The 53,161-nt window shown below is 49.2% G+C and overlaps 1 protein-coding gene across 9 annotated transcripts; it reads right to left on the bottom strand.

The window, feature by feature from the left end:
* Nucleotides 1–10,777: 10,777 nt before the first annotated feature.
* ZMYM3 (zinc finger MYM-type containing 3) lies at nt 10,778–26,709 on the bottom strand. 9 transcript variants are annotated; one of them, XM_050776299.1, is made up of 25 exons: nt 26,124–26,709; nt 24,056–24,741; nt 23,024–23,067; nt 22,641–22,707; nt 21,894–22,188; nt 21,490–21,667; nt 20,927–21,145; nt 20,485–20,635; nt 20,152–20,267; nt 19,904–19,990; nt 19,628–19,778; nt 19,201–19,373; nt 18,825–18,990; nt 18,081–18,178; nt 17,836–17,998; nt 17,468–17,580; nt 17,123–17,297; nt 16,794–16,940; nt 15,947–16,050; nt 15,457–15,625; nt 14,986–15,137; nt 14,127–14,241; nt 13,325–13,579; nt 12,375–12,492; nt 10,778–12,262 (listed from the first exon to the last, which is right to left on the bottom strand). In XM_050776299.1, the coding sequence occupies exons 2-25, from the start codon at nt 24,720–24,722 to the stop codon at nt 12,070–12,072; spliced, it is 4,116 nt and encodes a 1,371-aa protein (XP_050632256.1). In that variant the 5' UTR covers nt 24,723–24,741; nt 26,124–26,709; the 3' UTR covers nt 10,778–12,069. The 9 variants fall into 9 exon arrangements, with proteins under 9 accessions (XP_050632256.1, XP_050632253.1, XP_050632257.1 ...); XM_050776296.1 differs by having other exon boundaries at nt 22,641–22,713; XM_050776300.1 differs by lacking the exon at nt 26,124–26,709 and adding an exon at nt 25,946–26,114.
* Between the last annotated feature and the right edge of the window lie 26,452 nt (nt 26,710–53,161).

Consider the following 53,161-nt stretch of genomic DNA (forward strand, 5'->3'; position numbering starts at 1 on the left):
GCAGGTGGATCACTTGAAGTTAGGAGTTTGAGACCAGCCTGGCCAACATGGTGAAACCCCATCTCTACCAAAAATACAAAAATTAGCCCCGTGTGGTGGCAGGCACCTGTAATCTCAGCTACTTGGGAGGCTGAGGCATGAGAATCGCTTGAACCCGGAAGGCAGAAGTAGCAGTGAGCCGAGATCATGCTACTGCACTCCAACCTTGGTGACAGAGCGAGATTCTGTCTCAAAAAAAGAAAAGAAAAGAAAAGAAAAGGTATGATGGGAGTGATACCTTCAAACTTGTGTGTTTGGAAGGTCAGTCTGCAGCTGCATGGAGACTGGATCGGGGATTGAAGACTGAGACAGATTGACCAGGTACTGCCAGGTGCAGTGGCACACCTGTGGTCCCACCTACTTGGGAGGCTGAGGTGGAAGGATTCATTGAACCCAAGAGTTTGAGACTAGTCTGGTCAACACAGCGAGACCCTGTCTTAAAAAAAAAAAAAAAAAAGCCGGGCGCGGTGGCTCAAGCCTGTAATCCCAGCACTTTGGGAGGCCGAGACGGGCGGATCACGAGGTCAGGAGATCGAGACCATCCTGGCTAACATGGTGAAACCCCGTCTCTACTTAAAAAAATACAAAAAACTAGCCGGGCGAGGTGGCGGGCGCCTGTAGTCCCAGCTACTCGGGAGGCTGAGGCAGGAGAATGGCGTAAACCCTGGAGGCGGAGCTTGCAGTGAGCTGAAATCCGGCCACTGTACTCCAGCCTGGGCGACAGAGCGAGACTCCGTCTCAAAAAAAAAAAAAAAAAAGCCGGGCGCGGTGGCTCAAGCCTGTAATCCCAGCACTTTGGGAGGCCGAGACGGGCGGATCACGAGGTCAGGAGATCGAGACCATCCTGGCTGACACTGTGAAACCCCGTCTCTACTAAAAAATACAAAAAACTAGCCGGGCGAGGTGGCGGGCGCCTGTAGTCCCAGCTACTCGGGAGGCTGAGGCAGGAGAATGGCGTGAACCCAGGAGGCGGAGCTTGCAGTGAGCTGAGATCCGGCCACTGCACTCCAACCTGGGTGGCAGAGCGAGACTCCGTCTCAAAAAAAAAAAAGAAAAAAAAAAAGACCAGCTATGGAGCTATTGCAATAGCCCAAGTGGGGCCTATAGAACTAGGACAGTGGCAGAGAAATATGAAGAAGAGACAGGTGTGAGAGACATTTTGGATGTAGAACCTACAACAGGACTTCATGTCTGAGTTGTGGGGTGTGGAAGAGCCAAAGGTAATTTGAGGTTTCCTTTCCCTCCTTTGACTAGAAAACTCCTAATCATTCAAAACTCATCTCAAACGTCGTTTCCTCTGTGAAGCTGTCACCTCTTCTCTCCCCACTGACCAAGTCCCTCGGAAAGAACGAGTCTTCCCCTCCACTCTGAATTCCCACAGTATGACTGTGGTATATGTGATAAGAGCACTTATCCCATTACGTGGTGCCAGGTGCGGCGACTCACACCTGTAATCCTAGCTGCTCGAGAGGATGAGGTGGGAGGATCGCTTGGAGACCAGCCTGGGCTACACAGTGAGACCCCGTCTCCAAAAAATACCACCACCACCACCACCACCACACACACAAAAAAAAGCAAAGCACACAGGCCAGGCACAGTGACTCATGCCTGTAATCCCAGCACTTTGGGAGGCTGAGGCAGGCGGATCTGTTGAGGCCAGGAGTTCAAGACCAGCCTGGTCAATATGGCAAAACCCTGTCTCTATTAAAAATACAAAAATTAGGCAGGCGTGGCAGTGGGGACCTGTAGTCCCAGCTACCCAGGAGGCTGAGGCAAGAGAATCAGTTGAACCTGGGAGGCAGAGGCTGCAGTAAGCCGAGATCGTGCCACTGTACTCCAGCCTGGGTGACAGAGTGAGACTGAAAAAAAAGAAGGAAGGAAGGAAGGAAAGAAGGAAGGAAGGAAGGAAGGAAGGAAGGAAGGAAGGAAGGAAGGAAGGAAGGAAGGAAAGGAGGGAGGGAAGAAAGATTAGCTCATAAAATCTGTGTCTTAAAAAAAGAAAGAGGCCAGGCACAGTGGCTCACGTCTGTAATCCCAGCACTTTGCAAGGCCTAGGCAGATGGATCCCCTGAGGCCAGGAATTGGAGACCAGCCTGGCCAACATGGTTTAACCCTGTGTCTACTAAAACTAGAAAAATCAGCTGGGTGTGGTGGCACGTGCCTGTCATCCCAGGTACTCGGGAGGCTGAGACAGGAGAATTGCTTCAACCCGGGAGGCGGAAGCTGCAGTGACCTGAGATCATGCTATTGTACTCCATCCTGGCTGACAGAGCAAGACTCCATCAGAAGGAAGGAAGGAAGGAAGGAAGGAAGGAAGGAAGGAAGGAAGGAAGGAAGGGAGGGAGGGAGGGAGGGAGGGAGGGAAGGAAGGAGGGAAGGAGAGGGAAAGAAAGGGAAGGAAAAGAGAGAGGAAAAGAAAGAAACCATTGTGTGGTAATCACTTGCATAAGCTTACCACATAGTAGGTGCTTAGTAGCCTGTGGAATTCAGGGCAGCAGGGAAGAAGACATAGGCATGTGCAAAGGTTCAGAGTCTTGAGAGAGTAGAGTGTGTTCACTGTGACTAGAGCAGAAAATGATGGAATGGGGAGTGGGGTGGTTGCAGTAGGAGATGAGACTGGCAAAGCAGGTCGGGGCTGGTCAGTGAAGACTCTCATAGAAATGCATGCAGGTTTGCACAGGAGTCTGGACTCCAGTATCACGTGTAGAAGCCCTTCTGACATAAAAGTTAAGTGCCTACTAGATTAACAGGCAATTCTGTACTCATGATCATGGATGGACTGTAGAGGTCTTCAGGAGATCCAGATCAGGGCAGACCTTTGCACAAACAGATGTGTTAAAGTTGACAGTGAACTATGGAAGAAAGACCAGAATTATTTGAAAGTGGACTTCAAGGAGAAAGGGTAATTTACATACGATGGTGACCAACTGTTCTCCATTTTTTTCACCACAACTGAAGCCCCTGTGAAAAGTCAGTGTCGCATAGTGATTAAGAGCATTGTTGGCCAGGTGCAGTGGCACACATCTGTAATCTCAGTACTTTGGGAGGCTGAGGTGGGCAGATCGCCTGAGGTCAGTAGTTCGAGACCAGCCTGACCAACATGGAGAAACCCTGTCTCTACTAAAAATACAAAATTAGCCAGGCGTGGTGGCGCATGCCTGTAATCCTAGCTACTCGGGAAGGCTGGGGCAGGAGAATAGCTTAAGCCTGTGAGGCAGAGGTTGCAGTGAGCCAAGATCGCGCCGTTGCATTCCAGCCTGGGTAACAAGAGTGAAACTCCGTCTCAAAAAAAAAAAAAAAAAATTGTTTCCTTCCTACCTGTGTGAGTTTGACCATGTTACTTGGCCACTCTAGGCCTTAGTTTCCTCATCTGTAAAGCATGACTACCTGTGTCACAGGGCTGTAGTGAGGACTAAATGTGTTCATTATATATAAAGCACTTCAAACAAGGCCTGGTCGATAGTAAGTCCTACACAAGGATTTGCAGTTATTATTTCATCTTGCCATCTTCACTGCTTCTCCAGCTATTCACCAACTCTCTCAAACACTGAGTTAAACTCTTTCTCACCTAATTAGCATGCTTGCTTTTTTTTTTTTTTAAAGACAGGGTCTCACTCTATTGCCCAGGCTGGAGTGCAGTGGTGCCATCATAGCTCACTGCAACCCCAAACTCCTAGCTCCAGTGATCCTCCCTCCTCAGCCTCCCAAAGTGCTGGTATTACAGGCGTGAGCCACCGTGCCTGGCCTAACATGTTTTCTTGACTATCTAACTGTCCATTGTCATGTGCGTGTGCTTAAGCAAGCAAGTCTGTATGTTTGCATGCATATGTATCATTGTGTTGACACATATGACCACATTCACATGTATGTGGGAGGATGGCTGTGAGGGGAGTGCCCATTTTTTTTTTTTTTGAAACGGAATCTTGCTCTGTCACCCAGGCTGGAGTGCAATGGTGCGATCTTGGCTTACTGCAACCTCCATCTCCCAGTTTCAAGCGATTCTCCTGCCTCAACCTCCCGAGTAGCTGGGATTACAGGCATGTGCCACCACGCCAGGCTAATTTTTGTATTTTTTTTGTAGAGATGGGGTTTCACCATGTTGGCCAGGCTGGTCTCCAACTCCTGACCTCAGATAATCTGCCTGCCTCGGCCTCCCAAAGTGCTGGGATTACAGGCGTGAGCCACCGCGCTTGGCCAAGTGCCTTAACTCTTAATGTAGTTTTAATGAAAAGGATGTTTCCCAATCATAATATGGTCTGAAACTTTATGACCAGGCTTAGAAATGACTTAGGTGGGCCAGGGGCACCATACTATGGAGCACCTAATATGTGCCAGATTTGGTGCTGAATTAAGCACTGACATGTATACTGGCAAGGTAGCTATTATTATCCCCCTACTTGTAGATGAGGAAATGGAGACTCAGAGAAGTTAAGTAATATGTCCAAAGGTTGCACTGCAGAGCTAGAATTAAAACCTAGTCCCATTCTAATCCAAAACCTGTGCTGTTTCCTCTATTCCAAAGTAACCACTCTAGCTGGGCATGGTGGCTCACACCTGTAATCCCCACACTTTGGGAGGCCGAGGCGGGTGGATTGCTTGAGGGCAGGAGTTCCAGACCAGCCTGGCCAACATGGCAAAACCCCGTCCCTACGAAAAATACAACAATTAGCCAAGCGTGATGGCACATGCCTGTAATCCCAGCTACTCAGGAGGCTGAGACGGAAGAATCGCTTGAACCCGGGAGGCGGAGGTTGCAGTGAGACGAGATGGCACCACTACACTCCAGCCTGGGTGACCGAGCAAGACTCCCTCTCAAAAAAAAGCAAACACAAAAACAAACAAACGAAAAAGACAAAGTAACAACTCTATGCTGCTTTAGGAAGTGTTTCAGGGCATGTGGGGTGGGGAGCTCAGTATGATATTAAAATATCCCTAAGTACTAACGTGCTGGAAAACAACATGTTTGTACAGGACCCCTAAGGTTAAGAGAAAGAAATGGTGAAAGTTGAGGAAGGGGCTGCCCTGCACTCAGGCAAGGAAGGGCAGTTTTGTGGGGAGAGGGCCCTTCTCAGGAGGTCTACCCGGAGCAGGATCCAGAAATTGTCCATCCCTGGGAAGGGAGGCAACTTGGGGAGTACAGGGAAGATGTGGAGAGACAGTTATTCGGAACCCCTTACCCTCGTTTGGCCTAAGTCAAGATAAGCTGTTGAAACTGTCGCCCTTTCTCTCCCTCCACCTTAGGGGTCCCAAACACACTTTATTTTCCCTCAGTCTCCCCTAATCCCTTTCTGTTTCTGCTCCAGCTTTCTTCAAAGGACAAAGCCTTTCATTCCTCAGTTAGAGATAATTGTCTTGAAATGCAGATACCTGGGAGAACTCATTCACACTAAAATATAATCAATTAACCGACAAACAAGTTCTGGTCATTCTGCTTCTCAAATCTTTCTCAAATCCCTTTTCTCCTCAGCATCCCCATTGCCACTGCTGCTTTCCTTCAGGCCTTGCCAGAATCTAACTGAAAATGTGGAGGAGAGTGAACTTGGATTAAAACACTTGCTCCATGCCAGGCACTGCGCTAAACATTACCTCCTTTAATCCTCACTGTCACTGAGGCAAGCTCCGTATTGTTCCCATTTTAGAGACAAGGAAATCAAGGTTCAAGTAGGTTAAGTAACTTGCCTTGGTCACACAGGAAAGAAAGGGCTGAGCCGGGGAACTGGAATTCACATCTGGTGGATGCCAAAGGCAAAGCACTAACCATTTCTTTTTCTTTCCTTCCTTCCTTCCTTCCTTCCTTCCTTCCTTCCTTCCTTCCTTCTTTCTTTCCTTTCTTTTTTGAGATGGAGTCTCGCTCTGTCACCCAGGCTGGAGTGCAGTGGCACGATCTCGGCTCACTACAAGCTCTGCCTCCTGGGTTCACGCCATTCTCCTGCCTCAGCCTCCAGAGTAGCTGGGACTACGGGCGCCTGCCACCATGCCCGGCTAATTTTTTGTATTTTTAGTAGAGGCAAGGTTTCACCGTGTTAGCCAGGATGGTCTTGATCTCCTGACCTCATAATCCACCTGCCTTGCCTCCCAAAGTGCTGGGAATACAGGCGTGAGCCACTGTGCCTGGCCTGCCTTTCTTTTTCTTTCTTTCTTTCTCTTTCTTTCTTTCTTTCTTTCTTTCTTTCTTTCTTTCTTTCTTTCTTTCCTTTCTTTCTTTCTTTCCTTCTTTCTTTCGTGCTGGGAATACAGGCGTGAGCCACTGCACCTGGCCTCCTTCCTTCCTTCCTTCCTTCCTTTCTTTCTTTCTGAAACGGAGTTTCACACTGTCACCCAGGCTGGAGTCCAATGGCGCGATCTAGGCTCACTGCCACCTCTGCCTCCCAGGCTCAGGTGATTCTCCTGCCTCAGCCTCCCGAGTAGCTGGGATTACAGATGCCCGCCAGCACGCCTGGCTAATTTTTTGTATTTTCAGTAGAGACGGGGTTTCACTATTTTGGCCAGGCTGGTCTCGAACTTCCGATCTCGTGATCTGCCTACCTCGGCCTCCCAAAGTGTTGGGATTACAGGCATGAGCCACCACTCCCGGCCTCTCTTTTTTTCTTTTTTTTTTTTTTTTTTTTTAGATGGAGTCACATTCTGTCGCCCAGGCTGGAGTGAGTGGCAACCTCCACCTCCCGGGTTCAAGTGATTCTCCTGCCTTAGCCTCCCAAGTAGCTGAGATTATAGGTGCCCGCCACCAGGTCCAGCTAATTTTTGTATTTTTATTTATTTATTTATTTATTTTTTTGAGACGGAGTCTCGCTGTGTCTCCCAGGCTGGAGTGCAGTGGCGTGATCTCGGCTCACTGCAAGCTCCGCCTCCCGGGTTCACGCCATTCTCCCGCCTCAGCCTCCCAAGTAGCTGAGACTACAGGCGCCCGCCACCACGCCCGGCTAGTTTTTTATATTTTTAGTAGAGGCGGGGTTTCACCATGTTAGCCAGGATGGTCTCGATCTCCTGACCTCGTGTTCCACCCGCCTCGGCCTCCCAAAGTGCTGGGATTACAGGCTTGAGCCACCGCGCCCGGCCTAATTTTTGTATTTTTAGTAGAGAAGAGTTTTCACCTTGTTGGCCAGGCTGGTCTCAATTACAGGCATGAGCCACTGCACCCGGCCACCTCTGTAATCTTTCTTGATTTCCTGGGAGAGAGTGAGAAACAATTACATTCTACCTTGGCTATTTTATTGACATGTGAGTCTTTCCCAGGGTCAGGACTAGGGTGAGGCAGTCGAGGCACCTAGAATGCAAATGTAAGGAGGCACTCCCTCTCAGGGTCATACAAATGCCCACCCTGTACATATGTGACCCTGAGAGCAAGTACCCTTACATTTTTCACCCTAGGTGCCTCAGTTGCCTCACCCAGTCCCAGCCCTGGTCTTCCCTATCAGACTAGGAACTTCTCAAGAGTAGACCCCAGGTTTTTGTTGTTGTTGCTGTTGTTTGGTTTTATTTTTTGAGACAGAGTCTCGCTCTGTCACCCAGGCTGGAGTGCAGTGGTGCGATCTCAACTCACTATAACCTCTGCCTCCCAGGTTCAATCAATTCCCCTGCCTCAGCCTCCGGAGTAGCTGGGACGACAGGGGCCTGCCACCATGCCCAGCTAATTTCTATATTTTTAGTAGAGGCGGGATTTCACCATGTTGACCACGCTGGTCGCGAACTCCTGACCTCAAATGATCCACCCACCTTGGTCTCCCACAGTGCTGGGATTACAGGCATGAACCACTGTGCCAGCCAACCCCAGGTTCTTATTCATGTTTGTATTCACAGTGAATAACAAGAGGCTCTGCACAGAGTAGATATCTAGTTGAACAAATGACATCAGGCCCTTCTCTGTTTCAACAAGGGAAGGAGGTAAGAGGAAGTGGATAGTTTGGCGCCCTGTTGTGAATGGGAGAAGGAGAAGGTCAATTTAAGACTTCATCCTGGCCTGGACTGTAAGGACAGTTTTTCATCAGGTGGTTATGTCTTTGGCGTCTGGCAGATTTGGGACTCCTCCTACTTCTCTGGTCTCTCCCTCTCAGTGCCTTTCTCTGGTTAACTGGAGACATTCTCCAAAGTACTATGTTTGGGTTTTTTGTCCTCTTCTCTCTTCACTCTATTTTCCCAAGTGACCTTGTTTACTCCCAGAGCTTCAGTGAGAAGCTCTGCAGATGACTTCTAAATTAACACCTCATCTCTCTCCTAAGCCTCAGACTTGAATTTCTAACTGCCTACTACATACAGTAACACGTAGCATCAATATTTGCTCTTTTGTGTCTGTTGTCTCATCTGACCTTCTCAACACTTCTGTGAGAAAGTCAGGGCAGAACATGAACTCATTTTTTAGGTGAGGCTCAAAAAGGTTGTCTTGCCCAAGGTTTTATGGCAGACCTATGATTAGAAACTCAATCTGGGTGTTCTCTGTGCGTGCCATGTTGCATGGTGCACCACAAGGGTGTTTCAATGGAGTCTCAAAACCAATGTGATAAAAATCTCAACTTATTAGCAATCTTCTCCTATCCCTGACAGAACACACACACACACACACCCCCCTAAAAACAAACAAACAAACAAACAAAACACTTGGCTGGGCGTGGTGGCTCATGCCTGTAATCCCACCACTTTGGGAGGCCGAGGCAGGCAGATCATGAGGTCAAGAGATCAAGACCATCCTGGCCAACATGGTGAAACCCTGTCTCTACTGAAAATACAAAAATTAGCTGGGCATGGTGGTGCGCACCTGTAGTTGCAGCTACTCGGGAGGCTGAGGCAGGAGAATCGCTTGAATCCGGGAGGCGGAGGTTGCAGTGAGCCGACATCGCGCCACTGCATTCCAGCCTGGCAACAGAGCAAGACTCTGTCTAAAAAAAAAAACAAAAACAAAAACAAAAAAACTTGTCCCTGTGCTACCCATCTTTTTTTGTTTTGTTTTGTTTTTGAGACTCAGTCTCGCTCTGTCGCCCAGGCTGGAGTGCAGTGGCCGGATCTCAGCTCACTGCAAGCTCCGCCTTCCGGGTTCACGCCATTCTCCTGCCTCAGCGCCCCCCCCCCCCCCCCAACCCCAGTAGCTGGGACTACAGGTGCCTGCCACCACGCCTGGCTAATTCTTTGTATTTTCAGTAGAGACGGAGTTTCACCATGTTAGCCAGGATGGTCTCGATCTCTTGACCTCGTGATCCGCCCGCCTCGGCCTCCCAAAGTGCTGGGATTAGAGGCATGAGCCACCGCGCCCGGCCTGTGCTACCCATCTTGGTTAAAGGCATCTCACTCTCCCAGTCATCAAGGCTAGAAACCTGGGGTTCACGCTCAATTCTTCCCTTTCCCATAACCTTTATAGCCTTTACCTTTTATTGTTATTATCATTATTATTATTATTATTATTTTTTGAGACGGAGTCTCACTCTGTCACCCAGGATGGAGTGCAGTGGCATGCTCTCAGCTCACTACAACCTCCGCCTCCCAGGTTCAAGCAATTCTGCCTCAGCCTCCCAAGTAGCTGGGATTACAGACACCTGCCACCATGCCCAGCTAATTTTTGTATTTTTGTAGAGATGGGGTTTCGCCATGTTGGCCAGGCTGGTCTCAAACTCCTGACCTCAAGTGATTCACCCGGCTCTGCCTCTCAAAGTGCTGGGATTACAGGCGTGAGCCACCCCCCAAGAACCTTTACTTCTAATGATTCATCAGATCCTGCAGCCTTGACCTTCAAAATGCCTGAAATTTACTTTGAATCTATCTTTTTTTCCCTTCCCTATCCCCACAGTCCCCACTGAGGTCCATAGAACCTCTTAGCCATACTCCTTCCACCAGTCTCCAGGCTTCCAGGCCTACTCCCACTCGCTATTCTTCATATTGTTCTGGGGATTGTCTCCCTAAAGAAATAGATCTGAGCCTACCACCCCTTGGTTGGAAAAATCTCAGCCTTGCACTTCCCACCCCTACATCTGTGGCCTCCCAACCCTTTCCACTTTGTCTTTGAGGCCCAGGTCTAATTCCACCTCCCTTGGTAAACCCTCACATAGCCTCCCTATAAACGTGTTTTGTCTGTTTTTGAGACAGGGTTTCACTCTGTCACCCAGAATGGGTGCAGTGGGGTGATCACTGCATCCTCGCCTCCCAGGCGTTATAACCATCCTCCCCAGCCTCAGCTTCCTCAATGGCTGTGACTACTGGCGTGCGCCACCACGCCCAGTTAATTCTTGTATTTTTATTAGAGATGGGGTTTTGCCATGTTGCCCAGGCTAGTCTTGAACTCCTGGGCTCAAGGGATCCTCCCACCTTAGCCTCCCAAAGTACTGGATTACAGACGCAAGCCACCGCACCCAGCCTCCCTGTAAACCTGGAGTAATTTATTCCTCTGTCCTCCCATAGCACTATTCATTTTATTCTGCCTGTATTACGACTAATTGTGTACTATTTGGTCTCCCCTATAGCCTGGGAGCCTGCTGGGGATTGGATCCTGGTCTAACCAGTCTTTGTCTTTTTTGAAGCATGTAATCTAGGTCTTTAAACATAATAGGTCCTTAATACATGGCTAGTGAGTATTTTTTTTCCTTAAGTGTTTGGAAAGTTGTTATAAAAAAAAAAGACCACATTCCCAGTACATTCAAAGTAAGACAATAAAGTAAGAATGATTCTCAAACACCTGACTTGTTTACACTTGGAGAGATTTGATGTTATCCAGTGTTGCTCCTCTATATCCATCACCCAGAAAAGACAAAAGACCAAAGACAATTTTAACTCTTTATTTGAAACAAACAATTTCAGAGACAGAAGGTTAGTCGTGACAACAGCTTTTCACTACAACACAAGGGTGGGCATGGCTCACTGAAGGGACAGGCCAGGCGCCTCAGAACAATATATACAATTTAAACAGTGGCTAACTGGTGACAGTTATAAAAACACAAAAAGGAGCCTGGGAAACAGCAAAGTCAACAGGGAAAGAACTGGGTACCCCCTTTGCCAGAAGTTAATTGTTTTCTAGGGCCTCCAAGGCAAGATGGGGAAGAGAGAAGATGTAGGCAGTGGGGCAGGCCCTGTGCCCACAGCTCCTCGCCTGTCCTTTGACCACAGATCCCATCCTGCATGACTCAAGCCCCCACAGGCTTGGCCTGGCTCTTATGATGGGGGAATAATAGAGGGGAACCCAGCCTCAACCCAAGTCAGAAGGTAGTTTTTGCCTTGGGAGCTCTGTCCATTGAACTAAAGGGAGGCAGTTACAGAGGGGGCTAAGCATGTTGACACCATGGCTCATGGCAACCTAAGATGGCAGAGAGACAAACACAGAAACCAAGGGGACAGGAGTCTGCACAACAGGAGTCTGCTCCCCGTACTTAGTCATTCTCTGCCTCTGAGGAAAAAAAGGCATTTGGAAGATTTTAAAAACTGCAGCACCAAGGGTTGGTGCTTGCCGGGGGGGTGAGGGATACGCGGTGGTGAGAGGGTGCCAACAACCAATTATTTCATAGGAGGGGAAGAGTGTCTAAGCTCTGTGTTTTATGTAAATGGTCCCCTCCATCGCTTTCATTGTTTATTTCATACCTTTCAGATGAGACCTTTTTGCGTGGTGCTGGGGAAGAGTAGAGAAGGGAGTGGGCACAGGGCAGAGAAGGCAGCTGGGTTTTTCCCTAGGTCATGCCTGGGAACAAGAGGCTTTACCTATGCGGGATGGGTCAGGAAACCCAAAGCCAACAGGATCACCAGAGCTATTAACACTCCACCCAGAGTCTGGACCCAGAAGGAGGGGTTTACTCTGAAGCATAAAGAAAACGGGCAAGCTGGCTTTTGCCCATCACTGGGAGACCAGCCCCTGAGTACAGAAGACCGGGGCCCCATGGTTGTCAAGTGGTATGGAAGAAGATAAAAGCCAGGGTTCCTAGAGAAGGCAGGGAATGGGTGAGCGGAAAGGAGCAGTCAGGGCCCTTCAGAATGAGTAGCATTGGTTCCTGGGCCTGTCACCCTGAGGGACATGACCACAGGACAGACATTGATGTGAAAGATGGATATGGATGGCACACGAGCTCAGTCCAGGTCTTCCTCCCCAGGACGACCCAGTTCCTCATAAATCTCGCGCACAGCCAGGATGCGATTGAGCATGCTCTCCAACATGCTGCGGTCCATGGGGATCACAGAATACCAGAGAGGTGACTCGGCGATGCAGGACCTTTCCGGTTGCAGGTAGAACACATCGTTGCGAGTCCGGAGGCTTTCAGGACTGCAACATCGGGGGTGGGGGTGGGGATGGCAGGACAGAAGATCAGTACCAAGGCAAAGTAGATCCCTCGGGTCCCCATGCTAACGCTCTTTCTGCCAACCCACCAACTCACCATTTTGAGAGATAGAATTCATAGAACTTGACAGGGCAGCGGAGAGGATTCATGCGGTTCTCACGCTGCTCTAAGATAGGGGCTTCATCTTCTCTCTTCCGTTTTCCAGGACCCGTGTCTGTAGGGGAGGGAAATGACTCAGACTCATTAAGAGCACAGGCTTCACGAGCCTCATCCAAGAGCACAGTCCAGGGCACAGGGAGAAGGCATCACGACACAAATTACAGTCTCATCAAGATGGGAGAGGTGGAAGAAGAGGTCAGTCTCCCTCTCCCACGCCAACCCAACATCCTGTCGAGCTGTTGTTATGCAACCCTCCCCGGTTCCCACTGCCAAAGACTCTCTTTAAAATCTCCCCCAAGTTGCTGTCTTGAAGAGGTGATCTCAGAAGTTATTCAAAAAACCTGATAAAACAGACCCTACTGCAAGGGCGGGCTTGCCTTCTGGGATAAACAGCAATGGCCCCAACCCCTCGCGCATTAGTCCAGGTAGAAGCATGGGTCCAGAGAAGGGACCTTGGGAACTGCACTCAGACAGGACAGAAATCCAGGAACAGAAAAAATGGAAACCAAGGTGCAGTTGTTGTTAGGCCCGACAGCAAAGAATCAGAGAAAGCCTGTCATTCATTCAGTCTACCCCCCCGCCACAGTCAAACACACCCAAAGGTTTCCTACCTGTCCACCACCCAGAAAAAGCAGGCAAGCAAGTAAACTGTCTTAAATGAGGAAAGGGGGGAGAGAGGTCACAGGGTGACCTCCTATATATGCGACAGCCACTGCCCATCAAGTAGGAGGACTGGCCGTTTCTACCCTTTCTGCACACAGCAACGGAAGGAGGGAAGCTAGGGGCCAAGGAGAGGGCCGACCTGGCAGGTATGGTGGGTTATGGCAGGGCATGGAAGGGGAAGGCAGAGAAGGGGCAAAAGCACAGGGGAGGGGGCAGCCTCGTACCTCGCCCTTTCCTCTGGCGGACTGGGGCATAGTAGCGGATGCTCACCACCTTGGTGGTGCCCCGAGGGGTGGTACACTTGCGGGACTGCCGCACCACATTGGTGAAGGAGAGTTGCATGTGTTCCTCAGCTGTCTGCAGCCCAAAAAACTTAGTGTTGAAGAACATGAGGGTGTTGAGGAGGACAAAGGGCGAGTAGACCCCCAGTTGCTTACACTCCCAGAGGTGCTCCTCCTCCACTCGAGAGAACACCGTATCTACAATGGTCAAGGGGGAGAGGCCGGTCAGGAGGGAGTGGCTGCCCAAACCCAACCACTTCCCATCCCATGTGCCCTGCTCATTTCCCACACCATTCTCATTTGGTGAGTAACCTTCATATATAAAACACTGTCACTTTGCTACACTTGCTACACTACACAGTGGGACAGGGCTTTAAATAATACATACTTTCCACTCCTGCATTTGGAACGTCTCTCACCACCCTCAAGTTGTAGACAGGTAAATGTAAACCTTGAGGAGTCCCACGATTTCTTGCTCTCTTTCTTTACTTACCACCCAAACCCAGGCCATCTTTTTCTGGTCCTAGAGATAGCTCTTCAGACCTAAGTCTTGATCCCCTCCTCATGTTCAAGAACAGGCGCTCCTATGCTCCTTTAACTCTAAACCCTGAGGCATCCAGCTACACGCTCCTGCCCTCGGGCCCTTTGTGAAGAGTGGCAGACCAAATAGCACAGGAGTCTTGGGATGGTGGATTGGAAGAATGGAAAAAGGGTGTGTAGGGGTTGCTACGTCCCTGTCCCTTACTGTTGGGGAGGAGTGTGGGCTGCCAGGTACTCAGAGACTTATTGAGTTCTTGAACGAAAGTCAGGTAGTAAAGGTCCGTGAAAATGTTCACCATCCGGTTATTTTCCAGCAAGTACTGGGGAAAGAAAAACAGACACACATAAGGCTAGACTGTAGGTCCTCGAAGAAAGATAATGATGCTGAAGCCCCCAGGTATGGTGTCGTCAATCATTAGGAGACGATGGGAAACAGTTGCTTGATTAGGTGGCCTCGAGTGCTTTCCCCCAGGTATACCTACAGCTCTGCGCTACTCAGGCTTTGCTGGAAGAGGAGGAGGCTTGGAGGAGATGTTCTTTAGAAGCCCACACCTCCTTGTCAGGTAATACGCGGTTGACTTCTCCCAGGGGGAACTAAACATTACGCCAGCACTCAAGGATCCCAGCTCCACCCATCCCTCCCCTCCTAGAATGGGCTTAAATACTACAAAGGGGACTTGGATAGTAATGAAGACTGCTCCTTGGCCAACAGTCCTGGAATGCAGTTTTGATTTTAGAAAAGTATTGATATCTCATGTTCTATGTGGAATAGGAGATTAAAGGCAAGCCGCCTGCTTGAGGTAGGGGACAAGATGAGGAACAGGGAGTGCAACAGAATAATTGCTTTTTTTTTTTCATTAAATATTTTTTGGGTAGAGATGCGGTATCACTTTGTTGCCCAGGCTGGTCTCAAACTCCTGGCTTGAAGCGATCCTCCTGCCTCAGCCTCCCAAAGTGTTGGGATTACAGGCGTTAGCCACCGTGCCCAACCCAGAATCATTTCTGGTTAGACCCTGCCTGCTGTGTTAAGAGTGACAGGAAGCAAGGTGGTGCATGAGAGGTACCTGCTGGATGCCAAGACACAAATAGTAGATACTGTCAGGTTCGTATCGTTCACCATTGGGCCGAGTGATTTCTCTCACAAACTGGGCCAGACCGTAGTTGAGCTCAGCAGCTGAGCAGGCGAGAATATCCTCTTTGATACGCATGGGTTTGGCTGCAGTGATATGTTGTGCAGGGACAGGATTAAGAAAAACTCTACATGGAGAATTTCACTTAGCTCCACCACCATTAACCCCTTCATCCCTTAGTCATGCCTAGCTCCTGAACAATTACAGAAAGAGCCCCTAACCTTGAACCTAGACAGCATTTCCTTTCATCTACAACTCCTCCCCATCTTCACAGGGCATCCTTAAGTCATCACACCCTTATCACTCCTAGACATCTTCAGCTGAATCATAGGCCCAGCCCCTTCTTCCCTTTCCCCTCCTCCTCCCTGTCTTTGCCCTCCCCTACCCCCAACCGCAAGTACTTACGGCCAAAGCGCAGCTCATCACCCTTGCTGGTTTCTCCATTGGCATATTTTGACTGCACCCAGCACTTCCAAGCATTGACACCATATGAATAGTTGAGCCCGGTACAACTAGGCTGACTGCTCATGGAGTCCCGGGAGCAGCTTTCGGAAAGCACCAGCCGCTTTTGACCCTGGAGGAGAAGAGAAAGCAGGGGCATGGCAGAGGTAAGGCCAGAGGCAAGGTGAGAAAGCTAGTCAGCACCATATTTACTGCTGGCCGGGGCAGGGGCTGATGTAAGTACACAGCAAGCTTCCACAGCACAGAGCCCCAGGAATAGCTTTGATGACCTTGTGAAATGGGGGAAGAGTAAAGTTTGGCTTTATCTCAGTACTTCTAGTGTTGGAGAAAGGAGGTTAGGGAAGGTCAAACTATGGTTGCTGGCTTGGCTCTCACATCCTCTCCCCTTTGGGCCTCCATTCTTCTTTTGTATATATGGTAGCCCCAGCCCTACCTTCCTCATGGTTCGGGGAAGGTCTTGTTCAGTAGACACATCCTCAGGCCCTACTAGGCCACAATCAAAGAGGAAGTCTACACTGGGATTAATGTCCAGAGGATCTAATAAAAAGGAAAGAAAGAAGAAATCAATTTCTTAAGATCTCAACCCTGCAGCCCTCCTGCCCCACCCCTGCTACTTGCCCACTTGACACTAGATGAGCCAAAGGAACCAGTAAAGCTATACCAAAAAGCATGCTCAGAGTCACAGAAACACAAAACACAGCAATGTGAACTACTGAACTGTAAACATGTTGAACATAGTGAAAATTTTTTTTTTTTTTTTTTTTTGAGACGGAGTCTCCCTCTGTCGCCCAGGCTGGAGTGCAGTGGCGCAATCTCGGCTCACTGCAAGCTCCGCCTCCTGGGTTTCCTGCCTCAGCCTCCCGAGTAGCTGGGACTACAGGCGCCCGCCACCACGCCCAGCTAGATTTTTGTATTTTTTTAGTAGAGACGGGGTTTAACCGTGTTAGCCAGGATGGTCTCGATCTCCTGACCCCGTGATCCGCCCGTCTCGGCCTCCCAAAGTGCTGGGATTACAGGCTTGAGCCACCGCGCCCGGCCGAACATAGTGAAATTTTTATGTTTTTTTACAGTTTAAAAATAATAATAAAAAAAAGCATGACTCAGAAGTCTAAAAGAATGCACCTGTCCTGGTGTCTCTGGCACTGCTCCCTGTGAGAACCTTCTGTCTTAGAATCACAATGAACACTTTTCAGGGTCATACTCAGGGACACAAGGAACATTCCCTTCCTGATGGCACGAATGCTACCATACCCAGTGGGCACGGCTCCAATCTTACTCACTCTTAGGGAAGTCTGCCTCCAAGTCTTGCCCAGGCTCATCCAAGACATTGGCCATCTTGACTGCCATGGCCAGGACATCATCTCGAGCAGGCCCAAACAGGTCACAGTCTTCCAGGAGTCCCTCTGCACTCTGGTTGCTCACAAGATCTGGGAAGCAGAGAAGTGGGCTCAGTGGCTACAAGCTCCTGCTAGCACCCTCACAAGCTTTCAGGGGCTGATCCCAACTATCCTCCCATTCTACTAGGCACCAAGATCATCAATAGCTCCCCCTCGGGCAGAGACACGCTGGTAGCACCCTGTCTCCCTCATCGCCACCATCTATGGCATACCACAAAGGTCAGATGAGGCCTTGTCTAACTCCTCAGCCTCTGCAATCATTTCTGCCATAGCCAGGATGTCGGCCTCCAAGGGGTTGGAAGGGATCTTCACCTTCAGCTCCTCAATGGTCTCTACAATCTTGTCTGTGCTCTCCAAGGTAGTGGGCAAGAACATGGGCACAGGCACCTGGAGGCACGAATCCCAACTAAATGCCAAGAACCACACCAGCAGTTGGGGGAAGGGGGGGACAGATGATGAGAGTGAAGGGGGACAGTTGATGAGAGTAAGGGGAAAGGGTGGATCTCAAACCTGGAAGGGGAAAGGAGGACCCAGCCAGGAAGGGCAGGGAAACTTACCGGGATAGGCATCGAGAAAGGCACCGGGACTTTCTGGCAGTACAGATGCATAGGCACTGGCACGAAGATGGGCACTGGGATGGGCAGCACAATCACCTGTGGCTTCCACTCTTCTGTGGACGAGAAAAGGGATCTTCTCAGAGACCCTGCTGGACTGATCACATCGGACCCGCCAAAAGCTCTAACGTGCTCAGTGTCACAAAACTGCCCTTGAAGCAATGGCTGAAAGACACCTCTACGATTTTAGGACAACCATATGCATGAGGCTTCAGCTACCTAAGGAATCCCCTTGTCCAGTTCACGGACATAGGGCTGGCAGGCCTAGGACTCCGGAATACAGCCTGTGGCATCAAGGTACCCTGGCTCACCTGTCTGACTCCCTTTGGACTTCATCTCCACCTTGCAGGAGACGCCCCGATTCTGCATCAGCGGCTTACACATGGCAGCCTTGTTTTTGCGGGGTGTTGCTGGGGGCGGTGGGGGTGGAGGAGGGGTGGGAGCCGTGGGAGCTGATCGGGTCTTCACAGGGATCTGCAAAGAAAAAGGAACATTTGTGCCGCCAACTGCCGTACCCTCCTCTGAGATTATCCTCCCCCTTGGCTTTTGCCCCGACCTTGCCCAAATTCCCATTTTCCTCTGGGGTCCTCACTGTGTTGCTGTTCTCCACTTTGGTTTGAGAGGGTGTCTGGGGTTTTGACTCAGGAGACTGACCTGTAGATCAAAACAAATGAATGCTCTCATCCAAGGGACTAGCTCTCCATTTTCCTTACCCCTGTTCCAGGAGAGCTTCATTAACAGGTACACCAAATACCGATGGGAAGTTCTAGGATTTGCCCCCCTTGCCATCCCCGATCTAGTCTCCTCTGTGCCCCAGCAATAGTAGCCTAAAAGACTCTTTGCTCCTTGAGAATGAAACATTACATTTTCCCCAAAAACCCACAATTGAGACCTTCCATTTAGATAGCCTGGGTATGCCTGGAGTTGTGGAGGGGCAGGGGCAACATTCTAGAAATGACAGTCTTCAGTCTCACTAAAGGTAGAGTTTATGCTGAGATTTCCTTATCTCAGAAAAGTAACCGTAACCCCTATATGCCCCATCCTATCAGGATAGGCACCCACTCCCTAATAATATACATTTCATAGACAATCAGTAGACGCTAACTCCAAGAAGTTTTAAATAAGACTTCCCCTTCTGAACCGCAGGGTTCGGAAGCTAAAAGAGAATACAGTTCACAGTACTAGCACCCTATCTGGCCAGGGATGAGGTGAATGCAAGAGGAAGGAGAAAGGGGCTAGGCTTAGGATTAGGAGAGTCCAGGCCCCCTCTAACAGAGCGTACCCCCTGCCCGGGACTCACTGTTCAGGAGGCTCTCGGGCCCACTCTGGGTATCCAGGTTGGGTTGGTTCTGCTGGCTATAGAAGCGCAGAAGACACTGCTGGTTGCAGAAATGACGGATCTGCCCACGCCAGTGGATGGTCTCCAGCAGCTTCCCCTGGCGCTTACAGGCATGGCACCGGGCAGCCTGAGGATGTCAAAAGGATGGTCAGACCTGCCTCCCTAAAATGCGTTGGGCCCTTTCTTTCCCCTGGGATAAGCCATGCTCCTCCGCTTGGAGATCGGGCCGGCTTAGAGATGGAAGGCTGGCTGCCCTGCCTGGAGATCTGTCCACACCCCGAGCCTGTGCTCCCCGCCGCCCTCTTTCCCGCCTCGCTCGCGTGCTGACCCTCCTTACCTTGCAGTACCACAGCAGGTACTTGCTTTTACAGTCCTCACTGCAGAAGTCCCAGGTGCTGCCATCCAGTTGCTCAGTGACTCCGCGCTGGCAAGTCTGGGAGCAGTAAGTACAAGTGATACAGCACAAGCCCAGCTTCTTAGTGAAGTCCTGTTTGTACAGCAGCACACAGCCTGGAAAGAGGGGAAGAGGAAAGAGAGTCCAGAGACACAGATACCCAAGGGCAAGAGACCCAACCTTTTCAAGGTGCTACACCTGAAACCTCTCTCTAAGCAGCCCCTTGTGCCCAAAGCTTTAGGGGAGGTGGGAGTAGAGCATCCCGGGCGGAAGGCTCTGCCTCACGGACCACTTTCCCAGCCTCCCTCCCTTCTCCTCCATTCTCCCTGGTTGGGAGCTACGTGTCTCCTGCCCTTCCCCATCTCCTTACCTTCGCTGCAGAAGCTCTTCTCCACTCCGCTGAATCGGAGTTTCTCATGCAAGAGTTTCTCCTGCCGACAGTGCTCACACTGGGACACCACACCCCGAAGCCGCTTGAAGTCCTCACAGCAATCACGGCAGCAGAACTGGAACACTTGGTCCTGAGGTGGGGGTACAGGGCAGGGAGGATAAGCTGTAACATCTGGCCTCAGCAGGGGCCAAGTGGAAGGACCCCTTCAGACAGTCTGGTCATGTGGCAAGATGTGGGTGGGGCTGGGGCTCTTACCTGCCAGTCCAAGACCTCAGGCTTGCCACTGAAGAGGCTGTGGCAGTAGTGACAGCTCAGGTGAATGCCCCCTTCGGGGCTTGTGCGCTGGAGGGAAGGAAGACAAGTAAGGGAGGGGCAAGATGTGTGCAGCGGTGGGGAAGGGGAGTCAGGCTTGTTCTTTGCTCTGCCCAGGCCTGCCTACCCCAATTCTCCGACCCTCTTTATGTTACCACACCCTTCTATCCCTGGTCCAGGGCCTGGAGTACCTGGAACTTGGTCCAGCAGCTGGGGCTGCAGAACTGGTAGACTGTGCGGTCAACCTTGTTGTAGTAACAGGGGTCAGAGAGGCTGCGGCGGCAGAAGCTGCAGGGTCGGGGAGGGCCTGGGGCATAGACAGAAAGAGAGAGAGGAAAAGAAAAAGAGAGAGGGAGAGAGAGAGCACACAGAAGGTGTAAGGCAGTGCAAGAGACGAACAGAAATTCCACGGGGAGATGTGGTTGGGGCTAAGGTCGGGCAGCAGGGATTACTCTGGAAGAGGGGAGTATGGGAGGTAGAGAGAAGGCCAGCAGGGGACTCAGAGAAGAGGGCTTTGCACCTACCAGTGAGCCCTGCCTGCTTCACTTTGTAAGAAGTGGTACAGCACAGGGAACAGAACAAGCTGGTCTTGCCATTACGATCCACATGTGATAGCATCTCAAAGTTCTTACACAGGGTCTTGCACCAGACACATGGGTACACACGTGTGTTTTTCTGTGAGGATGGGGAAGGAGAGGCTGAGGCTGGATTTGTCCCTTCACTTTTATTTTTTAAATGTTTTAAACATGAAATATTTCAGGCATACAAAAAAAGTATAGATGATGATGTAACAAAGACCTGTGTATCCACCAGCCAGCTTCAAAAATAAAACATAACAGATACAATTGAAACCCCCTTTATTTGTTTTATTTCTCCCAGTCCTTGACCTGTCAGCCACCTTTATTTATCACCCAAGAACCACACCCCCTTCCACAGCCCTCTAATGCACTACTCCCTCGGCCCCACCTTCTTATACGCCCCCAAGCAGGTTGTGTTGCAGAACCGCTTTTGTTGGCCCTCGTGGAAGAGGAGCTCAGGGCCAGGGCTCCCGGTCTTGGTGTAGATGTAAGCCCCACACTGGTCACAACAGTTGGTTTTCAGTCCCTTGTTGGCCCGGAATTTGGAGAAGCAAGAATCGCTGCAGAGCCGGTGCACCACGCTGCCATTGCTGACCTCATGCAGGACCTGCCACACACACACGCACCCTGAGCTAGGGCCTGGCCACCACCGCCCACCCCAATGCAAGGTCAGCCCCCCACCTCACCCTAGACCTTCACAGCAGACAGTGGGCCCAGGGACCCCCCAACCTGCGCCGCAGGCTGCCGACTTGATGGTGAGGTCCTGGGAGGTAAAGAAGGCCAGCTGTGCGCATCCTGGAGAAGCTCTGTCCTTGAATACGCTCCCTCATGATGGCCGCCTTTCCTCCCCACTCCCCTTTCCACAGGGCCTGGCCCCTGCAGCCCCAGGATGGGAGGGGCAGGTCAGGGCTGTCCAGGCTCTGTAAATCAGCCCCCACCGAGTGTCCTCACCTCTCCAGTCTTCTGGCATATGCTGCAGCGAGTGGCATCGGCGGGATCCCCAGACTGGGGGATCGGGCGCTGCTGCTGGGCCTCATACAGGGAGAGACAGACGGACGTGCAGAACTCATGGAAGGAGCCTCCGGAACCAGTCTGCGCCACAACTGAGTCCTTGGTGTTCCAGATCTCCCTGGAGGTGGGAACAGGTTTGAATATTCACTCAAGACCACCCTCTCATTTCCTCAGCTTCCGCCCCTCGTCCAGGATCAATGACCACAGAGCCAAATACTCTGACTCCCTCCCTACATCGCTCTCTCGCCCAGCTCCATCCTGCTAGGTTCTTACCAACAGTCTGTCTTACTCATACTCCTGCCCAGATCCCTGCCCTCTGCACAGCCCCCAAGACCCTCACGCACTTCTTGCAGAAGGTACAGGTCTTTTTGCCCGAGGGCTTCTTGGAGAAAGTGGTGAGGCAGGATGATGAGCAGAAGAGCTGAGGCAGCCCCTTGCGCTGATAGGCAGTCTGCCCCTTCTGCAGTGGTGTCCGGCAATGTGCACAAGTCATCTTGGTGCCCACTGCAGAGCGCCCGGCCCTTTGTGACACACTTGAGCGTAGGGACATGCGAGGAGAGCGCCGGGGCCGGAATGGCACGAAGTCCTCATCATTAGGGTCATCTACCATGGCATCAGAATCCTCATCTGACACTGGAACTGCGAAAGTAGGGGGATGGACATGAGAAAGGCCACCAAACCAGGTCTCCAACCATCCCCTGACCAACAGTTCGGTCCCTCTCCTGGGATCTCTGTTGTTCTGGCCTTTACACCCTGGCCCTCGTTACATTCGTTATTTTAAGACCTCGGTGTCTCTCTCCCTTGGTTACTCTGTAACCTCCCAGGGAGGGAAAGGGAGAGGCTCTAAATGAGAAGATTCGGAGACAGAGATGGCATAGCTGAAACAGGAAACTCGCCATTCTCACTGCTCTTGTTTTCAATTTCCCCCACTGCCCCTGGTTCCCATGCCAACCCATAGCGGAGACAGGCGCTTCACGAGCTGCATGGAGCAGGACTACAGGAGCTAGAAGATCCATGCCCTGCCGCGTGCCACTTTCGGATCTTTTCCACACCCAGAACTCCCAGGTCACACTTCCTCAAATCCTACTTACTGCTCTCAGTGGAATCTACAACCTCAGGTTTTGGAGGTTCTGCTCTCCTAACGCGTTCGCTTCTCTTCTGTACCTTGGAAAGACGGGAGGGGAGGAAAACTGACACCCTGGCCAGGCTAACACTAGTACAGGGTTTGGGGGGGGATAGAAGATGGGAGGGGGAAGGGAGAGTGGGGACCCTTGGCCCAGCCCTTAGGAGGAGGGAAGAAAAGGAGGCTGGACTTTCTCCCCAACAAGCAGTAGACACTAGTGCTCCCTCCCTCCTCCTCCTAACTCTCCTTATACACACTCTCTACAGAACAACATCTGGGAGGGAAAATGAAGGGTCTGTCCTTCCCAGAGCTAAGGGGGAACCAGACTCCTTCCAATCCCCTCCCCCTCACCCGTTCAGGCGGCTTCTCACTCGCCTTCGCAGTCAGGCCATCTCCTGCAAAGGAAGCAGAAGGCAGCCTAAATGTTGAGCCTGCCCTCACCACCCCCTCCCCGGCCCAACCCCCGCCTCCATTCCTGGGGAAGAACTTACTCAAAACTGAAAGGGAAAACTCGAGTGCCTGTGGCTTCTTGGGGCCCCTCTCAGGGTTACCTCAGGCTCTGTACTAAGGTCGGGGGGGGGGTGCACGTGCAGCTATTCCATGAAAAAAAAATCTATCCTTCCCACCAGCTTTCTGTCCCAATCTTTGGGGGTTAAGGAAACACAGGTAATATACCTTTCATTAAGAATTTATATTTTACCAATGAAACACACACACAACCCACCCAAAGGTAGCAAAAGGAAAAGGAAGCATCAACGTATGGGTAGCTTCCCCTGGATTCAGGTGGTTATATAAGCCCTAAGACCCTCGTCACAGCCTGATAGAGGCACACCACTAGGCAGAAGAGGGGAGAAACTAGAGCCTCTCAAGTCAAGGTTGTCCCTCCCCTATCACAGACTCAATCCTAGACCCTGCATTTCTACTGCTCTGCTGAAATCCTTATGCTGTTAGGGGCTCCAGAACCTAGTTACCATTCGTCAAACCCAGAAATCCCACTCCCATCTGGAACCAAAAAGCTGTAAAGGTCTTAGAACCAAGAACCCTGGTGTACTCCTCCAAATCCTGAAGGACGGACTCTGGCACCAAAAGCCCATGGGGGCAGGAAAAAGGGAACCCTTCCCACCAAATCCACTCCTCCCAACCTACGCTCCCTGAAACCTTACCTCATTCCTCCCCCACAGCCTGTGCCCACTCCTACTTTCCTTAATCTTCCTCTACACACTACCCCACTCCTCCCTCCTAAACCCCAAGTCCTTCCCCACACACATCCCTACACTTATCTCCCCACCCTCCTCCTCCCCACTACTTCCCAAAGCACATAGCCACCCCTCCTTACCACCACCCTCTCCCAGCCCTGATTCTCCAGATAATTAGGCAACCTACCTGGCAAGGAAGGATGTGCAGGGGGGCTAGAGCCCCCAGGTTTGGTCTGAGAACTGTTGATTCCATCCCCCAGAGTCTCTCCCACTGAAGGGCTAGGGGGGGCATTTGGGCTCTGTGGCTGCCCTTGGGGAAGCTCCTCCTCCTGCCCAGGGGAGCCCCTTCTCGCAGTAGCTATGGAGGTGGTCTCCTCCTCTTCAATATGTGGGGACTGCAGGGTTATTGGAGAATCTGGAGCCAAAGGCTCTAGTAGCCCCTCGGGTGAACAGGAATTTGCCCCAGCCCCCGGATCAGGTGGTACCACCTCAGGGGTCTGGCCCCCTGGTCCAGGCTCTAGGGTCTGATCCCCCGCATCCCATGCCAGGGTTCCCTCAGGACCGTGGTCCACCTCCGGGGGAGAGGGGGCTTTATAGAGCAGCCCCCCCAGCCCCAGCAACTCAGTGGCTCCATCCAGGACTCCAGGGTCTTTTTCCAGGCCAGCAGGGGTATCAAGCAGGTCCAGGGCTCCCGAGGATGGAGAAGGGCCAGGGGGGGCCCATCCTCGAGTTGGGGCAGTCTGGGATTCCAGCAGATCCTCTCCAAATTCCATGTCTACTGGTAGGTCTCCAGCCAGGGGCTTCTCTGGCAGGGTCAATGGGTCAAATGGACTGGGGAAATCACTGGGGTCCATGAGTATGGCTGGATATGTACTGCAGATTAGGAGGAGAAGAGGAGGCAGTAGAGGTGGTCTTAGCCAGAATTCCTTCTTACATGGGCTCTGAGACACACCCCATCATCCACTTGGATTTCTCATGAACAGCCCCCACCACCACAATCTACAAGCATTTCCGAAGGCTTTAGTCCTAATGACCACTCCCCCCAATACAGCGCCCCCAGTGGGGAGAGGCGTTCCCCGCCCTGGCCCCGTGCCCACACTGGCCAGGCAGTCGGTCGTTCCACCCGCCCACCCCCCTACTCGACTGCAACTCCCATTCCCTTCCCCCTTACCTTTCACCCCCCGCAACTCAGGCTGAACGCCCCCTTAGAGTCTCCTAAGGCCGTCGCCACCAGGAGCCTTTCCCGCCCCCGCGATCTCAGTTTCTATTCCCTCCCCACTCTGCTGGAGCCCCCCAGCTCCCCAGTCTTTACCCACCCAGTCTGGCCCCACCCCCCCTCCCCGCGTTGCTAGGTCCTCCCTCGGCCCTTCCCCCGCCCCCACAAACTGCCCTTCGCAACCCCTTCCCCCAGTTACCTTTCAGGTCGCCCACTTCCTCAGCCCCGTCCCCCCTTCCCATTGCTCCTCCAGTCCTCCCTTCTCCTGTTGCCCACCCCCAACCTCAGGCATTTACAGGAAGACATTTTGGAGCTACGATCTCTCCTTAGACCCCCCCCCACCGCCTCCCGGCTACTGCAAGATCCCGCTTGCAGGTTCGGTTCGGCTTGAGCAGGCCCGACCCCTACCTGCGGCAGGGTTAGTGCAAAGGCTACAAGCCTAGAACTGCAGACAGCGACGGCCCCGCGCTCCTTCTCCACCTCCCTCCCTAGCAGCCGGGACAGGGGGTCGCGGCCCCTTTAAATGGCAGCGCCGCTCGCAGCGCCCAGCGCTCTGCACCAGGCGGGCGGGCGGTGCCACCAACCAACCCCATTGGCTGGCTCCAGGAGGGGGCTCGCGAGACAGCGCCGGCCCCCGGCGCGAGACTCCCAGTCCAGTGGCCGCCTGGAAATTGCGGAGTGGAGTACAGCCACTGGAGACGGCGCCTGAGCCCCCGCCCGGGGCCCCGTTAGTTGAGAAGGAAAAGATAGCCTCTGGAGCTTTGAAGCCGGCCCCCCGGGAAAGGCGGCGTCCCCTTTCCATCCAAGGGCCGAGTGCGCTCACCCACCAAAAACACAGATCTACGCACCTGCTCCCCTTACCTGGCTCAAGAGTCTGGCCCCCGTCACACCCTGCCCGCCCTGCCTCCTGGAGCCCACTCTACCCGTGATCCCCTCCTCTCATTCAAATGGTTCCCGGTCCCCTCCCCCTCCCCGTGTCTCTCTTCGCTTCCCACTCGTGTTCACCCCCCCGGCGTCCGCCCCCCTCAATAGTCCCTACCTACGCCATGCAGCAGGCGCCTGCCAAGATTACCCTCCCCCATCCCCACCTCTCCGGGGCCCGCCCCCTGGGCGACTGTTGGGGTAGTGAGTGACAGCGGAGGATGGGGGGAGGCAGGGACCCAGCCCTCACGTGCCCCTCCTCCCCTTGTCTGCAGCCCCGGGGCCCCCAAAACAGTCTGAGAGTCAGAGTTATGGGGTATCTGAAGCTTGATCCCCAGCCACACAGGTCGGGTTAAATGGCTCTGGCTCAGTGGCAACGCCTGTGCAGTAACCGTTACTGCTTGATGACCCCCAAGCCAGGTCCTGCAAAGCCACCCCCTACTCTCTCAACAGTCTTAGGGTAAGTTCTGGGATCTTCTCCCTGAGTCTTCCTGCAGGAGCTCCCTGCATTATCTCTGGAGTTTTCCTCCCTCACCAGGGCTGATCTCTCTGTCTCTGTCTCTGTCTCTCTCTCCCTCCTCCCGCCCCCTTTCTGTCCTTGTCTGTCTCTCTCTTCTCGCTCTCTCTTTCTCTCTCTCCCCCTATCTCTTTTTGTCTCCGTCTCTGTCTCTCTGCTTCTCGTGCGCACGAGCACGCAGGCGCGCTACACGCTCCCCCCTCCTGGATGGTCCTTAGCATGTGGGTGTGGCTGAGGTTAGGCTAGAGAAGTGGAGTAGGGGTAGGTGGCACTAGCGTTAAGCCTACTGCCTTTAAAAAATGTGTGCCAGCATCCATTCTCAGTCCGCATTATATTAATAGTTAGAGCACTTTACAATCCCCGCTCCCCACTTCCCACCCCAGCCCCTAAGGGCTGAGAGCATTTAGTAGCTGAACTACCAGAGGAGGCTCAGGCTGGAAGGAAGTCTCCTTAGGAACAGGAAGGTTTGGTATCCAGTGCCTATTCTAGCCTGCCTCGTTGACTTCTGGCCTCTCCTCTTGGCCACACAAAGCCTCTCCTGGCCTTGTAGTCCTCGGGAGTTTACCCTCCCTTTTCTCATTCCTTTTCTCAGAAACCTTATCCTTCCTAGCTCCCCACATGGCCTTGAGGTTATCTTTGCTCCCTCCTACATACAGAGATAAAAGCCAGAGTTTCTTACTTTTAGGTTTCCCAAATCCAGCTTTCTCTTTATCTTAACCAGCATTCTATGTACCCATCTCCTACCTCCTGTTTATTTCTATTCCTGGACCTCCCCTTTGCGTTTTCTGCTTGTTCCATCTCAGTTGAGCCACCTAGTTTTTTCTATATTGCCTGCCTTCCTCGATATATACTTGAATCCTTGGCTGCTCTGCTTGTGGAGGTGCCTGGTCACTATCTTTCAAGTTGAGGGGAGCTGATCTAATGGAGTTAAGTGGTGTATTATTAATTCTAGGCGCAGTGTGGTGGCCTAAGAATGGGTTCTGGAGTCAGACCAGATTTCTAATCTCAGTTCTGCCTACTTTTTAGCCAGGTGACTTTGGACAAGTGACTTGTCAAGTGAAGGGCCTTAGTTTTCTCCTCTTTAAAACAGATAAGGAAACAATCTAAATGTCCAATAATAGGGGATTTTGGTTATACAACGGACGTAGTCATTAACAACCACATTTTAGGTAGGGCGCAGTGACTCATGCCTGTAATCCCGGCACTTTGGGATGCGGAGGCACATGGATCCTTTGAGCCCAGGAGTTCCAAAGCAGCCTGGGCAACATGGTGAAACCCCTTCTCTACAAAAAAATACAAAAAATTAGCAAGGTGTGGTGGTGCGCACCTGTAGTCCCAGCTACTCAGGAGGCAGAGGTGTGAGGATCACTTGAGTTGGGAGGCAGAAATTGCAGTGAGCTCAGATGGTGCCACCGCACTCCAGCCCGGGGCAACAGAGGAGGACTCTGTCTCTAACCAAACAAAACAAAACCTCACATTAAAAAAAAAAAAAGAAACTAATGGCAGACAGCACAGAGAATTTTTACAGTAGCGAAAATACCCTCATGATACTGTAATAGTGGATACATGTAAATATACATTTGTTCAAAGATACACAATGTAAACAACAAGAGTGAACTAACTCTAATGTAAACCGCAGGCTTTGGTTAGTAATGATGTGTCAATGTAGGTTCATCGACTGTAACAAATTTACCACTCTGACCCGGATGTTGGTAGTCAGGGAAGTCATGACTGCGTAGGGGAAGGAGGTATATGGGACTCTCCGGACCTACCTGTCAGTTTTGCTGTGAAACTAAAATTGCTCTTGCGCGGTGGCTCAAGCCTGTAATCCCAGCACTTTGGGAGGCCGAGGCGGGCGGATCACGAGGTCAGGAGATCGAGACCATCCTGGCTAACACAATGAAACCCCGTCTCCACTAAAAATACAAAAAAATTAGCCGGGCGTGGTGGCGGCGCCTGTAGTCCCAGCTACTCGGGAGGCTGAGGCAGGAGAATGGCGGGAACCCGGGAGGCGGAGCTTGCAGTGAGCCGAGATCGCGCCACTGCACTCCAGCCTGGGCGACAGAGCGAGACTCCGCCTCAAAAAAAAAAAAAAAAAAAAAAAAAATCTTCATTAAAAAAAATTAAAACCCATAGAATGTACAACACCAAAAGGAAGCCCTTATGTAAACTATGGGCTTTGGTTGATAATGTGTCACTGTACATTCATCACTGCAACAAATTTACCACTCTGGACAGGATGTTGATAGGGAGGCTGTGTCTGTGTGGGGAGGGGTACAAAGGACTCTTGATACTTTCAGCTCAATTTTGCAGTGATGCCAAAACTGCTCTAAAAAATAAACTGGGCCAGGTGCAGTAACTCCTGTAATCCCAGCACTTTGGGAGGCCGAGGCAGGTGGATTACTTGAGCCCAGGAGTTCAAAACCAGCCTGGGCAACCCTGTCTCTACAAAAAATACAAAAAAAAAACTATCCTGGTGTGGTGTCGTGGGCCTGTATTCCCAGCTACTCCAGAGGCTGCGGGGAGGGTCGCTTGAGCCAGGATTGCAGTGAGCCACAATTACTTCACTGCACCACTGCAGCCTGGGCGACAGAGCAGGACACTATCTGAAAAACAAAAACAAAAAACAAGGCTTGGCGAGGTGGCTCACGCCTGTAATCCCAACACTTTGGGAAGCCGAGGCGGGCAGATCACCTGAGGCCAGGAGTTCGATACCAGCCTAGGCATCATGGTAAAACCCCATCTCTACTAAAAATACAAAAATTACCCAGGCATGGTGGTGCACGCCTGTAATCCCAGCTACTCAGGAGGTTGAGGTAGGAGACTCGCTTGAACTTGGGAGGCAGAGGTTGCAGTGAGACGAGATCGCGCCACTGCACTCCAGCCTGGGCAAAGAGCAAGACTCTGTCTCAAAAAAACAAAAACAAACAAACGACAACAACAAAAACACACACACACACAAAAACGCCACTTAAAAAAAAAAAACAACAGCTGGGCGCAGTGGCTCAGGCCTGTGATCCCAGCACTTTGGGAGGCCGAGGTGGGCGGATCACCTGAGGTCAGGAGTTCAAGACCAGCCTGCCCAACATGGTGAAACCCTGTCTCTACTAAAAATACAAAAAAAAAAAAAAAAAATTAGTCAGGTGTAGTGGTGGGAGCCTGTAATCCAGGCTACTCGGGAGGCTGAGGCAGAATTGCTTGAACCCAGGATACAGAGGTTGCAGTGAACCAAGATCAGGCCACTGCACTCCAGCCTGGGCGACAGAGACAGACTACCTCTCCAAAGAAAACAGAAACTAGCCGGGCGCGGTGGCTCAAGCCTGTAATCCCAGCACTTTGGGAGGCCGAGACGGGCGGATCACGAGGTCAGGAGATCGAGACCATCCTGGCTAACACGGTGAAACCCCGTCTCTACTAAAAAATACAAAAAACTAGCCGGGCGAGGTGGCGGGCGCCTGTAGTCCCAGCTGCTCGGGAGGCTGAGGCAGGAGAATGGCATAAACCTGGGAGGCGGAGTTTGCAGTGAGCTGAGATCCGGCCACTGCACTCCAGCCTGGGCGACAGAGCGAGACTCCGTCTCAAAAAAAAAGAAAAAAAAGAAAACAAAAACCAATGGCAGGAGGCACAGAGGATTTTTAGGATAGCAAAAATACTTTTCATGATATTTTAATAGTGGATACATGTAGGTATACATTTGTAAACCGCAGGCTTTTGTTAGTAATGAAGTGTCTTTTTTTTTGAATCTGATGTGTCAATGTAGACTGATCCATTGTAACAAATTTTTCACTCTGGTCAGGATATTGGTAGTCAAGGAAGCTGTGCCTGCATGGGTGAAGGAAGTATATGGGGATCTGTACCTACCTGTCAGTTTTGCTGTAACGTTAAAATGCTTTTTTTTTTTTTTTTTTTGTGAGAGGAAGTCTCACTCTGTCGCCCAGGCTGCAGTGTTGCGGCGGGATCTCAGCTCGATGCAACCTCTGCCCCCCAGATTCAAGCGATTCTCAAACCTCAGCCTTCCCAGTAGCTGGGATTACAGGCATGCGCCACCATGCCCAGCTAATTTTTGTATTTCTAGTAGAGACTGGATTTCACCATGTTGGCCAGACTGGTCTCAAACTCCTGGCCTCAAGCTATCCACCCACCTCGGCCTCCCAAAGTGCCAGGATTACAGGCATAAATCACTGTGCCTGGCCTAAAACTGCTATTAAAAATGGCTGGGTGTGGTGGCTCACCTGTAATTCCAGCACTTTGGGAGGCCGAGATGGGTGGATCACGAGATCAGGAGATTGAGACCATCCTGGCTAACACGGTGAAACCCCGTCTCTACTAAAAAATACAAAAAACTAGCCGGGTGAGGTGGCGGGCGCCTGTAGTCCCAGCTACTCAGGAGGCTGAGGCAGGAGAATGGCATAAACCTGGGAGGCGGAGTTTGCAGTGAGCTGAGATCCGGCCACTGCACTCCAGCCTGGGCGACAGAGTGAGACTCCGTCTCAAAAAAAAAAAAAAAAGAAAAAAAAGAAAACAAAAACCAATGGCAGGAGGCACAGAGGATTTTTAGGATAGCAAAAATACTTTTCATGATATTTTAATAGTGGATACATGTAGGTTATACATTTGTAAACCGCAGGCTTTCGTTAGTAATGAAGTGTCTTGTGTCAATGTAGGCTGATCCATTGTAACAAATTTACCACTCTGGTCAGGATATTGGTAGTCACGGAAGCTGTGCCTGCATGGGTGAAGGAAGTATATGGGAATCTGTACCTACCTGTCAGTTTTGCTGTGAAGCTAAAATGCTTTTTTTTTTTTTTTTTTTTTTGAGAGGGAGTCTCACTCTGTCACCCAGGCTGCAGTGTTGAGGCGGGATCTCAGCTCGATGCAACCTCTGCCCCCCAGGTTCAAGTGATTCTCAAACCTCAGCCTTCCCAGTAGCTGGGATTACAGGCATGCGCCACCATGCCCAGCTAATTTTTGTATTTCTAGTAGAGACTGGATTTCACCATGTTGGCCAGACTGGTCTCAAACTCCTGGCCTCAAGCTATCCACCCACTTCGGCCTCCCAAAGTGCCAGGATTACAGGCATAAATCACTGTGCCTGGCCTAAAACTGCTATTAAAAATGGCTGGGTGCGGTGTCTCACCTGTAATCCCAGCACTTTGGGAGGCCAAGGCGGGCAGATCACAAGGTCAGGAGTTCTATACCAGCCTGGCCAACATATAGTGAAACCCCATCTGTAATAAAAATACAAAAATTAGCCGGGCATGGTGGTGGGTGCCTGTAATCCTAGCTACTCAGGAGGCTGAGGCAGGAGAATCACTTGAACCTGGGAGACGGAGGTTGCAGTGAGCTGAGATCATACCACCGCACTCTAGTCTGGGGGACAGAGCGAGACTGCATCTCAGGAAAAAAAAACAAAAAACAAAAAAAAACTGCTATTTAAAAAAAAAAAAAAAAAATGGCGAGGCATGGTGGCTCACTCCTGTAATCCCAGCACTTTGGGAGGCCGAGGCGGGCAGATCACCTGAGGTCAGGAGTTCTATACCGGCCTGGCCAACATATAGTGAAACCCCATCTCTACTAAAACAATGCAAAATGAGCTGGGTGTGGGGGCACAAGCCTGTAGTCCCAGCTACTTGGGAAGCTGAGACAGGAGAATCGCTTGAACCTGGGAGGCAGAAGTTGTGGTGAGCTGAGACGGGGGTTTCACCGTGCTAGCTAGGATGATCTCAATCTCCTGACCCCATGATCCACCCGCCTCGGCCTCCCAAAGTGTTGGGATTACAGGCGAGAGCCACTGCTCCTGGCCATAAATAAAATTTTTATTTAAAAAAATTTAGGCCGAGCGCAGAGGCTCATGCCTGTGATCCCAGCACTTTGGGAGGCCAAGGTGGGTGGATTGTTTGAGCTCAGGAGTTCGAGACCAGACTGGGCAACATGGCAAAACGCCGTCTCTACCAAAAATACAAAAAATTATCCTGGCATAGTGGCGCACGCCTGTGGTCCCAGCTATGCAGGAGGGTAAGGCTGGAGGTTGCAGTGAGCTGAGATTGTGCCACTGCCCTCCAGCCTGGGTGATAGAGCAAGACCCTATCTCAAAAAAATATATAAATATATAAATAAAAATAATTTTCTGCATTTTGTATTTCCTAAACTTTTTTTTTCTTAGACAGTCTCACTCTCTCTCCCAGGCTGGAGTGCTGTGGCACGGTCTCGGCTCACTGCAACCTCTGCTTCTCAGGTTCAAGCGATCCTCGTGCCTCAGCCTCTTGAGTAGCTGGGACTACAGGTGTGTGCCACCACACCTGGCTAATTTTTGTATTTTTTTTAGTACAGATGGGTTCCACCATGTTGGCTATGGCTGGTCTCGAACTCCTGACCTCAAGTGATCCTCCCACCTCGGCCTCCCAAAGTGCTGGGATTGCTAAAGGCATGAGCCACCACTCCCAGCCTTGTATTTTCTAAACTATTCTACTGAGCACATATTGTTTTTATAATCATGAAAAAATATTAGCACCTAAAAATAAGGGCTGGCCAGGCACGGTGGCTCACGCCTGAAATCCCAGCACTTTGGGAGGCCGAGGGGGATGGATCATTTGAGGTCAGGAGTTCAAGACCAGCTTGACCAACGTGGTGAAACCTGTCTCCACTAAAAAATACAAAAATTAGCCAGTGTGGTGGCAGCTCAGGAGTTTGAGACAAGCCTGGGCAACATGGTGACACCCTGTCTCTACCAAAAATACAAAAAATTATCCAGGTGCAGTGGTGCACACCTGTGGTCCCAGCTACTCGGGAGGGTAAGGCTGGAGGTTGCAGTGAGCCAAGATTGTGCCACTGCCCTCCAGCCTGGGCAACAGAGCAAGACCCTGTCTCGAAATATATATATATATATATATATATATATATAAAATTTTCTGCATTTCGTATTTCCTGTTTTATTTTATTTTTGAGATGGAGTCTCGCTCTTGTTGCCCAGGCTGGAGTGCAGTGGCGTGATCTTGGCTCACTGCAACCTCCACCTCCCGGGTTCAAGTGATTCTCCTGACAGGCTTAAATTTTTTTTTTTTTTTTTTTTTGAGACGGAGTCTTGCTCTGTTCACGCCATTCTCCTGCCTCAGCCTCCCAAGTAGCTGGGACTACAGGCACCCGCCACCACGCCCAGCTAATTTTTTGTATTTTTAGTAGAGACGGGGTTTCACTGTGTTAGCCAGGATGGTCTTGATCTCCTGACCTCATGATCCGCCCGCCTTGGCCTCCCAAAGTGCTGGGATTACAGGCGTGAGCCACCGCGCCCGGCCAACATTTTGTTTTTAAGGAGCCGATGTGCATAGAAAGAGCCTGGCCTTTACAATCAGAAAGATGAGGATCCAAATCCCGATTCTACCATTGAGTATTTATACAGCCACTTTGAACCTCAGTGTCCACAAATGTAAAATGGAGATAATACATCATAGAGATGTTATTAAATGAAATGTACACCTGCATGACCACAGGTGCTCAATAGATACTGGTTATTGTTTTGTTTTTAATTTTATTATTATTATTTTGAGATGGAGTTTCGCTTTTGTCTCCCAGTCTGGAGTGCAGTGGCGTGATCTTGGCTCACTGCAACCTCCGCCACCCAGGTTCAAGCGATTCGCCTGCCTCAGCCTCCCGAGTAGCTGGGATTACAGGCATAGTCCACCATGCCCAGCTAATTTTTGTATTTTTAATAGAGACGGGATTTTGCCATGTTGGCCAGGCTGGTTTTGAACTCCTGACCTCGGATGATCCACCTGCCTTGGCCTCCCAAAGTGCTGGGATTACATGCGTGAGCCACTACACCCAGCCTGGTTACTGTTATTCTAAGAGAAATACATCTGGTTCCATGGAAGGTCCAGGATTTCCCAAACTGGAGCTTTTGTATCCTTAAAATGAATATATATTTTGTCTTTGAATAGACCAAGAGTGGCCACAATTGGTAAGTTTGAGTATGTATCTGCCACATACGAAAGGCTCTAACATAGAATGGGCTAATATTTCAGGGGAAGGAAGAGTGTGGCCTGCAATATAGTGAGACTCTGTCTCTACAAAATAAAAAACAAAAATTAGCTTGGAATGGTGACATGTACCTGTCCTCCCAACTACTTAGGAGGCTGAGGTGAGAGGATGGCTTGAGCATGGGAGGTCAAGGCTGAAGTCAGACATGATCATGCCACTGCACTCCAGCCTGGGTGACAGAGTGAGATCCTGTCGCAAAAACAAACAGGGCCAGGTGTGGTGGCTCATGCCTGTAATCCCAACACTCTGAGAAGCTGAGGCTGGTGGATCACTTGAGGTCAGGTGTTTGAAACCAGCCTGACCAACATGGTGAAACACCGTCTCTACTAAAAATGCAAAAATTTGGGGGGCATGGTGGCATGTGCCTGTAGTCCCAGCTACCTGGGAGGCTGAGGTAGGAGAATCACTTGAACCCGGGAGGCGGAGGTTGCAGTGAGCTGAGATCGTGCCACTGCACTCCAGCCTAGGTGACAGGATGAAGTGAGACCCTGTCTCAAAACAACAACAAACAAAAAACAAGCAAACAAACAAAAAAACACAACAGAATCCATGTGGTTCCAGAGTTGGTTCTACAGAGTGAACCTCACCCTAATCAAATGACCACTAAAGAGTCTGCAGCATAATGCTTCTTTCAGAGTTAACCATTCAGATGTTTACTTGGGGTTCTACAGAGTCCCTGTTGATGTCCATGGAAGTCTTTGAATTCAGAAAATATTATACCTCCATTTGTTTGATCAAATTATATGTGAGTTTGCCTGTTGTGAAAAAATAAAGTTTGAGGCCGGGTGCAGTGGCTCATGCCTGTAATCCCAGCACTTTGCGAGGCTGAGGCAGGTGGATCATGAGGTCAAGAGATCGGGACCATCCTGGCTAACACAGTGAAACCCTGTCTCTACTAAAAATACAAAAAATTAGCCAAGCGTGGTGGCGGGCGCCTGTAGTCCAAGCTACTCAGGAGGCTGAGGCAGGAGAACGGCGTGAACCCGGGAGGTGGAGCTTGCAGTGAGCTGAGACTGCGCCACTGCACTCCAGCCTGCAAAAAATTGCTCCTAACTCCACTATCTATCCCAAACCTATAAGAACTAATGATAATCCCACTACCCTTTGCTGACTCCTTTTTTGGACTCAGCTTGCCTGCACCCAGGTGAAATAAACAGCCTGTTGCTCACACAAAGCCCGTTGGTGGACTCTGTTCACATGGATGTGTGTGACATTTGGTGCCGAAACCCGGGACAGGAGGACTCCGTCGGGAGACCAGTCCCCTTTCCTCGCCCTCACTCTGTGAGGAGATCCACCTACGACCTTGGGTCCTCAGACCAACTAGCCCGAGGAACATCTCACCAATTTCAAATCAGATAAGCAGTCTTTTCACTCTCTTCTCCAACCTCTCTCGCTATCCCTCCACCCTTTAATCTCTCCCTTCCTTAATTTCAGTTCCTTTTCCTTTCTAGTACAGACAGGAAATGCGTTTTATCCATGAAGTCAAAACTCTGGCACTGGTCATGGACTCGGGAAGGCAGTCTTCCCTTGGTGTTTAATCACTGTGCGGATGCCTGCCTGGTTATTCACTCACATTTCAGAGGTGTCTGATCACTGTGGGGACGCCTGCCTTGATCCTTCACCTTGGTGTCAAGTACCACCCCACCACCACCACCACACACACACACACACACACACACACACACACACACACACACACACACAATGTGTCTCTACCCTCTCTTTTCTCTGGGCTTGCTGCCTTCACTATGGGCAACCTTCCACCTTCCATTCCTCCTTCTTCTCCCTTAACCTGTGTTCTTAAAAACTTAAAACCTCTTCACCTCACACCTGACCTAAACACCTTATTTTATTCTGCAATACCGCTTGACCCCAATACAAACTCAACAATGGTTCTAAATAGCCAGAAAACAGCACTTTTGATTTCTCCATCCCACAAGATCTAGAAAATGCTTGTCGTAAAATGGGCAAATGGTCTGAGGTGCCTGACATCCAGGCATTTTTTTTTTTGGGGGGAGGGGGGACGGAGTCTCGCTCTGTCACCCAGACTGGAGTGCAGAGGCGCAATCTTGGCTCACTGCAAGCTCCGCCTCCTGGGTTCACGCCATTCTCCTGCCACAGCCTCCCGAGTAGCTGGGACTACTGGCGCCCGCCAGCACACCTGGCTAATTTTTTGTATTTTTAGTAGAGACGGGGTTTCACCGTGTTAGCCAGGGTGGTCTCGATCTTCTGACCTCGTGATCCTCCTGCCTCGGCCTCCCAAAGTGCTGGGATTACAGGCGTGAGCCACTGCGCCCGGCCGGCATTCTTTTACATATCGGTTCCTCCCTAGTCTCTGTTCCTAATGTGACTCATCCCAAATCTTTCTTCTTTCTCTCCTGTCTTTTCCTTCAGTCTCCACCCCAAGCTCTGAGTCCTTTGAATCCTCCTTTTTAACGAACCCATGTGACCTCTCCCCTCCTCCCCAGACTACTCCTTGCCAGGCCAAGCCAGGTCCCAATTCTCCCTCAGCCTCCGCTCGCCCACCTTATAATCCTTCTGTCACCTCCCCTCCTCACACCTGGTCTGGCTTACAGTTTTGTTCTGCGACTAGCCCTCCCCCATCTGCCCAACAATCTCCTCTTAGAGAGGTGGCTGGAGCTGAAGGCATAGTCAAGGTTAATGCTCCTTGTTCTTTATCTGACCTCTCCCAAATCAGTTAGCATTTAGGTTCTTTTTCATTAAATACAAAAACCCAGCCCAGTCCATGGCCCATTTGGCAACAACCCTTAGACACTTTACCACCCTAGACCCAGAAGGGCCAGAAGGCTGTATTATTCTCGGTATGCATTTTATTACCCAATCTGCTCCCAACATTAGAGAAAGCTTCAAAAATTAGATTCTGGCCCTCAAACCCCACAACAGGACTTAATTAACCTCGCCTTCAAGGTGTACAATAATAGAAAAGAGTTGCAATTATTTGTCTCCACTGTGACAAAAACCCCAACCACATCTCCAGCACACAAGAACTTCAAAACACCTGAACCACAGTGGCCAGGAGTTCCTCCAGGACCTCCTCCCCCAGGATCTTGCTTCAAGTGCCAAAAATCTGGCCACTGGGCCAAGGAGTGCCTGCAGCCTGGGATTCCTCCTAAGCCGTGTCTCGTCTGTGCAGGACCCCACTGGAAATCGGACTGTCCAACTCGCCCAGCAGCCACTCCCAGAGCCCCTGGAACTCTGACCCAAGGCTCTCTGACTGACTCCTTTCCAGATATTCTTGGCTTAGCGGCTGAAGACTGATGCTGCCCAATCACCTCAAAAACCTCCTGGACCATCACAGACGCTTTGGGTAACTCTTACAGTGGAGGGTAAGTTCGTCCCCTTCTTAATCAATACAGAGGCTACCCACTCCACATTACCTTCTTTTCAAGGGCCTCTTTCCCTTGCCTCCATAACTGTTGTGGGTATTGATGGCCAGGCTTCTAAACCTCTTAAAACTCCCCAACTCTGGTGCCAACTTGGACAACATTCTTTTTTTTTTTTTTTTTTGAGACGGAGTCTCACTCTGTTGCCCAGGCTGGAGTGCAGTGGTGTGATCTTGGCTAACTGCAAGCTCCGCCTCCCGGGTTCATGCCATTATCCTGCCTCAGCCTCCTGTGTAGCTGGGACTATAGGCACTTGTCACCACGCCTGGCTAATTTTTTATATTTTTAGTAGAGACAGGGTTTCACCATGTTAGACAGGATGGTCTCGATCTCCTGACCTTGTGATCCACCCACCTCAACCTCCCAAAGTGCTGGGTTTACAGGCATGAGCCATTGTGCCTGGCTGACAACATTCTTTTATGCACTCCTTTTTAGTTATCCCCACCTGCCCAGTGCCCTTATTAGGTCAAGGCATTTTAACTAAATTATCTGCTTCCTTGACTATTCCTAGGCTACAGCCACACCTCATTGCCACCCTCCTTTTCCCAAGTTCAAAGCCTCCTTCCATATCCTCCCCTTGTATCTCCCCACCTTAATCCACAAGTATGGAATATCTCTACTCCCTCCTTGGTGACCGATCATGCACCCCTTACCATCCCATTAAAACCTAATCCCTCTTACCCTGCTCAATGCCAATATCCCATCCCACAGCACACTTTAAAAGGATTAAAGCCTGTTATCACTCGCCTGCTACAGCATGGTCTTCTAAAGCCTATAAACTCTCCTGACAATTCCCCCATTTTACCTGTCCAAAAACTGAACAAGTCTTACAGGTTAGTTCAGGATCTGCGCCCTGTCAACCAAATTGTCTTGCCTATCCACCCCGTGGTTCCAAACCCATATACTCTCCTATCCTCAATACTTCCCTCCACAACTCTTCCACAACCCATTATTCTGTTCTAGATCTCAAACATGCTTTATTTACTATTCCTTTGCACCCTTCATCCCAGCCTCTCTTCGCTTTCACTTGGTATGATCCTGACACCCATCAGTCGTGGCAACTTTCCTGGACTGTACTGCTGCGAGCCTTCAGAGACAGTCCCCACTACTTCAGTCAACCTCTTTCTCATAATTTACTTTCTTTCCATCTGTCTGCTTCTCAAAGTATTAAATATTTTGATAATCTTCTACTTTATAGCCCCTCCTACAAATCTTCCCAACAGGACACTCTCCTGCTCCTCCAACATCTATTCTCGAAAGGACATTGCACATCCCCCTCCAAAGCTCAAATTTCTTCCCCATCTGTTACCTACATGGGCATAATTCTTCATGAAAACATGTGTGCTTTCCCTGCCGATCATGTCCAGCTGATCTCTCAAACACCAACCCCTTCTACAAACCAACAACTCCTTTCCTTCCTGGGCATGGTTGGACACTTTCACCTTTGGATACCTGGTTTTGCCATCCTGACTAAGCCATTATATAAACTCACAAAAGGAAACCTAGCTGACCCTATAGATCCTAAATCCTTTCCCCACTCCTCTTTCCATTCCTTAAAAACAGCCCTAGAAGCTGCTCCCACACTAGCTCTCCCTAACTCATCCCAACCCTTTTTCATTACACACAGCCAAAGTGCAGGGCTGTGTGGTCGGAATTCTTACACAAGAGCCGGGACCACGCCCTGTAGCCTTTCTGTCCAAACAACTTGACCTTACCATTTTACGCTGGCCCCCACATTATTCCTGATACCACATCTGACCCCCATGACTGTATCTCTCTGATCCACCTGGCATTCACTCCATTTCCCCATATTTCCTTCTTTCCTATTCCTCACCCTGATCACACTTGCTTTATTGATGTTAGTTCTTCCAGGCCCAATCGCAAATCACCAGCAAAGGCAGGCTATACTATAGTGTCTTCCACATCTATCATTGAGACTACTGCTCTGCCCCACTCCACTACCTCTCAGCAAGCCAAACTCATTGCCTTAACTCAGGCCCTCACTCTTGCAAAGGGACTACGTGTCAATTTTTATACTGACTCTAAATATGTCTTCCATATCCTGCACCACCATGCTGTTATATGGGCTGAAAGAGGTTTCCTCACTACACAAGGGTCCTCCATCATTAATGCCTCTTTAATAAAAACTCTTCTCAAGACTGCTTTACTTCCAAAGGAAGCTGGAGTCATTCACTGCAAAGGCCATCAAAGGGCCTCAGACCCCATTGCTCAAGGCAACAATTATGGTCATAAGACAGCTAAAGAAGCAGCCAATATACCTACTTTTGTTCCTCATGGCCAGTTTTTCTCCTTCTCATCAGTCACTCCTACTTACTCTCCCACTGACATTTCCATCTATCCATCCCTCCCCACTCAAGGCAAATGGTTCTTGGACCAAGGAAAATATCTCCTTCCAGCCTCACAAGCCCATTCTATTCTGTTGTCATTTTATAACCTCTTCCATGTAGGTTACAAGTCGCTAGCCCGTCTCTTAGAACCTCTCATTTCCTTTCCATTGTGCAAATCTATCCTCAAGGAAATCATTTCTCAGTATTCCATCTGCTATTCTACTACTCCTCAGGGATTTCTCAGGCCCCCTCCCTTCCCTACACATCAAGCTCAGGGATTTTCCCCTGCCCAGGACTGGCAAATTGACTTTACTCACATGCCCTGAGTCAGGAAACTAAAATACCTCTTTGTCTGGGTAGACACTTTCACTGGATGGGTAGAGGCTTTTCCCACAGGGTCTGAGAAGGCCACCCCAGTCATTCCTTCCCTTCTGTCAGACATAATTCCTTGGTTTGGCCTTCCCACCTCTATACAGTCCAATAATGGACCGGCCTTTTTTTTTTTAATTCTCCAACTTAAATCTTTTAATTAAAAAGTAAACTTTGGCCGGGCGCAGTGGCTCATGCCTGTAATCCCAGCACTTTGGGAGGCTGAGGTGGGTGGATCATGAGGTCAGGAGATTGAGACCATCCTGGCTAACACAGTGAAACCCCGTCTCTACTAAAAATACAAAAAAAATTAGCTGGGTGTGGTGGTGGGTGCCTGTAGTCCCAGCTACTCGGGAGGCTGAGGCAGGAGAATGGCGTGAACCTGGGAGGTGGAGCTTGCAGTGAGCCGAGATTGTGCCACTGCACTCCAGCCTGGGTGACAGAGCAAGACTCCATCTCAAAAAATAAATAAATAAAAATAAAAAGTAAACTTTAATGTCAAAAATGCAAACTTGGGGAAGGCAGAAAGATCACACACAAGGCTGTCACTTCACACTTGGAGGGTTGCACAGCGGCCAGGCAGAGGCTCTCCTCACTTCCCAGACGGTGGGTAGCCGGGCAGAGGCGCTCTTCACTTCCCAGTCAGTTGGGCGACTGGGCAAAGGGGCTCCTCACTTTCTAGAAGGTGGGCGGCCAGGCAGAGGTGCTCCTTATGTCCCAGGCAGGGCGGCAGCCGGGAAGAGGTGCTCGTCTCTTCCCAGACAGGGCAGTGACCAGAGAGAAGCGCTCCTCACTTGCCAGATGGCATGGCGGCCAGGCAGAGTTGGTGCTCCTCACATCCCAGACGGTGGGGGTGGGGAGGTGGGCAGAGGCGCTCCTGACTTGCCAGACAGGGCGGCGGCCGGGCAGAGGTGCTCTTCATTTGCTAGATGGGGCAGCGGCCAGGCAGAGGCACTCCTCACTTCCCAGATGGGTGGCAGCTGGGCAGAGGCACACCTCACTTCCCAGACAGTGGGGCAGCTGGGCAGAGGTGCTCCTCACTTCCCAGATGGTGGGCAGCCAGGCAGAGGCGCTCCTCACATCCCAGGCAGGGCGGTGGCCAGGCAGAGGTGCTTCTCACTTGCCAAACGGTGGGCAGCTGGGCAGAGGTGCTTCTCACATCCCAGACGGTGGGCAGCTCAGACTGGCCTTTATTAGTCAAATCACCCAAGCAGTTTGCCAGGCTCTTGGTACTCAGTGGAACCTTCATATCCCTTACCATCCTCAATCTTCAGGAAAGGTAGAACAGACTAATGATCTTCTGAAGACATATCTCACCAAACTCAGCCTCCAACTTAAAAAGGGCTGGACAGTACTTTCACCACTTGCCCTTCTCAGAATTCGGGCCTGTCCTCAGGATGCTACAGGGTGCAGCCCATTTGAGCTCCTGTATGGATGCTCCTTTTTATTAGGGCCCTGTCTCATTCCAGACACCAGCCCTCTAGTTGATTATCTTCCAGTCCTCCAGCAGGCTAAACAGGAAATTCGCCAGGCTCCTAATCTTCTCTTGCCTACTCCAGATTCCCAGCCATATGAAGACACCCTAGCTGGACGATCAGTTCTTGCTGAGAATCTGACCCCTCAAACTCTACAACCTTGATGGACCAGACCCTACTTAGTCATCTATAGTACCCCAACTGCCGTCCAACAGTAGGACCGTCCCCTTTGGGTTCACTGTTCCAGAATAAAGCTGTGTCCATCGGACAGCCAGCCTGATCTCTCCTCTTCCTCCTGGAAGTCACATGTACTCTCCTCTACTTCCCTTAAACTCACTCGCATTTCTGAAGAACAGTAATAACCCTTATGAGCCTAATACATCCTTTCATTTTTATTAGGTCTCTTCTTCCTTACCCTACTCTATACAATAGGGCTTTACCCAGTCACCCCCCACTAATTGGACTGCACCCCAAAAACTTGTCATCTCTACTATCTTCTGTCTAGTCATACTCCTACTCAACATTCTCAACTACTCGTAAATGCCCTGCCCTTGTTTACATGGCTGGTTTACACTTTTCCTCCAAACCATCGTAGCAGATATCTCCTGGTATTATCCCCAATCCGCCATTCTTACTCCCTCTTGGAGTGGATGGATGATCTTTGCTGACAGGGCACACTCCAATACTTTTACCCTGATGAAGTCCTATTCTTTACTTTTATACTCACTCTTTTTTTTTTTTTTTTTTTTTTTGACACAGAGTCTCACTCTGTTGCCCAGGCTGGAGTGCTGTGGCATGATCTCGGCTCACTGCAAGCTCCGTCTCCTAGGTTCACGCCATTCTCCTGCCTCAGCCTCCCGAGTAGCTGGGACTACAGGCACGTGCCACCACGCCTGTCTAATTTTTTGTATTTTTTTAGTAGAGACGGGGTTTCACCATGTTAGCCAGGATGGTCTTGATCTCCTGACCTTGTGATCTGCCTGCCTCAGTCTCCCAAAGTGCTGGGATTACAGGCATGAACCACCACACCCAGCCTACTTTTATACTCACTCTTATTCTCATTCCTGTTCTTATGCCACCCTCTACTCTCCCCAGCTATCTCCACCACACTATCAATTTCACTCACTCTCTCCTAGCCGTTTCTAATCCTTCTTTAACAAACAATTGCTAGCTTTGCCTTTCTCTTTCCTCCAAAATTACCCAGGCCTCGACTTACTCACTGCTAAAAAAAGGGGACTCTGTATATTTTTAAATGAAGAGTGTTGTTTTTACCTAAATCAATATGGCCTGGTATATGACGACATAAAAAAACTCAAGGATAGAGCCCAAAAACTCACCAACCAAGCAAATAATTACACTGAACCCCCTTGGGCACTCTAATTGGATGTCCTGGGTCCTCCCAATTCTTAGTCCTTTAATACCTGTTTTTCTCCTTCTCTTATTTGGACCTTGTGTCTTCCATTTAGTTTCTCAATTCATACAAAACTGCATCCAGGCCATCACCAATCATTCTATATGACAAATGCTCCTTCCAACAACCCCACAATATCATCCCTTACCCCAAAATCTTTCTTCAGTTTAATCTCTCCCACTCTAGGTTCCCATGCCACCCCTAATCCCACTCGAAGCAGCCCTGAGAAACGTCGCCCATTATCTCTCCATACCACCCCCAAAAAGTGTTTGTTGCCCCAACACTTCATCACCATTTTATTTTGTTTTTCTTATTAATATAAGAAGACAGGAATGTCAGGCCTCTGAGCCCAAGCTAAGCCATCATATACCCTGTGACCTGCATGTATACATCCAGATGGCCTGAAGCAACTGAAGATCCATAAAAGAAGTGAAAATAGCCAGTTCCTGCCTTAACTGATGACAAGCCACCATTCCTGCCCCACCTTAAATGATCAATTGACTTTGTGACAATACACCCTCCCCGCCCTTGAGATAATGTACTTTGTGATATTCCCCCATCCTTGTGAATGTACTTTGTACGATATACCCTCCCCACCCTTGAGAAGGTACTTTGTAATATCCTCCCCAGCCCTTAGGAAGGTACTTTGTAATATTCTCCCCACCGTTGAGAATGTACTTGGTAAGATCCATCCCCTACCTGCAAAAAATTGCTCCTAACTCCACTGCTTATCCCAAACCTATAAGAACTAATGATAATCCCACCTTTGCTGACTACTTTTTCCGACTCAGCTTGCCCGCACCCAGGTGAAATAAACAGCCTTGTTGCTCACACAAAGCCTGTTGGTGGACTCTCTTCACAAGGATGCACGTGACAGTCAGGAGTTTGGGACCAGCCTGGCCAACATGGTGAAACCCCCTCTACTAAAATACAAAAATTAGCTGGGCGTAGTGGCGTGTGCCTGTAATCCCAGCTACCTGGGAGGCCAAGGCAGGGGAATCACTGGAACCTGGGAAGCAGAGCCTGCAGTGAGCTGGAATCATGCCACTGCACTCCAGCCTGGGAGACAGAGCAAGACTCCATCTCAAAAAACAAACAAACAAGAGAGAAAGAAAATATATCATTTTTCTTGGGATGACAGTAATAGTATTAACATGATCATATTAACTTTTCAGGCCAGGCGCGGTGGCTCATGCCTGTAACCCCAGCACTTTGGGAGTCCGAGGCGGGTGGATCACGAGGTCAATAGATTGAGACCATCCTGGCTAACACAGTGAAACCCCATCTCTACTAAAAATACAGAAAATTAGCTCGGCGTGGTGGCGGACGCCTGTAGTCCCAGCTACTCTGGAGGCTGAGGCAGGAGAATCTCTAGAACCCAAGAGGCGGAGGTTGCAGTGAGCTGAGATTGCGCCACTGCACTCCAGCCTGGGCAGCCTGGGTGACAGAGTGAGGCTCCCTCTCAAAAAAAAAAAAAAAAAAAAAAAAAAAAGCTGGGCACGGTGGCTCACACCTGTAATCCCGTCATTTTGGGAGGCCGAGGTGGGTGGGTGGCTTGAAACCAGGAGTTCTAAACCAGCCTGGTCAAAATGGTGTAACCCTCTCTCTACAAAAAATACAAAAATCAGCCGGGTGTGGTCGTGCACGTCTGTAATCCCAGCTACAGGGGAGGCTGGGGCAGAGAATCACTTGAACCGGGTAGGAGGAGGTTGCAGTGAGCAATTGTGCCACTGCACTCCAGCCTGGGTGACAGAGCAAGATTCTGCCTCAAAAAACAAAAAACAAAAACCAGGCTGGGCACAGTGGCTCACGCCTGTAATCCCAGTACTTTGAGAGGCTGAGGCGGGTGGATCACCTGAGGTCACCCGCCTCAGGTTGTTCAAGACCTGCCTGAGGCTGTTCAAGACCAGCCTGGCTAACATGGTGAAACCCCTGTGTACAAAAATACAAAAATTGGCTGGCAGTTTGAGGGGCCAAGGCGGACAAATCACAAGGTCAAGAGATCGAGACCATCCTGACCAACACGGTGAAACCCTGTCTCTACCAAAAAAAAAAAAATTAGCTGGGCATGGTGGCTCGTGCCTGTAGTTCCAGCTTTTCAGGGGGCTGAGGTAGGAGAGTCACTTAGTCACTTGAAGCCGGGAGGCAGAGGTTGCTGTGAGCCGAGATGGCGCCACTGCACTCCAGCCTGGTGACAGAGTAAGATTCCATCTCAAAAAATTTAGAAAAAATCACCTGAGAAGAGGAAAATATTTATTTTAGAAAAAAGAAATTAAAAAATAGCTCGGGTGCGGTGGTTCGTGCCTGTAATCCCAGCACGTTGGGAGGCCAAGGTGGGCAGATCACGAGGTCAGGAGTTCGAGACCAGCCTGACCAACATGGTGAGACCCCATCTCTACTAAAAATACAAAAATTAGCCAGGCGTGGTGGCCTGCGCCTGTAATCCCAGCTACTCAGGAGGCTGAGGCAGGAGAATCGCTTAAACCTGGGACTGTAATCCCAGCTACTCAGGAGGCTGAGGCAGGAGAATCACTTGAACCCGGGAGCCGGAGGTTGCAGTGAGCCAAGATCACACCATTGCACTCCAGCCTGGGCGACAGCGAGACTCCATCTCAAAAAAAAAAAGAAAAAGAAATTAAAAAATAATTACGTATACAATTCAGTGGATTTTAGTATATTCACAGATAGGTGTATACAATTCAGTGGATTTTAGTATATTCGCAGATATGTGTAACCATTACCAGTCAATGCTACATTTTCATTACCTCAGAAAGAAGGCCTATACCCTTTAGCTATCACCCCCATTTCCCCATCCTCCCAGCCTTTTTCTTTTCTTGTTTTTTTTTTTTTTTTTCATTTGTTTGTTTTGCCAATTGGGAAGTCTCTCGAGCCAGAGTAGGCTCAGATACTTATTTTTATTTATTTTTTAAATTTTGTGTATTTATTTATTTTCCTCCCAGCCTTAAATAACCACCATGCTACTTTCTATCTCCATAGATTTACTTATTTGGGACATTTCACACAAACGGAATCATATAATATGTGGTCTTTTGTGGTTGCCTTTCAGTAGCATATTTTCAAGGTTCATCCACATTGTAGAATGTACCATTAGTTCATTCTTTTTGCGGCTGAATTATATTCCATTGTATGGATAGACCATATTTTATTTATGCATTTATCAGTTGTACATCTGGGTTGTTTCCACTTTTGGCTATTATTAATAATGCTGCTATAAACATTTGTGTACAAGTTTTTGTGTGAACATATATTTTCAGTTTTCTTGGGTAGATAACTGGGAGTGGAAATGCTGGGTCACCTGCTATGTTTAATTGTTTGAGGAACTGCCAGACTGTCTTCCAAAATAGCTGTACCATTTTACATTCCCACTAGGAAGGTTTCAATTTCTTCACATCCTCGTCCACACTTGTTACTATCTGACTTTGATTCTAGCCATCCTAGTGGTTGTGAAGTAGAATCTCATTGTAGGTTTGATTTGCATTTCTCTGAAGACTAATAATGTTGAGCATCTTTTCATGTACTTTGAACCTTTTGTATATCTTCCTTGGAGAAATATATATTTAAAATTTTGTCCACTTTTGAATTGGGCTAGTGTTTTTTTGTTTGTTTGTGTTTTGTTTGTTTGTTTGTTTTGAGACAGAGTTTCACTCCTCACCCAGGCTGGAGTGCAATGGTGCAATCTTGGCTCACTGCAACCTCCACCTCCCAGGTTCAAGCGATTCTCCTGCCTCAGCCTCCCAAGTAGCTGGGACTACAGGTGCACACCACCATGCCTGGCTAATTTTTGTGTTTTTAGTAGAGACGGGGTTTCACCATGTCGGCCAGGCTAGTCTCGAACTCCTGACCTCAGGTGATCTGCCCACGTTGGCCTCCCAAAGTGCTGGGATTACAGGCATGAGTCACCAGGCCTGGCTTATTTGTCTTTTTATTATTGAGTTGTAAGGGTTCTTTGTATATCCTGGATACAAGCCCCTTGTCAGATGTATGATTTACAAATATTTTTTCCCATTCCGTGTTGAAATTTTCATTTTCTTAATAATGTAATTTGAAGCATAAAAGTTTTAAATTTTTTAGGACACCCGCCCAGAAAGTTTTCATTTTGATGTGGTCCAAGTTATCTATTTTTTCTTTTTTTTTTTGAGACGGAGTCTCGCTCTGTTGCCCAGGCTGGAGTGCAGTGGCCGGATCTCAGCTCACTGCAAACTCCGCCTCCTGGGTTTATGCCATTCTCCTGCCTCAGCCTCCCGAGTAGCTGGGACTACAGGCGCCCGCCACCTCGCCCGGCTAGCTTTTTGTATTTTTTAGTAGAGATGGGGTTTCACCGTGTTAGCCAGGATGGTCTCGATCTCCTGACCTCGTGATCCGCCCGTCTTGGCCTCCCAAAGTGCTGGGATTACAGGCTTGAGCCACTGCGCCCGGCCTATTTTTTCTTTTGATGTCTTTGCTTTGGGTGTTATATTTAATAATTCATTGCCAAATTCAAGGTCATGAAGATTTATCTCTATGTTGTCTTCTAATAGTTTTATAGGCCAGGTGCGGTGGCTCACGCCTGTAATCCCAGCACTTTGGGAGGCAGAGGTGGGTGGATCACTTGAGGTCAAGAGTCTGAGACCAGCCTGCCCAACATAGTGAAACCCCGTGTCTACTAAAAATACAAAAATTAGCTGAGCATTGTGGTGCATGCCTGTAATCCCAGCTACTCAGGACTCCATCTCAAAAAAAAAAAAAAAAAAAATTAGAAAATGAGTCCTTGGCCTCACAAGAGCTTGTTAAAAAGAGAAAGAGAGAGAGAGAGAGAGAGAGAGAGAGAGAGAGAGAGAAAGTGTGAGTCCTCCAATTTTGCTCTTATTTTATCAAAGTTGTTTTTTTTTTTTTTTTTTTTTTTTTTTTTTTTTGAGACAGAGTCTCGCTATGTCGCCCAGGCTGGAGTGCAGTGGCCGGATCTCAGTTCACTGCAAGTTCGGCCTCCCGGGTTTACGCCATTCTCCTGCCTCAGCCTCCTGAGTAGCTGGGACTACAGGCGCCCGCCACCTCGCCCGGCTAGTTTTTTGTATTTTTTAGTAGAGACGGGGTTTCACCGTGTTAGCCAGGATGGTCTCGATCTGCTGACCTCGTGATCCGCCCGTCTCGGCCTCCCAAAGTGCTGGGATTACAGGCTTGAGCCACCGCGCCCGGCCTTTATCAAAGTTGTTTTGGCTAATCTGGGTCCCTGGGAATTCCATATGAATTTTAGAATCAGCTTGTCAAATTCTACAAATAACTTAGTTAGGATTCTGATAGGGATTGCATTGAATTTTTGGTTAACTTGGGGAATATTGTCATTTTAACAACATTAGGCCTTCCGATCCACAATCATCAGGTGTTTTTCCATTTACTTAGATCCTCTTTAATTTCTTCTTTTTTTTTTTTTTGAGATGGAGTTTTGCTCTTGTTACCCAGGCTGGAGTGCAGTGGCGCGATCTCAGCTCACCGCAAGCTCCATTTCCCGGGTTCAAGTAATTTTCCTGCCTCAGGCTCCCGAGCAGCTGGGATTACAGGCGTCTGCCACCACGCCCAGCTAATTTTTTGTATTTTTAGTAGAGGTGGGGTTTCACCATGTTGGCCAGGCTGGTCTTAAACTCCTGACCTCAGGTGATCCACCCGCCTCGGCAAAACCTGGCCAACATGGTGAAACCCCGTCTCTACTAAAAATACAAAAAAAAAAAAAAAAATTAGCCGGGCATGGTGCTGTGCGCCTATAATTCTAGCTACTCCGGAGGCTGAGGCAGGAGAATCACTTGAACCCGGGAGGTGGAGGTTGCAGTGAGCCGAGATCAAGCCACTGCACTCTAGCCTGGGTGACACAGTGAGACCGTCTGAATAACTAAACAAAACAAAACAATATTTTCTAGTATTCAGAGTGTAGGTTTTATACTTCTGCTGTTACATTTATTTCTAAGCATTTTATTCTTTCTGATGCTACTATAAATGGAATAGTTCCCTTAATTTTTTTTCTTTTTGTAGTACATGTTGTGGCTGTGGTGTTTCCTTAATTTCATTTTCAAATTGTTCATTGCAAGTGTATAGAAATATACTTGACTTTCCTATATTGACTTTTGTATATCCTGCAGCCTTGCTGAATTCATTTCTTTGTTTTTTTTTTTTTTTAGTAGATGCCCTAGGATTTTCTATATACAACATCATGTCATCTGCAAATAGATACAGTTTGACTTCTTCCTTTACATTCTGGATATCTTTTCTTTTTCTTGTCAATTGCTCTAGCTAGAATCTCTAAGTACAATATTGAATACAACTGTCATTCACTTATAGTCCTTAAAGCAGAGTGTTGCAAACTGGGCCATTCACTTTTTCTTGATTGATATTTCTTATGTATCTAGTTACTTATTATTGAGGACAGAAATCCTTAGTATTGATAAACCCCAATTATGTTCAGTACCTCGAAAGTATTCAAGTAGTATGGAATTAATAATGATACTTAGAAAAAAATGGCCTCTTGGCTGGGCGCGGTGGCTCATGCCTGTAATCCTAGCACTTTGGGAGGCTGAAGCGGGTGGACTCTTGTCTCAAAACAAACAAACAAACACACAAACAAAATTAGGTGTGGTGGCAGACGCCTGTAATCCCAGCTACTTGGGAGGCTGAGACAAGAGAATGGCTTGAACCCAGGAGGTGGAGGTTGCCGTGAACCGAGATCGTGCCATTGCACTCTGAGACTCAAGGAAAAAAAAAAAAAAGACCAGGGGCGGTGGCTCACGCCTATAATCCCAGCACTTTGGGAGGCCAAGGGGGCAGATCACAAGGTCAGGAGTTTTGAGACCAGTCTGGCCAACATCGTGAAACCTTGTCTTTACTAAAAATACAAAAATGAGCTGGGCGTGGTGGTGCATGCCTGTAATCCCAGCTACTTGGGAGGCTGAGGCAGGAGAATTGCTTGAACCCGGGAGGTGGAGGTTGCAGTGAACTGAGATCACGCCACTACTCTCCAGCCTGGGCAACAGAGCAAGACTGTCTCAGGGGGAAAAGAAAAGAAAAAAAATGGCCTCTCAAAGCCTTGCTTGGACCTTCTTTCTCTGTTGCTTTGGCTGACTCCTCTCCATCACCTGCCTCTTAACTGTAGATGTTTTGCAGGCTTCTGTCCTAGGTTGTCTTTTTTTTTTTTTTTTTTTTTAACTTCAGTTTTCTCATTCCCTCATGCCCTCAGCTTCCACTACCAACATTAGGTTGACAACTCACACATTGTCTATGTCGACAATCCAGACCTCTATTTTGTCATTTAGACCTACATTTCAATTGGCTTGTAGCCAATTACATGTTATCTGCACCCGGACATTCTGCATACACTTAAACTCAACATGACCAAAACTGCACTGATTGACTTTCCCCAAATTTTGCTCTTTTTCCTCTATTTACTATCCTGGTTAGTGGCACAACCAGACTTCCAGGCACCCAAATCAGAAACCTGGGAATCATTCTAGTCTTCTTCCATTCCTTACCCCCTACATTTAACTGGTTATTAAGTTCCCTTGACCCTACCTTCTAAATATCTGAATTTGGTTTTTTTCTCTTTACCCCTACAACCACTGCTGTAGTTCAGTACTTCCTGGTTTCTTACCTGAATTATCATCATTGTATCCTAATTGGTGTCCCTATCTCCTAGCATAACTCCTCCAATCTATTTTACACTCTGTTCCCAGGGTTATATCCATGTCCTCTTCCCTGGAACCCATGAGTGTTAATTTATATGGCAGAAAAGAAGGACTTTGCAGATATGATTAAGTTAAGGATCTTGAGATAGAGAGATTATCCAAGTGGGCCCTAAATGCAATGACAAATGTCCTGATAAGAGAGAGAGAAATTTGACACACAGAGACGAGGAGAAGGCCATGTGATGATGGAGGCAGAGACTGGAGTGAAAGGGCCACAAGCCAAGGAATGCCAGCAGCCACCAGAAGCTGGAAGAGACAAGAAACAGATTCTCCCCTGGAGCCTCTGGAAGGAGTATGCCCCTACCAACACCTTGATTTCATCTCAGTGATAATGACTTCAGATTTCTGTCCTCCAGAACTGTAAGAAAATACATTTCTCTTGTTTTAAGCCATCAAATTTGTGGTAATTTGTTACAACAGCCTCAGGAAACTAATACAGTGACTTTCTAAAATTCAATCCTATCACAGATGGAAAAAAATGATTTTCTCTGTCTCTGTGTCTCTGTCTCTATATATCTATCATTCCATTTATGTATTTATGTATCTATATGTCTATGTATGTATGTATCTATCTGTCCATGTGTGTGTATACCTGAAAGAAAAAAGTACCAAAATGTTAAAAATTATTTCTGGACAGTGGGATTATGATGATTTTTATTCTGTGCATTTTCCAATTTTTCCCTCAAAAAGCATATATTACTTTTGTAATCAGAAAAAGCAATATAAATTTTTTTTAAACCCTTCAATGGCTCCCCATCACTTACAGATTAAAGTGCAAACTTCTTTTTTTTTGAGAGGGAGTCTCGCTCTGTCGCCCGGGCTGGAGTGCAGTGGCCGGATCTCAGCTCACTGCAAGCTCCGCCTCCCGGGTTTACGCCATTCTCCTGCCTCAGCCTCCGGAGTAGCTGGGACTACAGGCGCCGGCCACCTCGCCCGGCTAGTTTTTTGTATTTTTTAGTAGAGACGGGGTTTCACCGTGTTAGCCAGGATGGTCTCGATCTCCTGACCTCGTGATCCGCCCGTCTTGGCCTCCCAAAGTGCTGGGTTTACAGGCTTGAGCCACCGCGCCTGGCCTAAAGTGCAAACTTCTAAGCATAGCACAGGGCCTTAATTTTTTGGTCTTTGCCTATGTCTCTAGCCTAATTTCCTATCACTCAGCCTCCCAACTTCTCTTCAGCCATGAAAAACTACCCAAAACATATCATTCTGCCTCTGACACTTTGCATATTGACCTTTTTGACTTCATCCTCTTGGTCAAGAACTAATTCATATCAGGGAAGGTGGCTCATGCCTGTAATCCCAGCACTTTGGGAGGCTGAGGCAGGAGGATGGCTTGAGCTCAGGAGTTTAAGACCAGCCTGGGCAACATGGCAAAACCACGTTTCTACAAACACACAAACAAATAAATTAGCCGAGTGTGGTGGTAAGCATCTGTAGTCCCAGCCACTTGGAGGCTGAGGTAGCAGGATTCCTTGAGACCAGGAGGTCAAGGCTGCAGTGAACCGTGTTCATGCCATTGCTCTCCAGCCTGGGTGACAGCCAGATAGTGTGTCAAAATAAATAAATAAATATATAAACCAATTCAAAGGTATTCTTTCCTGCGAAGCCATTCCTGATCTACTTAAGCAGATCTATGTTACCCTTTACTGCTAACTGTACCTTCAATATGTTACTATTATTTTATTTGCATAAGGTATTGCAATTATTGGTTGTTACATGAACATCTTTCCAGTTATTTTATTAACAACGTATAAATTCATTAAAATGTTATTGAATCTATAGTGGTTTTTTGTAATTATGTATTTTCTCACTCAGCAGATAACTAAAAACTATCATGTGGCAATCTATAAAATGTTTGACATCAAAAAGTAGTC

The sequence above is a fragment of the Macaca thibetana genome, chromosome X (assembly GCF_024542745.1).
Source record: "Macaca thibetana thibetana isolate TM-01 chromosome X, ASM2454274v1, whole genome shotgun sequence".
NCBI lineage: Eukaryota > Metazoa > Chordata > Mammalia > Primates > Cercopithecidae > Macaca > Macaca thibetana.

Excerpts from the sequence above, each read along its gene's own strand:
- ZMYM3 (XM_050776296.1), bottom strand. The coding sequence starts at position 24,722 with ATGGACCCCAGTGATTTCCCCAGTCCATTTGACCCATTGACCCTGCCA. Across the intron at positions 18,991-19,200 it reads ACCTGCTGTGGTACTGCAAG|GCTGCCCGGTGCCATGCCTG; the intron begins GTAAGGAGGGTC and ends TGACATCCTCAG. Across the intron at positions 12,493-13,324 it reads CCGCCAGAGGAAAGGGCGAG|ACACGGGTCCTGGAAAACGG; the intron begins GTACGAGGCTGC and ends CCTCCCCTACAG.